At 42.8% G+C, this 72,089-nt stretch overlaps 1 protein-coding gene across 2 annotated transcripts; it reads right to left on the bottom strand.

The window, feature by feature from the left end:
* Positions 1–852: 852 nt before the first annotated feature.
* On the bottom strand, positions 853–55,184 carry LOC141148936 (cytochrome P450 2K1-like). 2 transcript variants are annotated; one of them, XM_073636833.1, is made up of 9 exons: positions 54,953–55,184; positions 49,085–49,247; positions 48,031–48,180; positions 42,419–42,579; positions 28,957–29,124; positions 23,474–23,615; positions 13,353–13,540; positions 11,009–11,150; positions 853–1,176 (listed from the first exon to the last, which is right to left on the bottom strand). In XM_073636833.1, exons 1-9 carry the CDS (start codon positions 55,172–55,174, stop codon positions 986–988), a joined length of 1,527 nt encoding a protein of 508 aa, XP_073492934.1. In that variant the 5' UTR covers positions 55,175–55,184; the 3' UTR covers positions 853–985. The 2 variants fall into 2 exon arrangements, with proteins under 2 accessions (XP_073492934.1, XP_073492935.1); XM_073636834.1 differs by lacking the exon at positions 48,031–48,180.
* Positions 55,185–72,089: the final 16,905 nt, after the last annotated feature.

Consider the following 72,089-nt stretch of genomic DNA (forward strand, 5'->3'; position numbering starts at 1 on the left):
TAACTTTGTCACTCTATTTACATGGCAACAACCAATGTCTGTTACCTCCTGATGAAGAGGACTATGTCAGTGAAACGCGTTGAGCTGAAAGACTATGTTGTATGAATTACTGCAGTGGTTGGAAATGACTGTTTTACAATTGCAATTTTATTATAAGTCTGTTATTACATGTCTAAGAAATGAAATAAAATGTTATAATTTTTTACGAATACGATGTGCCTCAAAAACCCCGAGTATAAAAGTGAATCCAAGACCAGACAGTGACCAAGAGGACTTCACAATAATGCCAGTTTGGTCAAAAGACTGTTGACCAGCATAGCTTGTAATTGTTCCTATTTAATTGTTCCCTATGGTTGTAAAGAGTTCTAGCACAATAGGACAGTGTAATTCTTTGTGCTGTGAGTTAAAAGAAACTCCAGAACAGGATGGTAGTGCTCCACTGCAAGCAAAGACCCCAACGCCAACAAGGCTAAGCTTATATTTTACTGGTCAGGGATTTAGACAGGGCCTATTGCTCCTAGATAGATCTTACAAAACCATCATTGTGATATTCTTGCATTGCTGTCTTTCTATTTTTCAACCTTTTCCTTTTTAGGGATTTTACCTTTAGTACAGCACAATAAAATGTTTCTAGCTGTGTTAGTGGTCACACAGATCCAGGTACAGGACAGGTGATCACAATTCAGTGTCTCCTCTGGATAACCTGTACACATTTTTATCCTGACATTTTTGACTGGAGTTCTTCTTCAAGTTCTTTAGTCTGAAGGTGGTGGGTATCCTCTGCAGGCAAATACATCATATTTACTACTAAGAAAGAGACACAGTAATATAATGGATTACAGGTCAGACAAATACTGATTCATACTGTTTTATTCAGAGATATTGCATTTTTAAAAGTACAAAAGTTATATTCAAAGTGTCATATCAAAGCGTAACAGCTAAAATGTATAGTTTACAAAACAAAAGTGTTGCTTTTAGCTGTCCTTCATTGGTAATTTAGCTTTGCACATACTAAGTGTGGCAAAGGGACTAAAGTGAAACCAATGCCAGGTTTCAGATTTATATCTTCTCTGGAGACTCCAGGAGGTGGGTAGAAAGTGAAGGTTTGCAGAAGGCCAGTGAAAAACAAGAAAAGTTCCATTCTGGCTAAACTTTCTCCAACACAAGCTCTTCTTCCTATAAAAAATACAGGAGAAAGAAAGTCAACTGAGGAGTGCATGATAAAAGCTGTGCTCTGCAGTCTGGAAGTACTGTTAAAAAATTAGACCTAAATGTATAGATGGCATAGAGTGGAAAAAGTGAGCCCCCTTTAACAATAGACATACTTCAACAACCAAACGGTGATGTGGTCTCCTTCTACTAGATACCTATCAAGTATTCAGAACAGCAAAAGAATTTTCAGTATTTTTTTTTATTATAAATATATACCTGTATTTATCAGCATATAACACGCACAGGCGTATAACACGCACATTCATTTTAAGAGGGAAGTTTCAGGAAAAAACTTAAATTTTAAATAAGTATCTTTGAAGCAAAATAAAGGTCAGTGCCCATCTGCAGCCTCACCGTTGCCATCAATACAGCCCGATCAATGCCCATCTGCAGCCTCACAAGTGCCATCAATGCAGCTGCCTCACCATTGCCATCAATGCAGCAGCCTCACCATTGCCATCAATGCAGCAGCCTCACCATTGCCATCAATGCAGCAGTCTCACCATTGCCATCAATGCAGCAGCCTCACCATTGCCATCAATGCAGCAGCCTCACCATTGCCATCAATGCAGCAGCCTCACCATTGCCATCAATGCAGCAGCCTCACCATTGCCTTCAATGCAGCAGCCTCACCATTGCCTTCAATGCAGCAGCCTCACCATTGCCTTCAATGCAGCAGCCTCACCATTGCCTTCAGTGCAGCCTGATTGATGCCCATCTGCAGCCTAGAGGGGACAGGCAGGGGGGCGGGACAAGCGCCGTCAGATTACATACAGTGAGAATCTCCTATGATAGACAGAACACTGGTCCAATGGCGGCCCAGGAGACAGGACTTCCTATTACAGAGGCCGCCAAGTAAACAGGAGATTCTCACTGTATGTAATTTGATGGCGCTCGTAAAGCCCCCCTCCCTGTCCCTTCCGAAGCAGCTAAAATTGAAGTATCTGCGTATAACACACACACGCTATTTGCGCCTGGTTTTCGGGGTGAAAAAGTGAGTGTTATACGCCAATAAATACAGTATTATTATTATTATTATTATTATTATTAATAATAATATATAATAACACATATATATATATATATATATATATATATATATATATATATATATATATATATATAATAATTATACTGTATATATATACACATATATTATACACACACATATATATATATATATATATATATATATATATATATATATATATTTGATAGTAATCCTATTGACTTCCATGACAAATACTTCAACATCGACATCAGGCAAAATAGTAGTATGTTAGAAAATGAAAGGAGCTTAGAGGAGATAAGTATTAAAGCCAAGGGTAGTCTGGTTCCTGTCCTTGAGAATGGGCTGTGATTTACTGTCATAACATGCAGCTAAGGAGAATCTACCCATACTTGGATGAATAAGGTTGCTTAATTCAAAGGTATAACATGCAATGTCTCCCAATTTCCATAGAAGCAGTAGTCATTTTAAAGCTACCCAATGATGGTGGTTGGATGCAGCTACAGTCTGACTGCTGATAGATTTATCTTACAAAAAGATTTTTCCATAAACATTCTGTCATTGTTGATTGCTTTCAGAACTAATCTGTGCCACTGTTTGCTGCTTTCCGTCCTGCAGATGAGTCCTTACAGGATCAGTCTGCTGTTTTGTACCTAGGTCCCATACATGAGTCGTGTTAATCTGTGCAGCCACTATCTAAATTTCGGAAAACTACTGTAGGTCTTTTCGAGTCAGTGTGTTTAGATCTTCTCACACTCCCTCGCAGTGGTGGCTGGTGCTTTTTTTTGGGGGGTGCCCCCCGCTATCAGTCGGTCGGGTCACCCGCACTACCCACCTCATACCCTCCCCGGGGGCGGTGTCGGTGAGCACTTACCCCATCTAGGTTGCGAGCGGGCAGCGCTCCTATGGGCGACGGGTGGCGGGTCTTCTCCATTGGGTCTTCTCCTCCTCTGCAACATGGCGGCTTCCGCCGTGCGTCTCCTCCCTCCTCCTCCTAGGCATCCAATAGGATCACCTGTCCTTTTAGCTAATTGGGTGATGGGTCTCAGATTGGCCCCGAGGAGGATCAGTGTGGCAGCAGCGAATATTCATTCACTATTGTCACACAACTGGGTGGGTTTGGAGCGCAGTGCCATGCGCCCCGAGTCCACCTTTTTTTGAAGCCTATTAGAGCATCTGGCTTTAATCGCGTGCTTCAAAAAAAACACCCACCCTTTGGAATCCATACATCCGGGGCCTTGCATGTGGATTAGGGGGCCGGACGCATGGATGGGGGGGTGGCGCCCATGCGCCCCCAATGGACGGGCCGCCACTGCTCCCTCGGCTGGTTCCTGTTAAAGACCTCTGCATGTTTCTTGATGATCCTTGTTATCTGCCTTTCCTGTAATTTTGCCTGTCAGTCCTGGTTATCGGTAAAAAATAGAAAAAATGTGCACTTGAACTCAATCTACTGTATTAAATAGCTGCTAACACAATTTGCTGGCTGCAAAACATATACAGAAATAAAACCAAGAAGTGTAGCACTCATTAAAAAAATCACACCAGAGTGAATATAAAGTCAATTCTTTGTCCACATATGATAATTAATAAGGTGAATAAAGATGTGACCCAGAGAGAGATCTACTATCTCCTACAGAAGCACACACAGCGTCTTACCAGATGGAGTTGATCACCTATTTACAAGTGCAGCGGTACCCTCTAGAGGGCTGCTGAGTGTTGTAGTCCATCTGTCACCCTGCCCAGCCAGGCACACAGTTCTCATTCACCCCCAGGCAGAAAACCAGTCCTTGAACTTTGTTTTGTATTTTTATTGAGAGGAATAAACTTGGATGGGGATGGGATACTCATGAGATCCCCAAACTGAGTGCAGAAAAATGAATATTGGACTGACTATATACCCCTCTGGTATATACAACTCCAATCTTCAACTCCAGCACATCACTTGCTTGCAGACTATCTCTCCTCAACACCTCCAGCACATTACTTGCTTGCACTTCCCGGACCAGCTAGCACTGATTTGTAGGCCTGACACTGGCTCAGCCAGGCCTGGGGTGAATGCCCTTCTTAGGCAGGGAATGCTGGCCCCTTTAGTGTAGCAGAATGGTAGGTAGTCCCAGTGCTAGCTGTTCATGTGGCTACTGCTCCCAGTACCACCTCTTCAGGCCCTGCCAGCCCTCCTGGCTGCAGCTGCCTCTCTCCACTGCCCGTACCGCCACAGTCCACTCCACTAGCTCTGCACCCATCCCAGACTGAAATCTCCCAGTCCTCTCAGGCGTGCCTCCCCAGTCCTCTCCCAAATGTGTGTCACTCACCAGCCCTCATGGCTGCGACCTGTTGTTCCTCTCCTGGAGACTTTGCCTGGCAGTGCTCTCCCGCTGTCCTCTCTTGCTCCCATGCCACCTGTCCAGGACACCTCCGTGTGTCGTGAGAAGGGTCCTGTCCACACCTGAACTCCAGGCCCAAGGTCACCCCCCCCAGACTGGGGAGCTCCCTCAAAGGCTCCGACAGCCTAACACTCCATCGCCAGCTTTCACAAGAACAACTCCTCCCCAACTGGGCTGACCCTGGCTATTTAAGGAGGCCTGCCCACTGCCAATCCAGGTTGGTGATTGGTCAGGGCTCCCCATAACACCCCAGACAGCTCCACCTCCCCTCTCCTCCTTCCCTTCTAGAAAACACTAGATCATTTGGAAAGAAGTGGGAGGTCTTGATGATGCTGCCTGTGAGTCACCCAGCTCTGCTCTAAGTCACTCCCAACCTAGAACAAAACACACCCAGGCTTGGCTGCCAGCCAAGCCTGGAAATTTACCTACTCTCACAAAAACATGCACTATCCTTTTAGCACACTAGAGGGTGCTACACAGGTGGTCAAAAAATGCAGCTATGCCTCAGGAATGGCTCCCAAAGGATCCGATCCACCAGCTAATAAACTGTGCTTAGAGCCCCTCCAAACTGGGATAGTCAGATAGTATGAAGCAGTGAATCCCCAATGGATATATTTCCATGGAAGATATGGAGCTCTCATAGTGTAGTAAGTTTGTAATCTTTTATTTATTGAAGATTAAAGTAACACTGGATCCAGATTAAAACAGCGCGATGTTTAAATTACGAAAGTTTCCAACCAACTGGCCGCACTTTGCTTTATTTCGGTACGTGATGACGTCACACGACAAAGCTCCACCCTATGGGTTTCATCATCATAAGGGGCATGGCTAACTGATGGCAAACATGCTTTATGTACCCTGGATGGCGAACAATCCCCTTGCATTTTAGGTCCCAGTGCCAGAAACCGGAAGTCGGGAAGACAAAATTGCCAGATGACTTAGCAGCTATACTAGCAGCAACGATAAATTAATATTCAGTTTATATTATGCCACAATATTATGAATTTCATTAAAAAAGACACTAAAATAAAAACCTACTTAAAACACACAATATAAAAATATAGGTATATATATATATATATATATATATAGATTTATTTAATAAATCCAATCATCGTGTCTCAAGGAACAAAGAGGGAATGTGCGCCATCTTGTTGTACAAAAGCATAATTACAACACAATTAATACACATTTTGAAAAACAAAAAATGCACCTCTTTTCAATCTAGGTGTGCCTCCAGATCCTTTGATATTAAGTAATTTCTAACATGTACCACTAAGAACGTAGTATATTTGATCCAATGCCCATGTGGTCTCCAATATGTGGACCGCACGGTTCATACCTTCCAAACCAGGGTCGACGAACACATCGTCAACATTAAAAGGGGGTTCCCCACGCATAGTGTCTCAAAACACTATGCTCTATGTCACAATAGAAATACGAAAAGTAACCCTTTTTATGATGATAGATGGTTTTGTCCTTAGTTGGAGGGTAGTCACACCAGGGCTTGAGATCTGATGGATCTATACTGTTAGACCTTTTGCGAGGAAAATAAATCATGTCTTTAAAATTTTGAGATCATGAGCCCCAGGTATGGGAGGTGAACTAAGGGTCACCATGACTTCATTTATTTCCCAACTATTAATGTATAACTCACACTAAATAATACAAACGAACAAATTGCAAAAATGGAAACAAAGATATTTACATGTTTTGGGTGGGTAGATAAAGAGGCCTAATGTCGCAATAAAAGTTGACACATATACTTAAAGTGGTTGTAAACCCTTACAGACCACTATTACCTACAGGTAAGCCTAGATTAAGGCTTACCTGTAGGTGCAAGAAATATCTCCTAAACCTACACGATTTAGAAGATATTTGCAAAAGACAGGCACACTGAGCGTGCCGTTTCTAACAGCGATCCTGCCGTTAGTGGCGGCTCCCGTGCGCAGGCACGGGAGTCACGTCATCGCGGCTCTGGCACTGTGATTGGCTGGAGCCGTGATGACATCACTCACGCGCATGCGTGCGGGAGCCGCCACTAACGGCACGATCGCCGTTAGAAACCCGGAAGGAAGATGGACGCTTCGTGGAAGAGGGGACAGCAGTGACATCGCAGGCTCTTGTGTCAGGTAAGTGACACATAATGGGCTACTATGCGATGCATAGTAGCCCATTATGCTTTACCTTTGCAGGGAAACAAAGAGGAAGTAAAACCCATCAGGGTTTACTTCCTCTTTAACTGGATTGTTCTCAAAGAGAAATCACCCATCTCTAACAATGCATCTAAATATTCATTGAGTCTGTCCAAGTTCATTTCAAACACTTCAGGAAGACATTTGAATTCTGTCTACCCAGTTGTATTTCAAAATATATATGATTATAAGTCATTCTAATTACATATTATATTCCAGGTCATAGATACAGTTATGATTTCAGTGTCCACTGACCCAATGATAATTATGTCATAAGGTAAAAAATATAATAAGATATAATAAGATGTAGAGCAAATTAGAAGTAAGAATTGTTTTAAAGATACCAATCATTGTTACAAATGACATATATCTATCGTGACCATATCTATATAAAATCCACATAGCATGTGTCTTTACCTAGATAAATAAGTACTCATAGGATCTACAAAAGTGATACATTAATCCATATATCATAATTTTATGTGACATTGATGAAAAAAAAAATACTGGTTGTATTGTACATTGTACTGGTTACCCGAATCCCTGAATATTAAATATATATTCATCAGCACCACTATGCAAACAGATGCACATTATGAAAATAGAACTTATTATTTAATAGATATTTCAGAACATGTATTTCTGCCCTCAGACATGTCTAGTGGTTGGAAGTGATATTACCTAAAGCCACAAAAGTTAATCAATAGACTTTTCTTAACCAATGGAAAAGAAGTCATACCTTTTGGGCTGAGCTTAGTATAATTTTTATGAGCCTATTGTCTAACATGGTATTTAGGATGGGAATAGATGCCATGAATGGACACTAAATCAGACACACAGACACACACTCTTCATCAACTCATATTTCTAGAATTCATGAAGATTTCTTGACACTCTATGCTTTGAAACTCTGAGGTTGCAAGAAGTAACTCCTCTTTAAGCAGTAGCCATCTTGGAAGCCATGGCAGCCATCCTAAAACTCTGGTAACCAGCAGTTCAGACCAGTAGCCATCTTGGGAAAGGTAATTATGTCGTATTGATTTTACCTGGTATTAATTTGTGTTCTCTTAAATATTGATTTATTGAGTATTATACAGTTGGATGATTATTCTCTCGAATCAGTAACCGCCTTGTAGATTTTTCTCTAAGCTTCAACTTTTCATTTTTTTCCTTAAAAAAGTGAATAAAAATAGACCCAGCCCTTAGAGCCAATCCTTATCCCGAAGTTACGGATCTGACTTGCCGACTTCCCTTACCTACATTGTTCTAACATGCCAGAGGCTGGTCACCTTGGAGACCTGCTGCGGATATGGGTACGGCCCGGCACGAGATTTACACCCTCTCCCCCGGATTTTCAAGGGCCAGCGAGAGCTCACCGGACGCCGCCGAAACCGCAACGCTTTCCAAGGCTCGGGCCCTTCTCTCGGGGCGAACCCATTCCAGGTCTCCCTGGCCTTCACAAAGAAAAGAGAACTCTCCCCGGGGCTCCCACCGGCTTCTCCCGTGTGGCGACGCGACCGGATCGGTCATGTCGCCGCACTGGATGCCGCAAGGCGCCTGTCTCTGCCGCTCTAGGGTCTGGGGATCTGAACCCGACTCCCTTTCGATCAGCCAAGGGTGACGGAGGCCATCGCCCGTCCCTTTCGAGCGACGCTCGCCTATCTCTCAGGACCGACTGACCCATGTTCAACTGCTGTTCACATGGAACCCTTCTCCACTTCGGCCTTCAAAGTTCTCGTTTGAATATTTGCTACAACCACCAATTTCTGCACCCGCAGTGGCTCTGCCTGGGCCCTCGCTCTGAGCTTCCGTGCGCACGGCGGCGGCCCTCCTACTTGTCACAGCCTAGCCCCCTGGGACCATCATCTCATCACCGGTGACGGCCGGGTATGGGCCGACGCTCCAGTGCCATCCTTTTTCAGGGCTAAGCTTCGACTTTTCAATTTTTCATTTCATAGTTTCCACCCCATTGACATAACAAACGTCTAATTTTATTTCACGTTGTTAACCACTTACTTACCTGCAGTATAGTAACGGTTGAATTTGTGAAATACAGACGTTCTGTCTAATTGTAATTTTTACAAGGTTATAGATTCTACAGGGAAGTTTATCATTTCTGTGTCATTTAAAAAGTACAACACTGCCATTGGCGGGTGTTTCAATTGATATTCAAGATTTTATGTAGAACAATCAGTATTTTGAATTTTAGTTAATGTTTGTTTTTGTTAACCAATAATATATATAACTATTTTGTATGAATACATGTCTAGTGAATAAATTTCATATTTTTAGTCTGTGTTTATATTGATTGATTCTGTATCTTAAAAATATCATTTAAATGGACTCATTCATAAATACCCCATGCAGGAAAATTATCCTCATAAGCACGACCATACATTAAAAACCTATGTCCCATATGGACTCCACATAGAATGGAACGTGAATGATTGTAATAAAATTAATGGCCAAATAAATTCTTTAGTATTTGGTTTTATGTATCTTAGTTCCTAGTTTGTGTCATGTAATGTTTTCTTATTTAAAGTTTTTTCTTGAGTGGCCATGGCTGGTTTGTGGCTATATCCTGTATGTATATATATTTTATACCAAATTTTCTGTATTTTTTGTATGAAATTTGTGTATATGTATTAATTGTGTTGTAATTATGCTTTTGTACAACAAGATGGCGCTCATTCCCTCTCTGTTCCTTGAGAAGTGATGATTGGATTTTCTGAATTAAATTATCCATATAAATGTTTACATTCCCGACTTCTGGTTTCTAGTACGGGGAACTGGAAAGCAAGGGGATTTCTGCTGTCCGGGTACATAAAGCGTGTTTGCTGTCACTTAGCCATGCCCCTGATGACGTCTTATGATGACAAAGCGCATAGGGTGGAGTTTTGGTGTGTGACATCATCATGTACCAGAACTGAGCGAAGTGTGGCCATTTTCTTGGTTGGAAACTTTTGTAATTCAGACATCACGCTGTTTTTACATGGATCCATGTGAGTATTATTTTAATCTTCAATAAATACAAAGATTACAAGCTTACTACACTATGAGATGGCTCTATTTCTTCCGTTGAGTTATATCCATTGAGGATTTAATGCTTCATACCATCTGGCCATTGCAGTTTGGACAGGCTCTAAGCCGACTTTGGGAGCCGTTCCGGGGGCATAATTGCATTTTTTGACCACTTGTAATTAGGTGGTCAACTCCATCTTGTAAGAGGCTGTGTGTGCTTCTGTAGGAGGTGATGGATCTCTCTCTGGGTCACATCTTTATTCACCCTATTAATTATCGCATGTGGACAAAGAAAGGACTTTATATTCACTTTTTCTTTGTTTTAGTCCTGGTAATCTGCTTGCCCTGACCTTTTACCTATGTGACCAAAACCTTGGCTAATAATTTTGTATCACACTTCATTTTTGCATGCTGTCAGATGTTTCCATTCTGTAACTGAGGGCTGCAACCTGGTAGTAGTACAGAGCAAAGCTCATCATCCCTTGCAGTGTGCTTTGGTGAATACTAGGCAGTTCCTCAAAACCTGCACCCTAGGGCTAACATTTTTCTGGTGACACAGAGGGCCCCCTACCTCTGTAAAACATTAATGCTTGGATCATCCAAGAGCGTATGTTTATGCCTATGGAGGAGGGAGGGGGTAAAATTAAAGAAGCATGCTGATATTGTTTTCCTTAAAAATAAAAAGATGCTCACCCAGGAAAATCCAGCATAACTGATTGTGCGTAAAAAACTGTTTTCTGGTTTGTCCATAACTGTTGGGATACACCTGCATGTAGGCATCTTAACGTTGTTATATCCTCACAGTATCAAGGCTTTTGATAACATTGATATGCTCCTGTCAGAATAGCTTCAAAAGATAATTGTTGTTTAAGAACCAATTACAGTCAAGTAGTAGGCTGATTATTTGCTGCCAGAATAAATGTGCAATAGGTGCTTTTACCCATAACATGTGCTTTACACAGCCTGTACTCAAACTGACCAATGCAGTGTTAACGTTCTCTGAATGCTGTATGTAACCAACAAGAGTAGCCATAAACACAAGGGCAGGGGGCTGTCTCAGGTTAGCTTGTAGTAAAAGAGGTTTTACCCACACCTCGATTTGGAGTTTCCAGCTCCCAAAATCAGCTATTACTGTCTGCAGAGACTGCCTGAAGGAGAAGAAATATCATGTAACAATAGTGACCTACCTGCAGAGAAGGGCATAAATGCATCTCGTTTTACAAACTTCCCGTTAGCATCCAAAAAGTGATTTGGGTTAAATTCATAAGGAGTCTTCCATTGTGTCTTGTCATACAAAACAGATGTAAGGAAAGGAATGACCTCTGTACCCTACAAGGAAAGGTACATTGTACAATGCTTGATAATAAAACACAGTTAGCCTTAGTGATTAAGAAGCTAGTTCTGGAGGAGTTTACTTTTAGTTACATAATTGCCAAGATAGTGCCAAAAAAGCATATAAGCTTAATTATTGTTTGGACTGGAGGACGGAGTACTTTTATAATAGTAATTAATTGGATGGTGATAAAAGTGAGTAGAGTCTGTATAAAATGGCACCATCATTTACATGTGTCTAATGCCGCGCACACACGAGCGGACTTTTCGACCGGACTGGTCCGACGGTCTATCCGACAGACTTTTGGTGGACTTCCGAGGGACTTTCCGAACAAACGGACTTGCCTACACACGATCACACCAAAGTCTGACGGATTCGTACGTGATGACGTACGACCAGAGTAAAATGAGGAAGTTGATAGCCAGTAGCCAATAGCTGCCCTAGCGTCAGTTTTCATCCGTCGGACTAGCATACAGACGAGCGGACTTTTCGACCGGAAAGATTTGAAACATGTTCCAAATCTAAAGTCCGTCAGATTTTCGACTGAAAAAGTCCGCTGCAGGTCCGATGAAGCCCACACACGGTCGAATTGTCCGCCAGACTCGGTGCGTCGGACCAGTCCGGTCGAAAAGTCCGCTCGTGTGTACGTGGCATAAGGCAATGACCACTCTGAATCTTGATTTAAAGGAATCCTGCATTAAGAAAATAGGTAGGCTACCATTGCTGACCTCTCACTTTGAAAAAGCTAGTTGCCTCGCTGACATGCAGATAAGAAAAAAGATCACAATTTGAAAGACATCATATGTCATATGGATTTTATGTAGGGCTTTTTAGAAAGGATAATTTATCCCATCAACTTTCTGTACCTCATAATATAGGTTTGTTTGGTCTCTATGTGAGCGGCATTTTCTAACACATTTTGATAGACTCTTAGTATGAATATAGCACTGTCATAACAGGATTTATAAATTATGTGTAAGTTTTGGTTCTGGTTCTGTATATTCCTTTAAGGAGTCTGCTAGAGGCTGTATGGCATAGAAATTTTATGTTGACTATTTACAGTCTTGCCTTAAACAATATACTGCTAATAGATTTAATCACACAGGCCCGTGTTTGACATTGGTGCTGCGACTGGAATGAGGCAATGTGATTTATGAAGGCCTTCTGTTTGTCTGTACTTGACTAAGCAATTTGAGGATTTGTTTCTGGCTTGTAAATTTTGAAAAAATAAAGTTTCAGCACAACTGTTCATCTTTTTATTCAGTTTGAGGTTCATCAGATCTTATTATTGTCACACTGGATATTTATAAAGCTTAGATTTGGATCCCCAAATCAATTGGAGCACTTAAGGTGGAACTATAATCACCTCCACTCCAGAGCTGCAGTGTCCTAGAGCTCCCTCACCAGTTGCTGATATCTATGGCTAGTCTTCTTCAGGGTACCGAATTTCGACCGGTTTTATTGGCAAGGCCAAGATGGCATTACTCTTGCGCATGTGCAGAAGTTTATTAATTTCAGTTGATGCCTAAATTGTACACTGAGCTGTGTTTGAGCAGCTCAATATACAGTGCAGACAGGCATGTAAGAAAATTGAATGCAGGAGAGTAATAGTACGTCTCTTCTAACCCGTCTGTTCACATTTTTTTTACTTACAGTGCTGCTTTAAAGGTTAAGTTAACCTTTTGTAAAATGTTCATTAATTTATTGTCATACCTGCAGTTCATTTTGGCCTTCCTGGGAGCCTTACCAGAAAAAAAACTCCTAATTAGAAATCCCTAAGTCCTGGCTTGTTGCTAATATTAAAAAAAAAATGTTGGTTTTCTCACCGATAATTCAGGGAGTAATTCCCTGATAGTTTTCATGTTCTAGCAAAATAGCAGGATGTAGGGATCGCTAACTGAAAGCTTTCACCCAGGCTTCAAGAGGGGCCCAAATGGCCTACAGGTATGACAGTAAGGTAATTAACATTTTTCAAAGCTGCACGGTTTATTTAATATCTGCTGGGGACCCTTGGATACATACGCTATTTTCTGGAAAAGGAAAACTGGAAAAAGCCAAGCGAGTCCATTTAAATGATCTTTTAAAAAAACGTGACTGGCTTCTCCTCCAAACACAAAAATGGCTTTTTCTGTCCACTGTAAATAGGTCCTTTAGCACAGGACTCTAATGATAAATGGGAAGGGATTTCTGGAACTCACCTTTGGAATGCAGTATCCCCGAAAATACACATCACTTGCAGTTGTGTGTGGCAAATTCAGAGGCACAATATTAGCAAACCTCTGAATTTCATGTATTACTGCTTCAGTATAAGGCATATTCCTCCGATCATCCACTGTAGGCATCTGACCTTGTTTAATATGTGTCCTGATTTCCTCTTGTACCTTTTCTATAAAACAAGAGTAAGTACATTACGTCAGAATCTCTACAATATGTGAACACAATCATAATCAGATCTAGTCTGATAATCCTAGTGTGAAGAGGGGAGCACAGAAGGCCATGGGTTGAGCAGGACCATCCATATCATGCACTTTATTTGAACACATACATAAAGTTATAACAAGAGAAGAGAAGAAGGAAAGAGAGGAGCCAAACAGGCATGGTATAGCATAGTTTATTAAAAACTATGAACATATAAACAACAATTGCACTCATAGAGTGGTGGGGGTGACAGGCGAAGGCCAATGGTGGATGTATTCCAGGACAGTCCAATGAGGCTGATGAAGGAGGTATAGCTTGCCTCTGAAATGTGTCCCTATTGGCTACCACAATTGTCGAAGCTGGGGGTTCCCAGTAAAATGCATTGACGTCATCTCCCTGAATGTCAGACACCATTCCAAGCATCACCCGGCATCACCACTTTGCTTCGGTCCGGTCCATAGTGTGGACTGTGTTTCAGGAACACGGGACATGGTACTTGGTGCTCTTGTGCAGCAGTAGGAAGAAGCTAGCACTATCCAGCTGTATCCTCTTGCTCCCCATATCCCTCGAGTGATTCTCTCAGGAGTCCAGTGCGGTGATACTTAGCCACAAGGAGAGACTACGGGAGCTTCGATCAGCTGTTACAGCCTTCAATGCACATCGCTGCCTTCACAGTCTCCTGCTGACAGTGAATTACGCATTCACACACCATATTTGGCAATTGAAATTGTTTAATTTTAAAAGCAAGAATAAAAACTTACAAACATGGCACTAAAACCTAGTTTTTATTCTTGCTTTTAAAATTAAACAAGTTTGTAGCAAAGAGCACTATATAGCTCCCTTTGTTCCATGTACCATATGTATTTGGAGTTTCGGTGCCCACATTGAGGAAAACGGGATTGTTTGGTATATGTCAGTGCCGCCCAATTAGTATCCTACTCCGTGAGGTATAAGGACCTATAAAGACTCCTGGTGTTTAACCCTTTATGGGAAGGCGCATTTGACCTGTCTGTTAAGTCAGGGGTCCATGTCATGAGACGAGCTCATCTCTCACCTTGCTGGTTGAAGGCACTTTTATGACCATTGGCTCACAAGTGAACATTCTTTATGACCATTGGCTCACAAGTGAACACTCTTTGGGAACTAGCATATAATGAAAATGCATAAGCAGAGATTACCCTTGGTGAGATTACCACATGTCAAACCAATAATGAGACCTAAATATGTATAGCTTAATGTATATCTTCATTTCCCAAGAAATCAGTAGATAGCTACTGTGAAACGCTGCACCTAAAATGCACTTTAAAATACATCTAAACCCAAGAACAAAAAAGCAATATATTGCAGCTTACTAGTCCTTAGATGTGGTGGCAGCATTTATTTTCTTTTTTTCAGGCTATGTACATTTTCTGCATGTACAGAAAGGATAACATCCTGTTGATCCTGCCAGAAATTCAGTGTGCCCCACTCAGGCCAGTTGTAAGCAGGTGCTTGAATGTTAATGTTTCGTGGCTCAGGGGTTAATAGTGTGTGCTGTGCCTTCCCCTGAATTTGTAATTTCCTGTCTTCTGGGAGATGATAAATGCAGATCAGACCTCGTGGTCACTCAGTTATGGAAAGTGAGCAGTAAGGACCATTCATGTAAGATGTGATCGGGAGCGCATGCCTGGAATTACCTCACATAGAGATCCTGGCATTGGTTGGAGGACAAATCTTATAGGGATATATTTCATCTTGTACGGACATTAATGTATTAGAAGTTGTGAGCACCATAGCAAAGCACAACACTTACATAAGGAAGGGAAGATGGAAAAGTGTTCTGTAACTGGATGTTGCATTGAATTAATGCATGTTCTGCTGGAAATATTTTAAAACAGCCACAGCCCCATACAGCGTTTTAAAGGTCAGAATGGAAATGTGTGGACTATGTCATGGATCTGCAGTAATGTTTATCTGTCAGCTTACCTCTCCATGTGTTCAGCTTAAGAGACCAGCCGCCCTTCACCTGGCTTCTTAAGTAATCTCTCCTCAAAGCATGGCTCCACCCCAGTCCCTATCAGGGAACACTATATTAACATGTGCACTGCAAGCCAGCCCTGCTAATCAATATTATGTGTTTGGCTTCCGTGTGCTACTTGCTGTGTGTTCATGTCTGGTTCTAGTTACCGATCTTGGCTTGTTCTTGACTGTCCTTGTCTGCTTCATATCCCGACCTTGGCGTGTTCCTTGACTACCCTTACCTGCTTGTTGCCCCGACCTTTGGCTATCTCCTGACTATCCTTTGTTGTCACAGTCTGCTGCTTCTTCTCTACCTTCATGTAGTCTACCTTGAGCTGAGAGGCCCTGGGGGTCTCGACCTGGAGCCAGACTGCAGCTAAATCCATCCCCACCACTAGGGGCCTCTGGCGAACACCCGCTGGCTCTTATATTCCACACCCTGGGAAATCTCATGCTCATGCTCTTGGTGCTGCAGAATAACTGCTGTCCTGAATCACCTAGAGCTCCATCCACAGCAGTCAGCCGTAGGGGCCACTACCATGCTGTGCACTCCTGATCCCAATGGGGTGCATCTGTCACCTGGACTCAGGTGACCTGACAGACTATCTGCTATGTTACACTAAATGTATCCCTTTGGAAACCATTGACGAGGAGATGTCTGGTCTGATTTACTTTCGAGGAGTAAATGAGAGTGTGCTTTCACAGTGTATTAATGAATTACGGAATGAAGTGTACCATTACAAGAAAATCCTTGATGCTAATGTAACACACTGCATTGTTACTGGTTGCAGGATACTAAATGGCCACAAGATGGCAGTGTTCTACGGTTTAGCTATTACAGGATCTACTATAGCAATGCTAAGAATGTTGGGACCTATATGATGCAAGCAGGTTTTCTTCACTCAGATAAGCTGTAACTGAACTACAGATCCCAGAAGAGTGAGCAAAGGGGCAGGTGCCTTTAAAAAGGAAAAGCTCTGGAACATTCGGGGGAGAAAGGAGGAAACTGGTATAGAATCAGGACATGTTAGAAAAGGAGGTTCGGATCCAGGAGATCACAGGCCAGATCAGATCAGGCCAGAGAGCTGAGAAGGAGATTCCAGATCGCTGATCACACTGAGAGGCAGGATAGCCGATCCTGCAGGCAAACAGATTCGGTCATCACTATTGGCACCACTTAATTTGCTGGAAGACAGAGAGAAAGAGGGCCCCCTCAACCAGCAAGGTCATCACTTTGCCCTGCTACATCGAAGGACTGGGTGAGAGGGTACCTAACCCATACCACATCACCTTATGATATCAGCTTATATGTTGTTGCCACTTACATAAGCTCAAGATAACCTACAGTACAAACTGCCACACAGAGACACAGACTCCATAACCCACTCAGTGCTGCGGCATATCTCCATTAACTGCTTATTGATCCACTGCATGCAGGATATCAGCATTAATGCTTCTGCTTCCCTGACAGGCAGGAATTCTGTAGGCATTCCCCTTCATGCCTTTTCTATCCCAGGAATGAACAAGCCCAGTTCTGCACTTAAAGTACAATTAAAGGCAAAACTTTTTTTTAAAATTTTGGATAGAGTGGAGAGGGATTAGAACCCCTGTCAGTTTTTATTGCTGTCTGTGCCCCCGTTAGGGAGATTCACCATCTCTATTTGTTCTGTTTACCATTATCATTGAAAGTGAAAGTAAAAGAAAAGTCCCCAGAAAAGTACTTTGCATAGATTTTCTCTCACTTCCTGTGTGGCTATGGGACAGGAAGTAAAGGGAAATCTCTGCAATGGGACACAGATGGCGAAAAAAAATTGACAGGGGTTCTAATCTTCCCTTGCGCTATCCAAAATTAAATAAAAAAGTTTTGCCTATAGTTCTACTTTAAAGAGACACATTTCCGCTAAATTCTGCTCCCACCCCCTTTCCAACTTAATTATCCTCTAAATTCATGTGATGTCTTTAAAGTGACTTCCCAGGCTTGTTGCCAGCTTTTAAAGGGAAACTCTGCTTTCTTTTTCACTATCTCTAGCGACATGCTATTTCTCACTCGAAGAGACTACACCTCTACTTGCACCTACGTAAGGGCCCATCAAGCCGGCAGAAGAGTCCTTCCCATATTTGTGATTGGTTCTTTATAAAATATTTCTTATCAAAATCATCAGAGAGTTAAACTCTGACTCTGGTTACTTGGAGCCCACAAGCAAGCTAGCCTGACGTCTCTTGCTATTTTCTTTTCTGCTCACTTGGGAAAATCCTCTCGGTGGGACACATAACGTTTAAACTCAGAGTCCTGCAGGATAATTGGGTCTACTTAAAGTGGCACCATTCTGTGTTATATTGCTAATTTCTTATATGTTGTTCTCTTTTGTGTACATCAGACTTGATTTTTCTTCCTTATACTACTAGTAATCTGACCTTCATATAAACTGAATAATTGTTCATCAAAAGTGGTATATTTATCCTTTGTGTGATAACCAGGGTGACATCTGGCTAAAGTATTACGGTGGTGTTAGCAGGGGTTGTGACTCAACCAGGGCTCAGAAGCGAACAGGGATCCCAAAATACTGTATCCAGCTGCTCCTGAGGGGGTAAGCTACACTAGGAAATGAGGAGTGACAAAAAGAGGAGAAGCAGTCAGTTCAGGAGAGAGAGCAGTGGTGGCTGGTGACTTAGGCTCTGTAGGTGGGGGAGGGGCTTGGTACTTTGTGCACCCCACCAAGTGGCTGGGTCCCTATGTTATTGCCCACTGTGGAACAGAACCCTCCTCGAGACTGGGCATGGTACCATGTATGTGCAAGACCTTGTAAAGTAAATGTGGTGGCTCCACTCTTTGCCTTCAGGCTGGGCACCATAAAGTGTACAGTGTAAGAAGAGCTTGTGGAGAGTAGATTAGCCTCTAGCCATGAGGTGACGCTAACCTACATGGGAAACAACACAAATCTATCAGCATGCAGTTCCCCCTTGTTAAAACAGTTGTTAGGGAGCCAGCAGCTGCCAGCTCCTTAGCAACCAGTGATATTTCCTGCCCAGCCCCAAATCCCAAATCCCCAGCTGACAGGTAAATGTAAACAAAGGAGTACGTTTTTGTAATAACTTTTTTCTTTTAAATGATGGTGGCCCCTAAAATTCATACCAGTCCACCACCAGTACCAGAGTTATACACTGTGAAGATTTCCAATTAATAGAGGACTATTGATTGATGAAATACATCAAGGATTTGATTTTATATCATACATTAGGGACTATAATATTATCACAGAATAAATTGGATTTGATCTGTTCTTTGTCAATTTATGAAGAATAAAGTTACTATTACTACTATCAACTTTTTATATATATATATTACTGTGAAAAAGCTTTAGGCAGGTGTAAAGGAATGTTGTAAAGTAAGAACTTTAAAATAAATATTTTAATTGTTTACTTTAATTTCAATTTACCAAATGCAAAGTGAGCAAACAGGAGAAGAATCCAAATCAAATCAATATTTGGTGTGCCTTTAAACCAGCATTAATTCCTACACTTGCACACCTTGTACACTTGCACAAAGTCAGGGATTTTATAGGATTAGATTCAGGTGTATGATTAACCATTTATAGCAAGAAGATGGTAATGATCATCAATTTCATATGTAGGTTGAAACACAATCATTAAGGCCATTTTCCCAGTAAGGTGCTTTACAGGCGTTTTAGCGCTAAAAATAGTGACTGTAAAGCGCCTCTCCTGTCACTCCAGTGTGAAAGCCCGAGTGCCCCAAAGATGCAAGCAGCATCTTTGGGGCGGTGCGGGAGCGATATATACACCGCTCCTAAACTGCCCTGCCTATTGAAATCAATAGTTAGCGCTACCGAAACGCCTGCAAAGAGCTTTTGGCAGAGGCGAATTGCAGGCGCTTTTAACCCTTCTTTAACCCTGTCGGTGGGGTTAAAAGTGCACCACTAGCAGCGGCAAAGCGCCATTTAAACAGTGGTAAAGTGCAGCTAAAACTAGCGGCGCTTTACTGCAACCGCCCCCACCGCCTCTGTGTGAAAGTGCCCTAACTGAAAAAGAAACAGCTGTGTAGGAGGCTTAAAACTGGACGAGGAACAAACAAACTCTGCCACTAGGGTGAGGTTGTGCAATGGCAAGACTGAGCACAACAACAAGACACAAGGTAGTTATACTGCATCAGCAAGGTCTCTCCCAGGAAAAGCAGACTGGGGTTTCAAAATGCGCTGTTCAAGCGCGTTTGAAGAAGCACAAAGAAATGGGCTACACTGAGGACCGTAGATGCAGTGGTCAGCCAAGCAAACTTAATGAAGCAGATGAAAGACACATTATGCTTTCTTCCTTTTGACATCAGAAGCAGTGCCATCAGCACAGAACTGGCAGGAACCATTGGGGCCCGGGTACACCTATCTTCTCTCTCGTTCCTTCCAAGTTGGGGCTGCATTTCTGCAAATGGAGTTGTCAAAAACTGCCTACTGTCATTTCTTAAACTACACTTTTTTTTGGTGGATGAGTAGGGATACTATGTACCCCATAATCATTCACATGGGGGAGGGTGAGATCTAGGGGCCCCTTCCAGAGTCTGATAAGCCCCCCCCCCACAGACCCTCACAACCACTGGCCAGGGTTGTAGGTGTGAGGCTCTTGTCCCTGCCCCAAAGCACCCCCCAATGTTGAGGACATGTGACCTGGCATGGATCAGGAGGGAGGGGCGCTCATTCACCTACCCACCTTTCCTGACCTGCCAGGCTGCATGCTCAGATAAGGATCTGGTATGGATTTTGGGGGGACCCCGTGCCATTTTTTTAAAAATTTTGGCGTGGTGGTTCCCCTTAAAATCCATAACAGACCCGAACTTTTTTTCTTAACTTTTCATTGCCAGCATTTTTTTTTTTCACATTCAGGTGTCAGCGGGGTAACCCGCTGACAGGTGATGACTTATCGGTTGTTATGGACCTGGTGACCGCCCACGCCTTAACAACCATGTTGTTTAATGGTAGCTAAGGATGCCGGCAGCTGCTGGTCTCTTAAACATTGCATGCCAGGACCACCACTTATTTACTGCATGCATTTTTTTTTCTATTTGACTTTTACTACTGTTTTATGTGGTATTTACCAAGCATTTTTCCTTTTTGCTGTAAATACTGCATACAGCAATAGTGAATTGACATTTTCAGGATTGCATGCGGTATTTGGGAAAACACCTAAATACCACATGCGATCTGGTTCTGTGGAATGGAGCCCATTGATTTGATTTGGATTTCTCTTCTGTTAATTTACTTTTTGTTTTGTTAATTGATAAAAACAAATGATTAACACTTCTATTTCTGAAAGCATTCTTAATTTACAGCATTTTTCACACCTTCCTAAAACTTTTGCACAGTAAAATACAGTATATATATATATATATATATATATATATATATATATATGTACACACAGTATATATAAACTGTGCACGTTGCACAGTGCAGGTGCACGCTACAAGGGAATTTGCTCCAGAGCTTAGTAAATTAGATGAAGCTTCACTTTTCAAAGAATCACATGCAAGGAAAATAAACATGATTGGATGATGGAAGTCAGCTGGGCCAAGTCTGGGTCAATGTGGCTCTTGGCATCTGGGTCTAGGGAGAGAGTGACTTCCCCTAGTTGACATTTTAGCTTGAAAAGGAATAAAATACATCTAAGATGCGAAGGTCTGTTCATAAGGACGGGCCTCGCATATTTTTCTAAAGTTATATTCTACAGAGGCAAGCTTCTATCCTTGTCTGCCCATCCACTTATTAACTCAGAGATGCAGTGTAGAGCTGAAGGAAGTGCACCTAAGCTTCTCCTCGACTTTAACATATTATATGACGAATCCGAGGGGCGTACTTTCTTTCATTCTGCCAGGTGCAGCAGAAAACGATATTTTGAGAATTTGTGCTGGTCTGGGGACAATCTTGTTTTGGATTGGAGCTGCTGGAGCTATGAGAAAGGCAGAATAGTTTGCTTGCAGAGGGGAATTGTTTGTGGGGGATCTTGCTTGACCCTTGCTTGGGGAAAAAGGGAATATGCAGGGAGATTAGTGCTGGGGAAATTTTTTATAGGGTGGGATTTTTGCTAGAAGATGGGTGAGTAGAAAGATTCTTAGAGAATTTAGCTTGTGGTGGGAGTTTTACCTGAGGGAAGGGAAGCAATAGAGGGAAGATTTTTGCTAGGGAAGAGATAAACATTTAGTTTTGCTTGAGGGATAAGGCAGGGACAAAATCTATGTTTGGAAAAAGTGTGCTCTGAAGATTAAAACATTTCACCTGAGTTAGGAAAAAATATTTTTTTTGCTTGTGGGGTGACTGAATAGCTTCTAGTTCGGATTCTTAAACCCAGAACTAAATAAGTAGAGTAAATGCCTAAATGCAGCACTCTTTTATAAGTAGCTGACCACTGCACACTGTATGCTTGGAGTGAAGCAGGCAGAAATATGTAATGTATGGTATGCATTACATACTTTTGACTGCCATACTTTGTAGATTGTGTTGTATGCAACATACCACTGACTGTCGTACTCTGTACGCTATGCTGCTCGTTACAAACGTATGGCTGCTGCATTCTGTACATTACAGACCATGACTTCTGCACCTTTTACACTGGTCTCCTATGTTACATACTAAAAACCCTGCATACTGTGCACTGGAGTGTGTTACTTACTCTTGACCCTTGCTTTCTGTGCCTTACATAATGCTGACTCTTGCACTCTGTGCATTACTTATTTTAGCCCCCTGTGCTCTGCACATTATTTACTCCCGACCCCTTCACTTTTTGCTTATGTACTCCTGCCCTCAGCCCTGATCTCTGCACTGTATGTTACATATTACTAACTCCTATGTAGTATACACTATGTTGTATATAACAAACTCCTTATCCTTGCAGTTAATATATTACTCATGCCTGACCACTGCACGTAATTTGGTATTTTGTAATTACATGCTCTTAACCAAAGTAGTCATCCTCTCAACAGTTGCTGCTGCTAAATAGCCCCTGACATGTTTAATAAAGTTCTTCTTCAAGGTAGGCATATACAAAGTGTTAGCTATCTGACAATTTTCTATGTGCAGAAAAGCATATGTAATGAAAGAGTTTAAATTTAAAAATGATCGTGTTAACCTCTTAGTGCTGGCCACGCGCAAATATGCAGCCGCTCGGCACCTGGTGCTTGGCGCTGAGGTTCCACATATTTGTGTGAAGTGCTGCCCAAACAGTTGTGCCGGGAACGTGCCTAACCGAAAGATCCCGATCGCTGCTTGCGAGCGGGAGTTATCAGATCACCAGACCGCCATGACAGCCAATCACGGCGGTCACGTGCTCTTAAGCCACACCCCGTCTCCCGGCATCATAAACCTCTGAAAGGGCCAGGAGGCGCCGGCATGAAAAGGTTAAGGTTTACATGTGTCTGTAAAACCTAATTGCTAAGCTTGTGGAACAGTAATTAAAGCATATTGTTTGATACAAGGAGTGTGGTATATGCATTCCTTGTATTTAGTAAGTAGGCCCCTGTTTTATTTAATCATACCCTTTCAACCCCTTTCTATGCACAATTACACCTTACCCATGCATACTGCATCATTGCTCTCCCTGCTGTGCCCAAGGGATCCCCAGGTTTTGCACAAGGGGCGCAATACCCCTTCATAGCAATGAAATCCTGAAACAGGTTCTACCCTTTACCTACTCTATCTTAATCAGTAATTTTGGCTGGTTTTCCAGTTTGGTGAGACTTGCCAATCTAAAGAGCCATGATCTTTTCTACATTAATTTTTTGTCTGGACAGTGACATAAACAATAAACCATGATTTTGAATTTTGTCTCCCAATAACTGGAGGTGGACAATGGTCAAGCAGACATTTCCCATAAATAGCATCACTTTGTAAACCCACAAAATTACTTTGTATTTCTGGATACTTCATCATCAATAAAATGCTCCAGCGTAGTGTTGTAGATGTTGTCTCTGTCCCAGCTGCAAAGAGATCCAGCACTGAGTGTACCAGATTTTCATCATCAAAGTACTTTTCAGCTTTGGCTGACTCCTAAAACACAAACATTAAATGTAAGTTACTCTTTACTTTGTCATTATCATCTCAGTGTAAACCAAAGCAGAAATGTTGTAGTTTTAGAAATACATTTCATAAAATTTAAATAAACTTATGCACTTGTTGACTTGCATTTCTATTTAAGCGAATGGAATCTGGGCATTAAAATAAGTGAGAATCTGGCCTAATGCCCGTATGATTAATCCAAAATCTTGTGAAAGATCGTCCGTTTTTTTTTTTGGTTGCTAGTCTCATATTGAAAATAAACAGTTTATTAAGGTGACAAAAATTCTCGTATGACAGAATAAAAATTCGGAAGTGATGTAATGTGTTGTAGTGTAATGCCCCGTGCACGCGGTCAGATTTTCCGACGGAAAATGTTAGATGGGAGCTTGTTGTCGGAAATTCCGACCGTGTGTAGGCTCCATCGGACATTTTTCATCGGAATTTCCATCACAAAAAATTTGAGATCTGGAGCTCAAATTTTCAGACAACTAAATCTGTTGTCGTAAATTCCGTGTGTACACAATTCCAACGACCAAAGTTCCACGCATGCTCGGAATCAAGCAGAAGAGCCGCACTGGCTATTGAACTTCATTTTTCTTGGCTCGTCGTACGGGTTGTACGTCACCACGTTCATGACGTTCGGAATTTCCAACGGGATTTGTGTGACCGTGTGTAGGCAAGACAAGTTTGAGCCAACATCCGTCGGAAAAAATCCATGGATCTCATTGTCGGAATATCCGATCGTGTGTCCGGGGCATATTTGTACTGTATTTTTCGAATGACAACTGTACTGAATAAACGTAAATCGTACGTTCTGTTATCGTACGAGAAATATTTTTGTGCTTGTCTGATCGGATAATATCGGATGAACTGTTGTGATCGGCTCTTGAAAGCTGTGTACTAATGATCGGATTATTGTACAATCTCTTTGAAAGCTGTATTTTTCGTACAAATTTCGGATCGTGTGTACGGGCCATAAGTCTTTTGTGTGAGTTAAAATTTACAGATTAGAAATTAAAATGATTCTCCTGGCTTAAACATTTGCAGCCAAATTTTCGTTTTTTGGTGAGTCAATAATTGTAATATTTGTTTAACGATGAACTTGAGGCATATACGTCGATGAAATTGGAGTTTATATTTCAGTCCATCTAATCCTGAGATTTAACACAGCCCTGTTATGCCGCGTACACACGATCGCAATTTCGGCCCGCAAAAGACCGATGAGATTTTTTCGTCGGAAAATGCGAACGTTTGTATGCTCCATCGGCCTTTTGCTGGGCGAATTCCAGCCAGCAAATAATTGAGAGCATGTTCTTAATTTTTCGGTCGGAAAAAGTTCCTATCTGAAAATGCAATCATCTGTGGCATGTCTGTGGCAATTCCCACGCGCAAATTTCCTACGCATGCTCTGAAACAATTCGACTCATGCCCGGAAGCATTGAACGTCATTTTCTCCGCTCGTCGTAGTGTTGTACATCACCGCGTTCTTGACGGTCGTAATTTCAGCGAACTTTTGCGTGACCGTGCGTATGCAAGGCAAACTTGAGCGGAATGCCGTTGGAAAAGCCATCATATCTTTTTCCGACTAAAAATTTGATCGTGTGTACGCGGCATTACACAAATTAAATTTAAGTCTTGTCCTGTCCCCAGTCGGTAACTGGAGAGAAAACAGGGAAACACCAGACTGAGTTTGTCTCTCTTTGCCACTCCCCTCTCTCCTCCTCTCAGCATTCCCCTTTTTAGCGCATGAGCACTGCAGCACAACAGATTTGCTCCTTGTGTTGCTTCTCCATCCCTGAGTCCGTGTACTGCTGTACAGGAACTGCAAGAGGCTGATACCAAGTGAAACTCGGATGCTTCAGATACACTGCTTGCATTAAAAAAAACTCTGTAATGACTGCCTAGAGTTCAACTTTGTCAATTTCATCTGCAATCTATTGCCAACCAAATTTTTTTATCTAACAAAAAAGTGTGCCTATTTACTTAAAAGTAGAAATGCATAAAAAGAAAAAGAATATGCTTATGTAAAAAAGGGGAGATTGCATGTTCTTATGAGGGAGACGGAGGTACTCATTAATGGGGAAGATCACATGTGCTCATTTGAGACGGTATGCTGTGTGTTTAAGAGAGACTGTCACGTAAAAGAGAGAGATTGCTATGTGAACAATTCCCATGTGTGAGTGTTCTTTGTAAACAACTGTGCTCTTATGCCCTGTACACACGGGCGGACTTTTTGGTAACAAAGGTCCGACTGTCTTTCCGATGGACTTTCGACGGAGTTACGACGGACTTTCGTTGGACTTTCTAACGAACGGACTTGCCTACACACGATCACACCAAAGTCTGATGGATTCGTACGCGATGACGTATGACCGGACTAAAATAAGGAAGTTGATAGCCAGTAGCCAATAGCTGCCCTAGCGTCGGTTTTCGTCCGTCGGATTAGCATACAGACGAGCGGATTTTTTGACTGAACTCGAGTCCATCTGACAAATTTGAAACATGTTCCAAATCTAAAGTCCGACAGAAAAGGTCCGCTGCAGGTCCGATAAAACCCACACACGGTCGAATTGTCTGAGGTATTCGTTCCGCCGGACCAGTCCGGTCGAAAATTCCGCCCGTATATACAGGGCATTAGAGAGAGACTGCCCTTTAAAGCCGTATTCTTATTTTCAATTTCGTTTGAGTGATTTACACATGATTTTGTGTATCGGAAAGGGGCCAGCCCATTCAGTTGAATGTGCTGCTCTATGCCTGTTTGTCACCCGAAAAGAAGCTCCTGCTCCTTTTCAGGTGACAAGCTTCATACAATTTTTAAAGGCGAGGTTTGCAGCAATATTGTCGCACGACAATCGCGGCAGAATCACATTACATTTGGGGTGCCATTAAGGCCCCCAAACGCATGTTGAGCGTTCTGCAGCGCCAATTCTGCCCACGATTCCAAATCAGGAACTGTGAATGGAACCTAAGAGTAAAAAAGAGACCCTGCACTGGTAAAGAGAGAGACCATGATATTGAAGGCTCTGTTAGACAAAGAATATCATGATAAACCCTTTTAGAAACAGATAGTACTGTTGTAGAGAGAGTACCCTGCTAAAAATTGACAGACCTGTTAAAGTAAGAATGCACTGTCAGGAATAGGCTACCATGTAAGAGACTTCCTATTAGGGAGTGTAAAAGCAGGGTGTAGAAAACGTTTGGAATGTTCTAAGTGACCTCCCATGGAATACCAGTCAGTTCTCAAAGTACGAAGCAACATCCAAATAAAACAAAGTAATTCAGTTTTTATAGCTTAAACAAATAACACATATAAAGTGTAACAAACAATATCTAAATAATAAATCATCTGTGTAATTAACACAAATGAAGTTCAATGTTATAGGTTAAAAAAAAATAAAACAAAATATCACCTAAAAATCATGCAATAACTGAACATTCAATATCATCATTGGTGATTGTGACGGGAGTCACTTTGGGCAGGGGGCTGGTGGAACCCAGAATCCCTTGGAGAGGTTGGGAAACCCTTGCTTCAGCTCCCCATGCACCTCCTATGTCTAAGTAAGCCTGTGTCTATTAGGAGCACAGGGTGAATAAGAAAATAATGGACATTTAGAATGTGACTTGGATTACTTAAAATGGAACAGCAATATTTATCCACAATATCTCCCAGGAAATATACAAAGACTATTCCTGGTTTGTTTGAATCTGAACTATACACGTTAATTGAAAGAGCTGGTCACCTTGGCCTCTGGAGCCAGAGAGTCTGCTACTGGGGACTCCTGTAATAGTCTATTGCCTACTAGGCTGAGGAGGGGGAGATGAGATCACTGTTTGTATTGTTAATTGTAATTAGGTCTTCTGCTACTGTTTGAAGGTTTTCTGTGTTTATGCTTATGATAATGTGTATTGTCTGCAGTTAGCTTGAAGTCGTCAAGGCTGGTCTGCAATGTGACATCTGAGTCATCCGGTTGGATGGGATTAGCCATGGCTCAGCCCTACCTCATTAGCTAAACCATTGTGTGATGTTTTGGGTAAATATTTGGGTTACTGTGTGTATGTGGGGACTGACATACTTTTCAATTGTATAAAAAGGCTGTATACTTGTCCAATAAATCATTCCATATTCAAGCTGTGTAACTGAGCTAGTCTCGCCTGTTTTTTAGTTACAATATGTGGCTGTAATATCTGATATCTGAGGGTCCAGACTGGAGGAAGCGGTACTGACGGATGCACTCAAGCGGCGTGTGACGGGGTCATGTGACAGTGATAATACAAACAAATAAATACTGCATAATAATGTGCAAAATCTTGAATTAAAGATATATGCAAAGTACTTTCAATGATGAACAAAAAATGTCCATAAAGTGCAAAAATGTAGACAAGGTTGACCGATGAGCTCCACCACCAAATACCAACACTTAGCAAACACCTTTTACCAGATATCGTAGATCACACATTATAATGGTCATGAAAGCATGTGTTAACCCCGGCATCTGTTATATGCGGTGGCTGCTCAACAGTAACTCCAAATAAATCAAGGATAAAGAAAATGAACAAGCATAGTGAAGCCCGCGAGTACCGGCTTAGAGCGCGATGTCGTGGGTATGGGCCAATCCAAAAACAAATCCCAAATTCTGATGACATCACGCACGCTAAGCCAGCTCCCTGTTTCACAAGCCGACAGCCTGCTGGGACTTGATTCGTTCTGCTTGTATACAAGCGATTTGAGGTACTTCTTATACATTTTAAATAAAGGGATTTAAATGTAAACAGGCTTCACTATGCTTGTTTATTTTCTTTATCTTTGATATATTTGGAGCTACTGTTGAGCAGCCACTGCATATTGCAGATGCCGGGTTTACACATGCTTTCATGACCATTATAATGTGTGGTCCACGCTATCTGGTGAGAGGCGTCTGCTAAGTGTTGGTGTTTGGTGTTGGGGCTCGTCGGTTAACCTTGTCAACATTTTTGCACTTTATGGACATTTTTTGTTCACCATTGAAAATACTTTGCCTAAATTTAATTCAAGATTTTGCACATTGATATATTTATTTGATTGTATTTTCACCAATAATGATATTGAATGTTCAGTTATTGCATGATTTTTGCACCTTCATTTGTGTTAATTACACAGAGGATTTATTATGTGGATATTATTTGTTACACTTTGTATATTTGGATTTTTATCGCTGCTTCTCATTTGAATCCTATTGTTTACAGCTGGTATCATAGTTGTTAGAGTGGCTGCTTCTCTTTACTATTATCTATGACCTAGCACAGATTTTCTTTTGATTTTCAAATAACATATATAAATGGAGAAGGTACTTACCTGCTTCATAAGGTATGCATCAACATATCCAGAGATAGCATTTGTATCAAACTCCTTTTTCTGATATTTAATGCGTTTTGAAATAAACTCACAAATATCCTTTGTGTTTTGCTCGAGTTTATTATGTATGCCAAAAAAAGCCGAGATGCGAGGAAAGTAGTTATATATCTGGGGAAGCAAATCAGCAATACTTAGAATATCTGGCTTTATGCTCACTTGCGTTTTGTTCACACTTATGCCAAAGTACATCCAGCCTACCTCTATGTTCTAATTGGAGAGTATATATGTATACTGTATATATATATATATATATATATATATATATATATATATATATATATATATTTATATATATATATATTATAACCTGAACTGCAGAGTCATTTCTGCATTATATAAGGAATCCACAGGACTGTTCTTAAAAAATATTTATTAACTTTAACCACCTTAATACTTGGCACTTTCACCCCTTCCTTCCCAGACCAATTTTCATCTTTTAGTGCTCTCACACTTTGAATGGCAATTATGCTACACTGTACCCAAATTCAATTTTTATCATTTTTTTTCACACAAATAGAGCTGTTTTTTGGTGGTATTTATTCACCGCTGGGTTTTTTATTTTTTTGCGATATAAGTGAAAAAAGTGAAAATTTTGAAAAAAAACAATATTTTCTACTTTCTGTTTTAAAATAAATCCAATAAAATCTAATTTCATCATAAATTTTTGCCAGAATGTATTCTGCTACATGTCTTTGGTAAAAAAAATCCTGATAAGTGTATTATAATCGGTTTGTGTTAAAGTTATAGTGTCTACAAGCTATGCCACGTATCACTGAAAATGGATCAATCCTGATGTACTGACTGCCTCATTTCTTGAGGCCCTTAAATGTCAGGACAGTACAAATACTCCCCCAAATGACCCCTTTTTGTAAAGTTGACAGTCCAAGATATTTAGTAAGGGGCATGATGGGTTTTTTAAAGTTGCATTTTTTTGCCCATAATTGTTTGGAAAATTAAGATTTTTTTTTTCCCACAAAATTGTCAAGTTAATTTATTTCTCACACATGGCATAGGTAAACTTGCAATTACACAAAATATATTCTGCTACTCCTCCTGAGTATGGCGATACCGCATGTGTGAGACTTTTCCACAGCCTGGCCACATAGAGAGGCCCAACATGCAGGGAACACCATCAGGTGTTCTAGAAGCATAAGTTTCACATTTAGTTTCCTGACTACCTATCACCCTAATGTATATTATATGAGGCATAATGAGTCTTTTGAACATGTCATTTCCACAAGTTTTTGGAAAATGTGGAAAAAAATGAAAACGTATTTTTCTTTACACAAAGTTGTCAATTTATAAGATATTTCTAATACATAGCATGTACATTCCAAGAATTACACCCTAAAATATATTCTGCTACTCCTCCTGAGCATGGCGATGCCACATGTGTGAGACTTTGCCACAGCCTGGCCACATAAAGAGGCCCAACATTCAAGTAGCACCGTCAGGCATTCTAAAGGCATAAATTACACATTTCATGTCCTGACTACCTATCACATTTGTGAAGGCCCTGGACCACCAGGACAATGGAAACACCAACAAACACCCTAATGTATATTCTATGAGGCATAATGAGCCTTTTTAACATGTCATTTTTTTTCCACACGTTTTTGGAAAATGTGGGAAAGAAAATGAAAACTTATTTTTTACACAAAGTTGTCAATTTTTTAAATATTTATAAGACATAGCATGTACATACCAAGAATGACACTGTAAAATACATTCTGCTACTCAGTGTATGAGTATGGAGATACCACATGTGTGAGACTTTTCCACAGCCTGGCCACATACATAGGCCCAACATGCAAGTAGCACCTTCAGGCCCCATACACACGATCAGAAATTCTGCCAGCAAAAGTCGGCTGTGAGCTTTCGGTCAGAAATTCTGACCGTGTGTATGCTCCATCAGACTTTTGCTGGCAGAATTCCAGCCAGCAAAAGATTGAGAGCAGGTTCTCTATTTTTTGGTCGGAAAAAGTTCCTATCCGAAAATGCGTTCGTCTGTATGCAATTTAGGCGTGCAAAAAATCACGCATGCGCGGATACAATTTGACGCATGCTCGGAAGCATTGAACTTCATTTTCTCGGCTCGTTGTAGTGTTGTACGTCACCGCATTGACGGTCGAAAGTTCAGAGAACTTTTGTGTGACCATGTGTATACAAGGCAAGCTTAAGTGGAATTCCATCGGAAAAACCATCCAAATTTTTTTTGACGGAATTTCTGATCGTGTGTATGGGGCATAACACATACCAAGAATTACACCCCAAAATACATCCTGCTGAGCAAAGGGTAATAAAAATAATTACCTGTGGTTTCAGCAGGCAGGAATACTGTCCCAGCACAGGCAAAGCATTGGTCCAGACAGCCAAAGGAATTGTCCAGGAAATTGTCCAGGCAGCAGGCAGAGATATGCCAAAATATTGGTCCTGGTAGTAGGCAAGAACATGGTCCATAAACAGGCAGTTCAGGTGGCAGGCAAAGGCATGGCCAGTTCAAGTGGCAGGCAGAGGCATGGCCATTTCAGGTGGCAGGCAGAGATATGGCCAGTTTAGGTGGCAGCAGGCAGCACTAGAAGGCTTAGAGCCTCGGTCAGGTAAGACCTGAGGACAAGGGTAAAGGCTTCTTTCCATCAAAATCTCTTCAAAGCCTCCGAGTCATCAGATCCGAATCAGAAAAAATAAATACCCGGAGAAAAAAGTTTTCTTCACTCTGAATATTTATTCTGGCGCCCTTCACATAAGTGAGACCCCTGTGTTGTTGTAAAAGTCCAGGGCTTACTACGCATACACCAATGGCACGTTGCCGCAAGAGGAAATTGCCAACTGAGCATGCACCAAAGACGCCTCAGTGTGCCAACCCGCACCTGTGCAGAAGACCTGATGGAAAAAGGCAGGAAAATGCCCAGGAGGCGCACAGGAAGTGACCTCAACCTGATGTAAAAAGGCGGGAAAATGCCCAGTAGGCGCACGGGAAGTGACCTCAAACTTCTCTATATATAAGCCCAGCCCAGACACTGTCAAATTGCTGTTTTATCTTCAGTCCCCCCTTGTTCCTCTGCTAGTGTGTGAGCTGTCTGAATTTGTTGTGACCTGGAAACCTATTTGACTACTCTTGATTACTGCTTGCCATTGACCTCGGATTTGTACCTTGACCATTCTACTTCTTTGCCCCTTTTTGTACTCAGCTGCCAGATTGGAACTGACCCCGGCTTGGATCATGACCATTCTTCTTCTGATTAACCCATTTATACTTCTTTGCCAAACTGGACTTGACCTCAGCTCAGATGTCGGACTAAGGCTACACCCCTGGAACCTGTGCCACTCAGTGTCCACCAAGTCTCTGTCTCCATCTCCAGAGGCTTCAAGGACCCGAGGTGGAAGCAGGGCAAACGATCACTTCAGGAAGCAGGCAAAAAGCATGGTCATTTACCAGGCTGAGGTCAATTCACGTGGAAGGCAGAAACGTGGTTGGCAGAGGCATAGTAGATAAACAGTCCGGGTCATACACAGAAATAGCGGAAAGTGGAAAAATATCTTCACTTCACAGTCAATAAACAGTCTGGGTCATACACAGAAATAGCAGCTAGTGGAAACTGGAAAAATATCTTCACTTCACATATACTTCACTAATAGTGAAGTGTGATAGATCCAATAGCACTCTCCAATACAGAGGCCTGGCTGGGAGGGACGTTGGGGACAGTAGTATCGGGTGTCATGGCGAATCCCTTTGCTTGAACATACATGACATTTTTTGGGGGTTTGCGGCCTGTTTGGGAAAGAGGGAGGATATCGGGGAAGTGCTTTTTGTGAAGTCTGGCTGATATATCAGAGTAAATTTGTTCAGGGCATGGCCATGCGGATAAAGAAGGGCTGTAATAACGTCCTCTTGAAATTTTAGATTTAGGTTTTAGGTTAGGGATCTTTGTACGCACTTGGAAATAACATTCAAATTGAACAGGGCTAGTTGAATCAAATAAATGGCAAATTTTTTATACCTAAACAGTGATATGCTGGTAGCCAAGTAGGGCTGCATCAGCTGTTCATTCATATACTGTACACATTTTGGCTTCTGGATGTGAGACCTCATCTTGTCTGAAGTTCCACCAGGCTGTCCTTTCCCTCATAAATGTTGAAATCATAAGTATAACCCGTGGCCCTGTCTCATGCCTTGTAAAATTTAACCCTATATTTTGCCTGTTTACTAGGGAGGTATTGCTTGAAGCCAAGTCTTCCAGTGAATTGAACTAGGGATTCATCCACACAAATATTTATATCAGGGGTAAACATTTGCTTGAAGCTAGAGCAAAAAAAAAATGATTAGGGGCCAAATTTTGAATAATTTATTATAATCAGCATGATTTTGAGGGAAGCACTGGGCATTATTATTGAAATGTAATAATCTCATTATTATTTTGTTACGGGCTTTGGGCATCAAAGAAGAGTAGACTAGCATATGATGGATAGGTTGGGTAGACCAGTAGCCATGGAGTTCATTTTGTTTTGTCAGTCCCATGTTCAGGGTTAGTTCAAGGAAAATTTAAAATTCTTCCACGGTGAGGGGTTTCCAAACACCAGGCGGGCATAGGAAGAATGAGGATTGCTGGCAATATGTTGCCTGGCGTACAGATTACGCTGCTCCACAATGTAATTCAGCAGATCATCCGTGAAAAACAAATGGAAATAATAATTTGGGGTTACATTTTCTGTTTGTATCTAAGGGCCTGGCTGCGCTGTAAAAGGGGGAATTACAGGTTCTGCCAAAGTAGCAGGCAACCATGTGGGATATAATAATACATCTGGGAGGCTAGTATGGGCCCTGCCTTGTTGTGGATGGGAAGTCCCGTTACTAGCGTCTGGGAATGTTGCTCTGCTTGTGCTTGCCACTGCACAAGGACTTGCAGAACTGCTGGTGGATGCCTGCCCATTATCTTGGAGTGCTGTGCTGCTGGTGGATGCCACAGGATTTAGAGCCCTTGCACACTGGGGCGGGGGGCGGCGTCGGCGGTAAAACGCCACTATTATTAGCGGCGTTTTACCGTCGGTATGCGGCCGCTAGCGGGGCGGTTTTATCCCCCGCTAGCGGCCGAGAAAGGGTTAAATACCACCGCAAAGCGCCTCTGCAGAGGCGCTTTGCCGGCGGTATAGCCGCGCCGTCCCATTGATTTCAATGGGCAGGAGCGGTAAGGGAGCGGTATACACACCGCTCCTTCACCGCTCCGAAGATGCTGCTGGCAGGACTTTTTTTACCGTCCTGCCAGCGCATCACTCCAGTGTGCAAGCCCTCGGGGCTTGCACACTGGATACACAGCAGCGGCACTTTTGGGGCGGTTTGCAGGCGCTATTATTAGCGCAATAGCGCCTGCAAACCGCCCCAGTGTGCAAGGGCTCTAATTGCGCTGCTGATGGATGCCTCAGGATTTTTTGCACCGCTGGTGGATGCCTGCGCCTCCTCAAATCCCCTGAGCCTCCTTGTTAGGATTCTGTCCTCCTCAGTTTCCTTTTTTAGAGCCACTGCTTTCCACTGGCACATACTCCCTATCCGAGTCTGACAGAGAGAGTTCCCCCGTTACTCTTGTGCGACATACTCTGGAGTATATGGAAAGCCTCCTCACTGCTGAATAATCTTTTAGCCATGTTGACAGATCACTGGGACAGATATGTCAGATGTGTGACAGATGTTGATTACTGTGTGATCACTGGGAGAGATGTGGCAGATGTTCACTGAGACAGATGTGGCAGATGTTCACTGAGACAGATGTGGCAGGTTCACTGAGACAGATGTGGCAGATGTTCACTGAGACAGATATGGCAGATGTTCACTGGGACAGATGTGGCAGATGATCTGGGACAGACTTGGCAGATGATCTTGGGACAGATGTGGCAGATGATCATGGACAGATGTGCACCGATGATAATGGCCAGGTGTGGCAGATGATCATGGACAGATGTGTGCCAGATGTGGCGGATGATCACGGACATATGTGCACCAGATGTGGCAGATGATCACAGACAGATGTGCGCCATATGTGCGCAGATGATCACAGACAGATGTGGCAGATGATCACAGACAGATGTGTGCAGATGATCATGGACAGATGTGGCAGGTGATCACTGGGGCAGATGTGGCAGATGATCACGGACAGATGTACACCACATGATCACTGGGACAGATGTGCGCAGATGTTCACTGGGACAGATGATTTTACTAGGACAGATGTGTGACAGGTGTTTTTCACTGTGTGGGGACACTGTGACAGGACACTGACAGGACACTGTTTGGGGACACTAGCTGGGTGATCAGTGTTTAAAAATCTGTAAAAAATGGTTTAAAACTCACTGATCCCCGGCTGACAGCAAAGATCGTCTCTCCTTCTCCTCACTGATAGGCTGTGTGTGAGGAGAAGCAGAGCCAATCTTGGTTACAATGGCTCTGTTTACATTACATGATGGCTGTGATTGGACACAGCCATCATGTGATCAGGAGGGCCAATTACAGAGCACTCCTGCCAAGCATTGTTGCACTGTGTCCGGGAAACACAGGCACACTGGGATCGCGTGGCCGTGTGGCGCTGTATCTTCTGAGGGACGTTCAGCAACATCCACTCAGAAGGACAAAATGCCCACCCGGCCGTTTATATGCATTGCTCTGTCCCTGCTAATGAGATTCACTCCCTCAATGGGGTTGATTTTATAAAGGAAAATAGGCTGTTCACTTTGCAAGGGAGTTTTCCACTGAGCTTAGTGAATGCGGTGAAATTTCACTTTGTAACGAATACTCAATCACATGCAAGGAAAATTTTTTTAAAAATTCTTGCACATGATTGGATGATGAAAGTCAGCAGAGCTTCACCTCATTCATTAAGCTCCGGGGAAATTCCCTTGCAAAGTGCAACTTCACTTTCAAAGTGAACAATCTATTTGCCTTTAGTAAATCAACCCCAGTGTGTGGTGGAGAAAGTGGTGGTGTTTGTCTCTATGTGAGAAAAGATCTCAAAGCGAGTGTGAAAGAGGACCTAGTTGATGGAGAGTGTGATGAGGCTGAAGCATTATGGATGGGATTGCATATGGGTGTACGTACTACAAAAGTGCACTTTCACACTGAGGCGCAGTGGCATCGGCGGTAAAGTGCTGCTAGTTTACCATCGTTTTAGCGGCGCTTTACAGCTGCTAGCGGGGTGCTTTTAACCCTCGCTAGCAGCAGAATAAAGGGTTAAAGGCGCCGCTGCCCTGGTGCTTTGCAGGTGCTTTGGCAGCGCTGCCTACTGATTTAAATGGTATACACCGCTCCTAAAGCGCCTCAAAGATGCTGCTTGCAAGACTTTTTTTAACGTCCCGCAAGCGCACCGATCCAGTGTGAGAGACCTCGGGCTCTCACACTGAAGTGACAGGAGAGGCGCTTTACAGGCGCTATAGTGCCTCTAAAAAGTGCCTCAATGTGAAAGTAGCCTTACAGTTTGTTATAGGCCATCCAGTGTTAATGAGGAGGTAGAGACTGGGATGGTGATAATAATGGGGGATTTTACCTACCCGGAAATTGACTGGAATAATGGCACTGCTGGAACAGTTAAAGGGCAAAAATTTATAAACCTATTACAAGACAATTTTATGGTCCAGTTCATAGAGGCCCCAACTAGGAATGATGCTCTGCTGGACCTGGTAATCTCAAACCATGCAGAGCTTTTTACTATGTTCATATAAAAAAACATCTGGGTAACAGTGACCACAACACAATTTAGTTGAATATTAGCTGTAAGCAACAGACACATACGGAAAGATAAAAAAAAAAAAAACACTGCTCTCCAAGACTTAGACTGGGAGGGAATATTGGCAACAATGAACACAGAGCAGAAATGAGAATTCTTCAAAAAGACTGTATGCAAACTCACTGCAAAGTATATTCCCATGGGCAATAAGTTTAAAAGGCTAAAAATAAAACCTATGTGGCTCCTGGCCAAAGTTAACTACTTGCCGACCACCCCATAGCAGTTTTACTGCTACAGAGTGGCAGCTATGCACTGGATCACGTATATATACACGTGATCCCGCGCTTCCGGGTACAGCCGAAGCTGATCGACGGGTACCAGGGACCCGATGTTCGCCGACACCAGCCGATGTAAACAAGGCAGATTGCTGTTCTGACAGGGAGGAAGTGATGGAATTTGCAAAGCAGGGAATAAATTCCATCTCTTCCCCTAGTAAAAGCACTTCACACAATGTGATGTGCAGATGTTAACCCCTTCCCAGCCAGTGTCATTAGTACAGTGACAGTGCATTTTTTCAGCACTGAGCACTGTATTAGTGTCACTGGTTCCCAAAAAGTGTCAGTTAGTGTCAGAATGTCTTCTGCAATATCGCAATCCCGCTATAAGTTGCTAATTGCCGCCATTACTAGTAATAAATAAATAAAAATATCACATAGTTTGTAGACGCTATAACTTTTGCACAAACCAATCAATATACGCCTATTGGCATTTTTTTTACCGAAAATATGTAGCAGAATACATATTAGCCTAAATTGATGAAGAAATTAGATTTTTAAAAAAAATTTTATTGGATATGTTTTATGGCACAAAGTAAAAAATATAGTTTTTTTCAACATTGTCGGTCTTTTTTTTGTTTATATTAATATAAAAATAAAAACCACAGAGGTGATCCAATACCACCAAAAGAAAGCTATATTTGTGGTAAAAAATAGGACATAAAATTTATTTGGGTACAGTGTCCCATGGCCGCACAATTGTCAGTTAAAATAATGCAGTGCAGCATTGCAAAAAATGGTCAAAAGGGGGGTTAAATCTTCCTGAGCTCAGGTGGTTAAAGTAGTTCTAAATAATAATAAAAGAGCTTTAAAAAAATATAAAAATGAAGGAACACTATCATCGTTTAAATGTTACAAAGAATATAACAGAATACGTAAAAAGGAAATCAAGGCTGCAAAATTCAAAATGAACAACAGACTGCAAAAGATAGTAGGACAAACCCCCAAAAATTCTTCAAATATAACAGTAGTAAAAAGGTCAGATCTGAGCATGTAGGCCCTTTACAAAACAACACAGAGTGGGTGACCGGGGACAAAGAAAAGACAAATTTTTTAAATACCTTCTTCAGCTCACAGACCATAATGGGAATTATATTGACACTCCCAAATGATCCACAATGGCTCAAAATTGATATGGTCCAGAAATCTTTAGACAAGATAAAAGTGAATAAAGCACCTGGACCAGATGGCATTCACCCATGGATCCCTAAAAGAATTGAGATCTGTCATTTCAAAGCCATTGTTTCTAATTTTTAGGGACTCTTTAACCGGTTCCCGACTGGCTCCTGTAGATATACGTCGGCAGAATGGCACGGCTGCGCAAAGTAACTTACCCGTACGTTACTTTGAATTTGCCGCTGTGTGCGCACCTGCCGCGATCTCCGTGAGTCGGGTCGCGGATCCTGCGGACTCGATCGCCACGGGCATACCCGCGATCGCCTCACGGAGAGGACGAACGGGGAGATGCCGTTGTAAACAGCATCTCCCCGTTCTGCCTAGTGACAGTGTTATTCGATCTCTGCTCCCTGTCATCAGAGCAGAGATCAGTGATGTCACACATACTGCCCATCCCCCTGACAGTTAGAATCACTCCCCTAGGACATACTTAACCCCTCCCCGCCCCCTAGTGGTTAACCCCTTCACTGCCAGTGTCATTTACACAGGAATCAGTGCATTTTTATAGCACTGATTGCTGTATAAATGACAATGGTCCCAAAAATGTGTCAAAAATGTCCGATGTGTCCGCCATAATGTCGCAGTCACAATAAAAATCGCTGATTGCCGCCAAAACTAGTAAAAAAAAATTATTAACAAAAATGCCATAAAGCTATCCCCTATTTTGTAAACGCTATAACTTTTGCAAAAACTAATCAATAAATGCTTATTGCAATTTTTTTTTTTACCAAAAATATGTAGAAGAATACGTATCGGCCTAAACTGAGGAAAAAAAATGTTTTTTAATATATTTTTGGGGGATATTTATTATAGCAAAAAAGTAAAAAATAATGCGTTTTTTTCAAAATTGTCGCTTTTATTTTGTTTATAGCGCAAAAATTAAAAATCGCAGAGGTGATCAAATACCACCAAAAGAAAGCTCTATTTGTGGGGAAAAAAAGGACGTCAATTTTGTTTTGGAGCCATGTCGAACAACCGCGCAATTGTCAGTTAAAGCGACGCAGTGCCAAATCGCAAAATGTGCTCTGGTCAGGAAGGGGGTAAATCCTTCCGGGGCTGAAGTGGTTAATGACTGGAATAGTAGCACTGGATTTACATAAGAACAATGTGGTGCCTATATTAAAAAAAGGGATCAAAGTCTTTACTGAGTAACTATTGACCTGTTAGTTTATATTCTATAGTGGGGAAGATACTGGAGAGTTTATTAAAAGACTACATAGATGAATTCTTGGTGGAAAAAAAATATTTTAAGCAATAGAAGAGGTACGTAAAAGTTTAGACAAAGGGGTTGCTTTGGACATAGTATACTTGGATTTTGCAAAAGCGTTTGACACAGTTCCCCACACACAGCTAATGTGTAAAATAATTTCTACAGGCTTGTTTAGAAATGGATAGAAAACTGGCTAAAAGACAGAATTCAGAAAGTAGTGGTTAATGATACATACCCTGAATGGTCTAGGGTTGTTAGTGGTGTACCCCAAGGTTCAGTGTTGGGACCCTTGACTTTTAATATATGTATAAATGATATAGGGTCTGGGATTAAAAGTACCATTTCAGTCTTTGCAGATGACACCAAGCTATGCAGTGGAATAACATCCTTACAGGATGTCTCCAACTTACAAGCCGACCTTAATGCACAGTTTATTTTGGGCAACTATGTGGCAAGTGAGGTTTAATGTTGATAAATGTAAAGTTATGCACTTGGGGGCTAAGAATATGCATGCATCATACATACTAGAGGGAGTAACTGGGGGAATCAATGGTGGAGAAGGATCTGGGTGTTCTTGTAGATCATAAGCTTAATAATGGCATGTAATGCCAAGCTGCAGTTTCCAAAGCAACAAAATACTTTATTGTATTAAGAGAGGTATGGACTCCAGAGAGAGAGAGATCATTTTGCCCTTGTACAAATCATCAGCAAGACCTCATATAGAATAGGCAGTTCAGTTTTGGGCTCCAGTTCACAAAAAAGGATATTGTGGAACTGGAGAACGTGCAGAGAAGAGCAACCCAACTGATAAGAGACATGGAGGAGCTCAGCTATTCTCATGGTTATGCAGTAATGTTTGTCTGTCAGCTTACCTCTCCTCCATGTGTTCACCTTTAGGGGCCAGCCACTCTCACCTGGCTGCTTAAATAATCTCTCCTCAAAGCATGGCTCCACCCCAGCCCGTATCAGGGAACTCTATATTAACCTGTGCACTGCAAGCCAGCCCTGCTGATCAACTATTGTGATTTGGCTTCCGTGTGCTCATTGCTCTGTGCCCTACGTCTGATACTGTTTACTGATCTTGGCTTGTTCCTGACTGTTCCTGCTTGCTTGTGACCCTGACCTTTTGGCGTGTTCTCTGTCTATTCTTGTCTGCTATTCACCCTGACGTTTGGCTTATCTCCTTCCTATCCCTTGTTGTCCTGGACTACTGCTTCCTCTCTGTCCTCCTGTAGCCTACTGTGAGCGTGATCTGGGAGACCCTGGGGGCCCCCGACCTGGAGCCAGTTGCAGCACAGTCCATCCTCACCACTAGAGGCTCTGGTGAACACCTGCTGGCTCTTAGACTCCGCGCCCTGGGGAATCTTATGCTCTAGCTCCCAGTGGGATCTGTGTTGTTGCTTTAGTGGACCTGCCTTCCTGAACCACCCAGAGTTCCATCCGCAGCAGTCAGCCGTAGGGTCCACTACCTTGTGGTTCACTCCTAACCCCAACGGGGTGCATCTGTCACTTGGACTCAGGTGACCTGACAGCTATGATGCAAGATTAGAGGAACTGAATTTATTCTCTCTTGAGAAAAGGAGATTAAGGATAGATATGACCAATATGTATAAATACATAAGTGGTCCATATAGTGAACTTGGTGTTGAGTCATTCACTTTAAGGTCATCACAAAGGACAAGGGGACACTCTTTACGTCTAGAGGAAAAGAGATTTAACCCCAAATATGGAAGGATTTCTTCATACTAAGAGCTGTGAAAATGTGGAATAGACTTCCTCAGGAGCTGGTTCCATCCAGCTCAGTAGATTACTTTAAAAAAGCCCTGGATTCTTTCCTAAATGTACATAATATAAATGAGTACTAACATAGGTAAAGTTGATCCAGGGAATTTACTCCCCTGCTGAAGCAAATTGGATCATGCTTTGCTGGGTTTTTTGCCCTTTCTTTGGATCAACTGTGGGTATAGGATTGTGTATATAGGAATGTATAATTTTTATTCCCTTTTATTGGTTGAATTAGATGGACTCATGGTTTTTTTCAACCAGACTATGTAACTATAGTATGTAACTCTATGTGCTGGTTACCACTGTCTCTGGAATGGAAGTGAGTGAAATTCCAAAATTTTCAGTTGTTACAAGAACAGTAATGGGGGGGGGGGGGTCTTCCAATGGGAACACTTCTTCTGGTTGGTGTTCCCCTACTCTGGAAAGATTTGCTTTTACTTCTGTTGTTTCTACATGACAGGAAGTGAGGGTAAATCTCCTAATAGAAAAAGGTGGCAAAAAAGCCTGAGTAGGGGTTTAGCCATGCACTATGCATTCAAAATGAAAAAGAATGCACCTTTTGGCTTTCAATATATCTAAAAATAATGACACAGGCATTTTGAGATAGAAAAAAACACTTTCAATTAAAAATACACTCATTTTTGTAACATTACCCTGTACACACAATAGGATTTTCCGACAACAAAATCCATGTTTTTTTTCCGACGGATGTTGGCTCAAACTTGTCTTGCATACACACGGTCACACAAAGTTGGTCGGAAATTTCGAACGTCAAAACGAGCCGAGAAAAATGTCCAATAGCCAGTGCTGCTCTTCTGCTTGATTCTGAGCTTGCGTGGCACTTTGTGCGTCAGAATTGTTTACACACGATCGGAATTTCTGACAACGGATTTTGTTGTCAGAAAATTTGAGAACCAGCTCTCAAATTTTGTGTGACGAAAATTCCTTTAGAAAATGTGTGATGGCGCCCACACACAGTCAGAAATTTCCGACAACAAGGTCCTATCACACATTTTCCTTAGGAAAATCCTATTGTGTGTATGGGGCATAACACAATTGGCATCCAATCATATCTTAGCATGGTCACACTGAAGAAAACTGTTAACTCTCAGTTCGGTACTACAGGTTCCTGCACATCATTGCTCTTTACACCTTAAAGACCAATAAAAAATAAAAGTAATGCTTACCATAATCTTGGGTGTGCCTACCAGCTTGGCATTTTCACCAAAAATTTCAATTAGTTTTTTAAACACTGGGTCATCATATTCAAACCTTTTCCCAAAAATTATAGAGCAGATCACATTAGACACTGCGCTGTTCATTATGATGTTTGTGTCAAATGGCTTCCCTAGACATTGCACAATAAATGAAAGGTAAAGAAAAGCAGGGATACATTTTAAGTCATAAAAGCAATATTTTTACTAAACTATTGGTTTGTCTTATTTTGGATTAGATAATATGTCAGCAAGGAAAATTCTAAGTGTTAACACTACTGCCCCATACACACGATCGGATTTTCTGACAACAAATGTTGGATGTGAGCTTGTTGGCGGGACCGTGTATGCTACATCGAACATTTGTTGTCGGACTTTCCACCAACAAATGTTGGCTAGCAGGTTATCAAATTTTCCGCCAACAAATTTTTGTTGACGGACTTTCCGATCGCATGTACACAAGTCCGTCGCACAAAAGTCCACGCATGCTCAGAAGCAGAAGCGGCCGGTCTTGTAAACTAGCGTTTGTAATGGAGGATTAACATTCGTGACGTGCCAAATTGGGAAATCTCCAAATGCAGCGCAAACCAATTCAATGTATTTAATCTAAATTTAAGTCTGATTTAATCTAAATTGGCATCCGTTTCCATATGTGATACGGGTGAGTTTATTTGGTTTCTCTTTGTCTTTTCCCTTTCCCCTTTCCATTCCCATCAATTTACGTTTACCACACTAATTAAATCGGTATCCGTAATAATAATATGGGATCCCTTAGTTAAGATGGCGTTCCTATATCTTCCGCCCTTACTCGGCGGAGCGCAAGGTGATTTCCGGCCTTTGTCGATTTCGAGGCTTGGTTATATCTGTTTGCTACATATGAGCGACACGTCAGTGCGTCGCCCGTGCCCCAGACGACGTCAGAAGTGTGACGAAACGTACGTCGGGCGTGCTGACGTGCTGACGTGCCGTATCCACCGTCTGTAGGACGGGTGTTCGTGCTAGCCGGCCGGCTTTCCATGCTGTTTTTTACTCTACACACTGTAAGTGTATTTTTAATGTCTTTTAAATAAATATCCATCCAGGATTACGCTATGTTGCTCTTCCTTCTTTTTGGGGCATTGTTTGTGAGAACAACTCTAGGTTATGGGCATAGCCCTCTCTGCATCCTGGTCTCTTTTGTGGAGGATAGTGAGCCATCCACGGTCTGAGGAAGTGTCTAAACGGTGTTCCCATCTCACTAAAGGCCCCGACCGGGTTAAGGTCACAAGCTTTTTAAGCTTGCCATTTGGTAAGCGCCCATTTTATTCGTAACACTGTGGTGTGGTGAAGGTCCATCCAGCCCCATCTGTTTTTGCCTATAAGGGACTCAGTTGTCCGGTTTATCCATTGCACCTTTGAAGATTTTCTTCCATTTATTGGACTTTATTTTGTCACTTGATTGTTTATGAGCTTTATTTATCACTATTCACTACTTGAGATTCTACCTACATTATTTAAATCATAGCGCTGCTTCTTTTTGTTTATTTACTGTATAATGTGTGTATCTCACATATAAGCGGCTGCTCTTTTTTCAATTGCCTGTCAATTATTTATTTGCTTGATTGTTTTTTTGTATAGATCATATAGCGCGGTGGTTTCCTCCTTTAAATGTTGGCTAGCAGGTTATCAAATTTTCCGCCAACAAATTTTTGTTGACGGACTTTCCGATCGCATGTACACAAGTCCGTCGCACAAAAGTCCACGCATGCTCAGAAGCAGAAGCGGCCGGTCTTGTAAACTAGCGTTTGTAATGGAGGATTAACATTCGTGACGTGCCAAATTGGGAAATCTCCAAATGCAGCGCAAATTCTTTTCTTTTTTAATGGGATAATAATGAAGCTGCTGTGCTGGTGATACTGATGGAGTTATTGCAAACGAATTTTCAAAGGCTTTTTTTTTCAAGTGATATCAAGAATAATAATAATAATAGCGCTAAATGAAAAACACAAAAAGAAAAGCGCGAATCAACACTCACCAAACTTCTACTAACACGAAATTAGCAGAAGGAGCCCAAAGAGCTGAAAAACCACATAGTACGTCTAGTACATCACTACGTTCGTAATTGTTGGCCAACATTTGTGTGACCGTGTGTATGCAAGACAATTTGGAGCCAACAACCTTCAAACAAAATTCCACGGTTTTGTGTCGGAAAGTCCGATCAGGTGTACGGGACATTAGAACTGAATAGACAACAGTCATATTGAAATTTGTTTTTAAAAAAAAGGAAGTTCCAAAGTGAACAACTGACTCTAATGGGAGCCTTAAAGGTAACAAGTGCATTTGTCCATGTTGAGACTTTGAAGCACAAGACCCACCTTCTTGCTTTCTAAAGCAATCAGATATTTTGCATTTATTTACATCCCTTCCTAAAACTGAACATCAAACTTACATTCAGTCTTCAGTCACAGCTGTACAGGCTCATCTCCTGCACTGCAATTACTAGGTCTGATTCCACAGAAAACTGTGAACTTCTCACATAGTGCATTGGAAACTGCAGTAAGTTAGATAGATGGAGGACCTCAAGCATAATCAAGCCCTTTCCTCCCTAGTCTGACTGTCCCTGGCTTGCTCTTTTCGTTTATTGGATTTCAGTTATTTCAGCCATGAAGGTGCTGCATTAGCACCGTGCTGTCCCCTCACACAAGCCATGATCTGAATGCATTGCATAAGGAAGTGTAGAGACCCAGTGGTGACATCACTGGATCTAAATAAAGATATGTATTTAAAACATAAAGGTTTTATTTAAAATCTCACGAGCAATACTTGATCGGGGGTTGGGGAACCAGGGAAGGCAACGTATAAGCAGATTAAACTGCAGCCAAGTCAACTTTGTCTAAAAAAAGTATGGTGGGCTGCCAATCTTCTAAAAATGCTAGCTGCCTGACTGTTATGCTGATCCTCTGGCTTTACTACTTTGTGAGTCACTCACCCAAAAAACATATGCAGAGAGGTAAAGACAGAAATTCCTATCTACTGCATACTAGTTCTGTGTTATGCCGTGTACACACGACCGGACTTTTCGACTGGACTGGTCTGACGGGACAAATCCGTCGCACAATCCGACCGTGTGTGGGCTTCATCGGACCTTCAGCGGACTTTTTCTGTCGAAAATCATACGGACTTTAGATTAGGAACATGTTTCAAATCTTTCCGCCAGAACTCCGTCGGACCCAGTTCCTATCGAGAAATCCACTCGTCTGTATGCTAGTCCGACGGACAAAAACCGCTGCTAGGGCAGCTATTGGCTACTGGCTATGAACTTCCATATTTTAGTCTGGTCGTACGTCATTACGTACAAATCCGTCCGACTTTGGTGTGATCATGTGTAGGCAAGTCCGTTCGTTAGAGAGTCCATCGAAAGTCCATCGTAACTCTGTCGAAAGTCCATCAGAAAGAGCGTCGGACCTTTGATGCCGAAAAGTCCGCCCATGTGTACACTGCATTAGTGGCTTATAGTATGAAAGCAAGAGGGTAAGCATGACAGCGAGGCACTACTTTTTCTACAAATACTTTTAATACATTTGCAAATGATATTTCAGTTTCTGCACTTGTTATATAGGTGAGGAGTTCTACAGTGCTGCTCCGAAAAGAATTGGTTGCTAAATGTTGCAATAACTAAAGAGTTTATTATTGATTTTAGGAAACACAGTATTTATTGACTTAGTTCCACTCTACATAAATGGGATTTGTAAGGAATTTATATTTCTGAGGATCTAACTTAGTTGGATAATATTTTGGCAGTTACAAAAAGTCTCAGCAGGGATTGAATTCTTGAGAATACTCAAGAAGAATGGACAGGAAGTACAGTTGCTGGTTAGCGTTTACTGCCCTTCTATTGAAAGCATACTGGCATACTGTTTTTCAGTCTGGTATGTGTGTGGCTCAGTGACAGACAGAAATTTAAAAATATTGCACATAGAATTATTGGTTGTCAACATCCCTCCATGGATGATATTTTGTGTTCCTCTTGTTTCTTAACAGCAAAATGTATTGTGAAAGATCCCTCACACCCAGGCCATTACCTTTTAGTTCAATCAGAGTTGATTGAGATTTTAAGGTCGGCACGTACAAGGTACAGTGCATGAAAAAAGAAGGGTTAGGGCATTGCCTTTTGACCTGTTGCCTTCTGGTAGATAGTATGGAAATATTAAGGTTCGGATGAACAAATTCTGAGATAGTTTCTTACCTAGAGCTATCAGTGCACTTAAAGCGTTTCTTACCCCAACACTTTATATTCCTGATATGTGTTTGCTATACCATGTACTTGCATGAGAAAGTATCCTGTTTTCTTGTATCACTTCCTTTATGTGAAATCTCTAGTGTTCCTACTAGTCCCTCTGCTTTCCTATTAGAAACTGACCACACTAAGCAGGAGAGCACATTGTGGTCAGTTCTCCAGCTATGCTGGGAACTCAGTGTACTCTCCTCCAATGATCAGACTTGTCCTGACACACCCCTGCTGCACAGCTATTCACTGGGAAGCTCAGTGTGCTGCTGCTTCTCCTCCACCTAGCTCTTATGCAGCTGAGAACAGAGGGAATGTGCTCACTTAAAAAAAGGGAAAAACTGTATTTATGTTTTTTTTTACACCTATACAAAAATGTTTTGCCTTTCATTTCTATATTAAAGTGAATGGGTTGTTTTTTAAGCTGATCATATACAATTACTTTAAGCAAATAAATTACTGGGGTCAGAGCAATAATGTGTGGCTATTATAAGAGTAACTGGAGAGTAAAATGGTATCAAAGCCTGGTGTTATCATTTTAGACATTTTAGTTTAGTATATTTTATTGAGTAATTATATATTTTTTGTAGTTTTTGTGGTTTTTGTGGTTGGTTGGTTTGTTGTGTTTTTGGCAATGTTTGAAGAGTGGCAATCAAATTTCATTGTATTTTAAAACAATGACAATTGATTCTTTATTCTATAAGAAAGTACTTTCCTTTAATATAAAAAAAAATTAAATTGAATTGTTAAAAGCAAAACAAAACAAATTAGACAAATTGACTTGCTTCACAGTGTACAGTAACTGCTGCAAAGATCATCAGAAGAGAACTATTATTGTTGAACATTATACTTAGAGGAGGTCCACCTATGGCCTGGTCGGAGATTTTGGACTCTTGAGAGTCAGTTGTTTTCTGCACTAAAGAAATGTCAACTCTTGCATGAGTTAGTTATAGCATCTTGCATGCAAGATCCAGCTTACTCTATGTGTTAGCCTTCCACCAGCAACAAGCCTATTGGGGTGCAGTTACAGCTTATTTAAAGTCTGGAACTGATAAATGTTTGTTTATTACATTCAGTATGAATAAACCGATACAGTGATGTTTTTTATATTTTCAAAAAATTGAATAGAAGGTTTTTAAAAATGCTGGCATGGTACCATATCACAATTTTAGTTACACTCTGGAATACAGGAATTTTATCATTTAGGTCAGAAGAACCCTATCTGATCCCAGCTTCTCCTTAGCTAGTGTGAGGAATCACCCCTCATTTAATAACAGAATGAATATATTTTGAATATTTTCTATTCAATAGACCTCATTACCATTGTGTGACTTAAAATTTTCTATAAGAGGAAGTAATTCATCTTGTATTTTGGCTTCTATTGTTTTCTTCCCCATTCCAAAGTCTCGAAGGGTTGAGAGAGTGAACCTCCTTAAAGCTTTCCAAAGTTCTCCATTACTAAATATTATACCTAAAATACAGATAATGAAATGTAAGTATGCCGTTCATTCTTTAACATTAGTACCTTTATGTAAAAGGCCAAAAAAGGCCACAAAGTGCAGTAGCCCACTGTAACCAATCAGTAATTTTCCTTCATACCTTGAAATTCAATTGGTTACTTTGGGTAATTACTTTTCAGAGTAATTTGTATATTCTTATAGTTGTTAAACTTGCTTCTAATAACCCATGTTTAGTGGCATCACTAGGGTTGGAGTCACCTGGTGGGGTAAAACATGGTGTCAATCCCTGGGGTGGCACCATGTTTTATCGCACCGCCACATTGGTGCAGCTCCCCCCCCCAGCCAGTGCTCTGCCCTGTTGCTGCAGAGTGACAGCAGGAGCAGGACAGAGGGACAGAGCAGTAGACACTGGACAGGCTAGCGCATCAGGCTCTCTTCTGTCTATCCTGCCACAATGATCTGCAGGGTTCTGGGCAGGCTAGTTTTGGGCCGGCAGAGCACAGTGTGCACCCCAAACCAGCCCCTAATTGATGCAATCGGTACTGGTGCGCTGTCACGGATGAGATGGTGTCACCCCTCTGGCAGGTGTCACCCCCATAGCGACACCACTGCCCACCCTCACAGCTTGTGTATGATGCACTTGATCTTTACTGATTTCGGTGAGCTGGGGCAAACCTCTGAAACATAAAGGAAGAATACACATTTTTGTATGATGATCACATTATCTCTTAACTAATGCATCAAGAATGTAGTGATGAACCATATAGTTTCTAATATTGGTGGATTAGGTCTTAAAGCAACCTAATTTATACAGTTATCAGGCCTTTGGAACATTCTAAATGAATTGCATAGGACCCATAATTGGCACAAAATGATAAACTATATAAAAAAATAAAATGATAATGCTAACTATACCTTTTTCTTTAAATAAAAGCTTGAAGATCGGTACATCGCCTCTTTCTCCAAAATCATCAGCTCGGTTGACCAGGGCATCCTTCACAGCACTGTATCCCACGATCACCACAACCTTTTTAGGTCCAAATTGTACAGTGAAGATTTCCCCATACTTTTCAGAGAGCTGCAATACAATTTGATGTAAAAACCTTTGCTCCACTACAGTAAGTTGCATTACAGGGTGAATGTTTCTGTTAGACAAAGCTTGGAAATTTTCATCTCCAAAGAACCAAGGGTTTCTGGGTAGAGTCACTTGGACTCCAGTAAAGTTTATGGCACTTCACATTTTGCCCTGATGAGACTTAGTGACTGGGACAGTCTCTAGGTAAATATTGTGGTCCAGCGAAGACTGTATGATTTTAAACTGTTCCAAACCAACAAACATGCGTAAAAGCCTCCTGTGCTTGAGAGTAGACCCCAGGGGTGGCAGTTGTCTAGATTCCCCAGATTCTGCTGTATATTGTATGGTTTATACTTAGCAAAGCAATGATATTTATTAATATTATGCTTTGGAATATTTGTGATGTTGGACAGTCATTTGCAATATTGAACTTAATTATTCCATTGTTTCAGCATGATGTAGATTGTAAACAAAAGGTGACAACTCCTGCCCACGAAGTAGGGTGTGGGGCCTCTATTTAACAGCAGATATACCATTTGGTTATTTAAGAGCTGAGGAAAGGTGAGGTTCAGTTGGCTCTGAGAAAGAGAGAAATCCTTCAAAATGCGTTAGCCTGTTGGACTTATGACATTCTGTTATGATCTATGATGTGACATGAACTCAATGCTGTTGATGTACCATGATAAGTCGTTTTACATCAGATGGTTTATGAGTACTATACTTATTACTTTTTAGCAAAAAAATACTAAAATACATGTTTTTAGGATATGCTCTAGGCTGGTGCGCCCTCTGTTTTGTTTGATTATTCTAAACACTCAGTTGATGGGGCATTTAAACCACAAGGTGAGAACTCACTGTTAAAAATCAAAACACGTACTGTACTTTAAACAGTACTTTAAACAGCAAAAATGTCATTTGGTTTTTTTGAATGTTTAGGATTGGAAAAAATCCTAAACATTAAAAAAAAAAAAAAAAAAAGCTCAATTTGTAAAAAAATATATGAGTTTCTTTTCTCTGTTCCTCACCTGTATCAATACTGGTCGTTCATATAATGTTAAAAAATCAATCTGTGCTGCCACCAACAGCCTGCTTAATTATTGTTCGTTGTTGTGTTTTGTGCCTTGGCACGTTCCACTGTTTCTTCCTGTTGCATAGTATAGTACCCTGTTAAGCATTCCCTGCTTCCCCATGCTCCCTGTTACTTTTGTTTTCTGCTCTCATCAAGTAAATGCCCTTATACCGGGCTTTTTTTTCAGCGGGAACACGGGGGGAATGCATTCCTGGCACCTCCAGCACAGAATGTAGTGGCAAGGGGTACTAGAGTGTGCTGGAGGGTCTATTGATACTGGCTGCTGGAGAATATGTGGTCGCTGGGGGAATCTTTTTTTGTGGGGGTCTAGTGTTTTTGGGGAGGTTTATTGTTGATGTGGGGGGTCTATTGTTAGTTGCAGGGGATCTATATTATTGCTTTTCTTGTTATCAGTGTCAAATTCCATACAAATTACTTGGTTCTCTATTCCCTAAAGGGAGTGGTACTGGGAGGTGGGTAGGGGGTGGAACTAAGGGACGGTGCTCAGAGGTGGGTAGGGGGTGGAGACAAGGAGTGTTTCGGAAGGGGTTAGTACTTTCACCTATTCCCTGAGAAAAAAAACCTCCATTTATATGCTGCAAAGTCTGGAATAAACTACATTGGATTTCAGTCTAAAGCCTCGTATACACGATCGGATTGTTGGCAGAGTGTCAAACTTTTATCCGAAGGGCGCGTGCCTGATTTTGTATTGCATACTAATGGCACACAATTGTCGGCCAACAAACACAAACGTAGTGACGTACTAGACGTACTACGTTGAATTTCAGCTCTTGAGCGCCACCCTTTGGGCACCCTCTGCTAATGTCGTGTTTGGTGAGCATTGATTCTGAGCATGCGTGTTTGTACTTTGGTCTTTTGTGTGACGGACTTATGTACACACGATACGAAAATCTGCGACAGACCGGGATCTTACTTTTTGCTGTGTTTCTAAAAGAGGCAATGAAGGGAACTCCCCCTGATGGGACACAGACAACAAAAAACTAATCTGACAGGGATCTCAGCCATTCTCTACTCCAAGTTTTTGCTTTGCATACACTTCAATTAGTTTAGATGAGCTTGATCACCAGAGCACCAAAAAGACACCTAAAATGATGTATAGCGATGTAACATGTAAGGGTAATATATTTGCAGCATAAGGGATATAGTGGCTACATAGTGATGTTGAGGATATACTTCTGACAGATCATATATTTCTAGTTTTGGAAGGGAGATATATTTAAGACCATTAGAAATATACACTATATTGTCACTATATTGTCAAAAGTATTGGGATGCCTGCTAGGAAGGATGTTCACAAGGTTTAGGAGTGTGTCTATGGGAATGTTTGAGCATTATTCCAGAAGCACATTTGTGAGGTCAGGCTTGCAGTCTAATTCTAGTTTATCGCAAAGGTGTTCTATCGAGTTGAGGTCAGGACTCTGTGCAAGTCAGCAGACATGGGAGTAAGTCACACATGTGCAAGTCACAAGCAAGTCTCAAGTCTTGGGCGGCACAGTGGTGTAGTGGGTTGCACTTTCGCCTAGCAGTAAGAAGGGTCGCTGGTTCGAATCCCAACCACGACACTACCTGCCTGGAGTTTGCATGTTCTCCCTGTGCCTGCGTGGGTTTCCTTCGGGTACTCCAGTTTCCTCCCACACTCCAAAGACATGCTGGTAGGTTAATTGGATCCTGTCTAAATTGTCCCTAGTATGTATGAATGTGAGTTAGGGACCTTAGATTGTACGCTCCTTGAGGGTAGGGACTGATGTGAATGTACAATGTATATGTAAAGCGCTGCGTAAATTGACAGCGCTATATAAGTGCCTGAAATAAATAATAAATAAGTCTTAACCTTCAAGTCACAAGCAAGTCCCAAGTTACTGTTGCGAAAAGCAAGCAAGTCAAGTCGAGTCCCTGCTAGAAGTCAAGCAAGTCAAATCATTTATTTTGGTCAAGTCACAAATTAAGTCAAAATACTGATTTCCACCTTTAAATGAGTTAACAGTCAGTTTTCAGGAAAGGTTTTGTTTTATTTTCAACATTAACAAAACTGCTTAGTGCTTTTTTCTTGGCATATTAAAGAAACACTTTGAATGCCCAAACAGCAGACAAGGAGCAGAACACTCAGCAATTAAATGGCCAACAAGCCTGAAAAAATGTAGTCCTTGCTGAGGGGGAAAATAACTAAGCTCAAAGTTTGAACTTGACACAATGCCAACATCTGGACACTTGAATGGTGATGAGAATAGCCACTTAAAATGCATTGCATTTGCAAAAAATTAAATTGGAAAGTACTTTCTCGCTCAGTTGTGAGCGATGGGGTCGCATTATCACCCCACCATGGCTGAACACACGTTCAACAGGTGCGCTTGATGCAGGGACTGACATAACTCTTACCGCTACCCTGAACAAAGAGGGGAGCATGTGCCTGTTCATGGCCCAAAACTGAAGGCAGCTCTGTCCATCACAAATGTTTGGGCACCAGTGACACCAATACAGTGACCAGTGCTAAAGAAAATGCACTGTTACTGTATAAATGACACTGGCAGGGAAGGTGTTCCAAAAGTTAAAAAAAACTACAGTTTTAAGTGCAAATTTCAGTATTTAGGCAACAAACAAGTAACATGTGCAATTATTAATGAACTCACCATTCTGTTGCTAGGGGTTGCTATACATTACCGATCAGTGAGCGGCGCTCACCATTCAGCTGCTAGGGGTTGCTATACATTACTGCTCACCATTCGGTTGCTAGGGGTTACTGCACAGTGATTTTCTGCCACTCAGTGTCCCCCTCTGTAAACTGCTCAGTCCTGCTGCTTTATTAATCCCCACCCCCGCTGCTGACAGAAATTCTTAATCCTCAACCTTCTTCTGCCAGCAGCGGGGGTGGGGATTAATAAAGCAGCAGGACTGAGCAATTTACAGAGGGGGACACTGAGTGGCAGGCAATCACTGTGCAGTAACCCCTAGCAACCGAATGGTGAGCACTGAAGTAATGTATCTTAATAAGAATGCACCGGGCTCCGGTCCCGAGAACAAGCGGGGGTGATGGGCCATCACCCCCTTACCAGGCACTGATGGATGCCTGGTAATGTAAACAAACCACAGAGAACAGAGCAGACTCCCGCCCGCCTCAATACACTACACAGTCAGCCACACTTACTTTTATCGGTTTATCCTCATCTTCTGTATCCTCTCGAGTCTCGTCACATGTGGCGGGCTACAGGAGGAGGGTGGGTGCTGATTGCCCCTGAAGCGGTGGTGGGCGGAGTGTGTGGGTAATATTTTCGGGGGGTGGTGCCAAGTCATTGCAAGTCAAATAGCCCAAGTCAAAGTCAAGTTGCAAGTCATTAGTGACAAGTCAAAGTCAAGTCGAGTCATTTATTTAATTTCGTCAAGCAAGTCGCAAGTCCTCAAAACAGGTGACTCGAGTCTGACTCGAGTCCCCCACCCCTGCAAGTCATGTGACTCGAGTCCCCCACCCCTGCAAGTCAGTAAAGTTCCTCCATCCCAAACTTGCTCATCCATGTCTTTATGGACCTTGCTTTGTGCACTGGTCCAAATCATTTGGTGAAGGGGTATTATGGTGTGGGGTTGTTTTTCAGGGGTTGGGCTTGGCCCCTTAGTTCCAGTGAAGGGAACTCTTAAGGTGTCAGCATACCAAGACATTTTGGACAATTTCATGCTCCCACCTTTGTGGGAATAGTTTGTGGATGGCCCCTTCCTGTTCCAACATGGCAGCGCACCAGTGCTCAAAGCAAGGTCCATAAAGACATAGATGAGCGAGTTTGGGGTGGAGGAACTTGACTGACCTGCACAGAGTCCTGACCTCAACCTGACAGAACACCTCTGGGATGAATTTGAGTGGAGACTGCAAGCCAGGCCTTCTCATCCAACATCAGTGCCTGTCCTCACAAATGTGCTTCTGGAAGAATGGTCAAACATTCCCATAGACACACTCCTAAACCTTGTGGACAGCCTTCCCAGAAGAGTTGAAGCTGTTATAGCTGCAAAGCATGGACCAACTCAATATTGAACCCTACGGACTAAGACTGGGATGCCATCAAAGTTCATGTGCGTGTAAAAGCAAGTGCCCTAATACTTTTGACAATATGGTGTATTTCTAGTTGGGACAATGTATATATTGCTGGGCCAAGACAGTGCATTCCTTGGTAATAGTGTAAAAGATATTATAATGTTGGTTTTTGCCATTCCCTAAAGTTACATCTGCATTTGGCCACACCCACAATTTGTCACAAAGTGCAGATCATATTTGCCAATCTGGGTAAAGTAAAGAAAGTAAGACATTCAAGGAAAACCATAAAGGTTTTGGGGAGGTGTTATTCTAAATAAAAGTTGTAAACATTGAAAATGTTACTTTTGACAAACTGTCACAGCTTAAAAGAAGATGGACATTGAATATCACTTTCCTACAATTTGGCTGTATAATATTTTTACAGATTTCAGGTGACTACATCTGCCAACAGTACAAAGTAAACAAATAATATATCATGTTAAAAGATCTCAAAATATAATATAATTCAACAAGGATGCTTCATTTGATATACTATATCATATATATATATTAATATTACAACAAAAAAGCCTTATTAGAAATGTTAATATTAACTGGTACTACCTCCATCAGTGACTCATATGGCTTTTTCAAGTTCACCAGATTGAGGTTCCCAATTAAAGGTAGAGGTTTAGGACCTGGTGGCATCTTTCCATTGCTTTTCTTAGATCCATTGATCCAGTACAAAAATAATACAACACATGTTGTTAAACACAGCAGCAAGTCAATCCTTGTCAGAAGGTAGATGAGAAAAGTCATAGTGAACAACCGTAATGATGATATCATCAATATGGCACAACTTTTATATGCATGCTGTTAATTCTTAACATATTAATCTTTACTAGGGCACAAATAAAGTATAATACCCCATTTGGCGCATATCTCCTTCCTTTGTTATTGCATAAGCTTGTTTTTGCATAGAAGCTATGGATTGTACGGCACAAACCTGTATAACCTTTTGCCAAGAGGCAGTTATGTTGTTTGCAAGTTAGTTGTTTTCATGCCAGGACTTAAAGTTCACACATTAAGGGTATGAACTACAAATAATTCAATATGTAATTGTTCATGTTCAGTTAGGAAACTGCAACTTTTAATCATGAAACAGTTTAGCAGATCAGAATAGCAGAAATGTAAATGCATTTGTTTCTGAATGTGACATAGGATACATTTTCACTGCTGGTATGTGCACCATGTACTAAAGTACAACTGTTTGGCCTCTGTTTGGTTCTGCCTTTCCTTTCCTAGACTGTTCTTCTGCTTGATTACAAGAATATACTTCCTGATTACATTACTTGGATTTAAAATATATTTAATATTTTTTTCCCTGAACAAATAACTGCATTTTTTTTATCTACCAAGGTTAAAGGGGGGGGCAAAAAGCAAAAAGAGGGGGGCTAAGGGTTGGGGGGTTTGGGACTTTGAATGAGGTGTGTGGGATCACACAGCTCCATCCCTATCTATATGCAAGAAAAAGAGTGTTTGGGACTTGAGGCAGATCTAGCATGGCTAAAAGATGAGTCAATGTAACAAGACGAGTTTTATTCATTAAAAAACATGACATGGCAAAATGAGTACATACATAGTAAATAAGCATAACAATCACATATTATTGACCAGATATTCATAAAAACAATCATAGCAACTTGGAGATGATATATTGAGGTATTGACTCATCTTTTAGCCATGCGAGATCTGCCTCATTTAAAGTCCCAAACCCTCTTTTTTTGCATATAAATAGGGATGGAGCTGTGCGATCCCACACACCTTATTCAAAGTCCCCCCCCCCTTATTGTTTCATATGATTAGAGATGGAGATATACTAGCAGCTATCATGGAGTCTTTGATCTTATATTCTCTTCCTATGCAGTTCAAGGCGAACTTTTGTGTCCATCATGTGTTTTTTATTAAGACCCATGTTAATACTGATTCAATACTCGTATCGCACGTAGCAACTTTTTATACAGTATATGGTGATGTTTGTCTGACCTTTGTGATCCCTTTCTGGTGGGCTGATTTATGTTCATTGCCCAGGAGCTGCAAGGTGCATTGGGGGCCTTCCTTCCTCCCTCCCATCCACCTTTGGTTTATGCGGGGGATTGGGCGGGCCAGCCCACTGCGTCCCCACCCCAACGGTGCCCTCTCTGGGCGTCCTGGCATAAGTGGGATTTCAATCCTGGCCAGCACATGGGGAGATGTGTCTAACTGTCTTGGGCAGCTTCGGTCACTTCCCCCTTTTTTTTGCTGTGCCAGCGTGACGCTGGGAGGAGCCCATTTGGTCATGCTAAGCACATAAGGAACCCCATTTCACTCTGCTAGCTCTCTTGGTAGCACCTACAGCAGCATACTGCACAGATCTGTGGATCATGGTTCTCTGTCACAGCTTTAGGTAATCACCTGGCTGGGCTTTCTGCCTATGCTTTTCAGTGTTTGATTAAAGACAGCATTGGCTGACCTTCATCATTTTTCCTAGATCCTCTGCACTCTTCCTTTCCCTCTAAGCAGGTATGCCCCCCTTTTTCACTATTTCCACACTTCATTTATAACTTTTTATCTTGGTGTTGGGCTCCATTTACTGTTCAATACTTTTCAATAATATATTACACCTTCATATACTCATAGTCTACCTGATTTATTCACTTTTACAGCATTGGAGCCCAAATGGTTTTCTTTTTGACCACTTGTTTCCTTTTCTCTGGGGATCATTGTGTGCGTCCGGCTCTCCTGCGGGCCCCTTCCTCAGCTCCCGTGGTGAACATTTCAAGCAGCCACCAGCTTTCATGTTTACATGATCTAGACTTAATTGACATGTAAGTACTTAGTGGGATGAGTTCATTTCTCCCCTCCTTTACATATATATTCTACCTTGTGCGTGGGTGTAACTTTGGACCATATAGTTTATTTATGCTTTTTTAGACATTGGTACACTTGCCCCTCATGATGTGGTAAGAAACCATGAAACGTGCGTCGGGCCAATTTTGGTGCACCATTTTCTTTTTAGATGGTTTTATTTTATCCACTCCCAAGCTACCCCACCATGCTGCTTTTCAAGTGATTCTTTACTATGGACAATTGTTCGATACCTCAATATATCATCTCCAAGTTGCTATGATTGCTTTTATGAATATCTGGTCAATAATATGTGATTGTTATGCTTATTTACTATGTATGTACTCATATTGCCATGTCATGTTTTTTAATGAATAAAACATGTCTTGTTATATTGACTCATCTTTTAGCCATGCTAGATCTACCTAATTTAAAGTCCCAAACCCTTGTTTTCTTGCGGGGTAATAAAACAAAAAACAAAAATGTATAATGTTGCCACTTACAAAGTCTTAGGCCCCTTTCACATGGACGTTCGTTTTTTTGTTCAGATCAGTCACGTTTTTTTTTGTAAAAAAACAAATCAAAAACGGATACAGATGTCAATTTTTCCATCCGTTTTCTTATCAGCTGACATCCGTTTTTTACAAAAAAAAAAAAACAGTGAGTGAACTGAAGTTCAAACACTATATATAGCTGGTTGCTAAGGAGGGGGCTGGGAAGCCAGCTACTGCGTACTTAACAACTGATGAGTCATCAGCTGACAGCTGAATGTAAAAAAAAAAATTGCAAAAAAAAAAAAAACGGCATGGGCCCCCCCAGGTCTAAACCAGGTCCTTCGGGATGAGTGAGCCCCCCCACGTTGATGGGGACAAGGGCCTCTTCCCGACAACCCTGGCCGGTGGTTGTCAGGGTCTGCAGGCAGGGGGGCTAATCAGTGTGGGCTTTTTTCCTTTATTTTCATATTTCAATCCAGCGAGTAAGTCTGTTATTTTTCAGCTTCCTTTAACAGGCCACATTTGTCTTGAGACAAACCATTTAAAGTGTAATGATGACCAAAATCCCCTGTAATGTTGTAACATTTTTTGATTGGCTGAAGCAACAAAGCATGGGAAATGTGTGTCGGGTAGGCTGCTGAGAGGAAGAGAGGACAGTACCTGCTGGTGTACCTGGACAAGATAATCATCTTTGGATGGACTTTAGAAGAGAATGAAGAGTGTTTGGAGAGGTTCATATTGTCTCTTGAGAAGTGCCAGTTTAATCAGTCATCGGTCACCTACCTTAGGCATGTTGTCTCCATGGAGGGGGTGGCCACTGAAAGTCATCACCACTTGATGCAGGCCTCAAAATGTGAATGAACTGACATAATTTCTGTTCTTACTACTTGAGGTTGATGGAAGGATCCACATGTAGCAAGATTCCGGGTCCCCAGAGGCCTAATGGTGACCTCCAGAGTTAGGGACAGCTGACATCCTTCGGTGTAGAGTGGGTTACAAGGCATGGTGGGTGTGATGCAAGGTGGATTAGTGGGCGCCAGACACTTCTTGAATGTAAAGAGATTTATTCTCTTGTGAACAGAACTGTGGGGGAGAGGGTTGGGGCCAGGACACCCTTAAGTGGATGCAATGTTAATTGGCAGATTCTGAGACTTCTATAGGCAGACAGCCATGCAGGGAAAGGCATCCAGCTAGACACCACATCTGCATGAGTAGGACCGCTGTCTCCTATGGCAATAATCTTGTAACAGATTCTAATAAAGGTTGTAATTAGGGATGAGCTTCGTGTTCGAGTCGAACCCATGTTCGACTCGAACATCGGCTGTTCGATCGTTCGCCGAATTGCGAACGTTATGGGCCGTTCGCGCTAAATTCGTGTGGCGCGTCACGGCCCATAATTCACTGCGGCATCGCAGTGCATTGCTGGCTGATGATTGGCCAAGCATGCACTATGACCCGCATGCTTGGCCAATCACAGCGCCGTCAGTAGAGAGAGCTGTAATTGGCCAAAGCCAGGGTGGCTTTGGCCAATTATGGCTCAGGGGATTTAGTACACACCCCACACTATATAAGGCCGCCTGCACGGCGGCCCTGTGTAGTGTGTGTTCCGGTGTGCTGAGAGATAGAGAGAGAGAGAGACAGTGTCATTTGATTTGAGTTAGATAGATTAGGCAGAACAGTCAGTCAGTTAGCTGCACTTACAGTGTATTGTGTATATATATGCATCCCAGGTGTTGCATATATATATATACACTGTATTCAGTTTAGCTAGATCCGTTCCTGTTATCTTCTATCTAGACTATTTACATTTAATGCAGTGCGTCCTGCTCACAGTGTTCAGCTAGATCCGTTCCTGCTATTTACATTTAGTGCAGTGCGTCCTGCTCACAGTGTTCAGCTAGATCCGTTCCTGTTATCTTCTAGACTATTTACATTTAGTGCAGTGCGTCCTGCTCACAGTGTTCAGCTAGATCCGTTCCTGCAATTTACATTTAGTGCAGTGCGTCCTGCTCACAGTGTTCAGCTAGATCCGTTCCTGCTATTTACATTTAGTGCAGTGCGTCCTGCTCACAGTGTTCAGCTAGATCCGTTCCTGCTATTTACATTTAGTGCAGTGCGTCCTGCTCACAGTGTTCAGCTAGATCCGTTCCTGTTATTTACATTTAGTGCAGTGCGTCCTGCTCACAGTGTTCAGCTAGATCCGTTCCTGCTATTTACATTTAGTGCAGTGCGTCCTGCTCACAGTGTTCAGCTAGATCCGTTCCTGCTATTTACATTTAGTGCAGTGCGTCCTGCTCACAGTGTTCAGCTAGATCCGTTCCTGTTATCTTCCTACTGACAGGCAGGCTTGTCTGGTTACAGTATATAAAGCTACCTGAAGAAAATTACAGGTGTTCTATTTGATCCTATTAGTACCACGGTCAGGCAGCTAGACTATTTACATTTAGTACAGTGCGTCCTGCTCACAGTGTACAGCTAGATCCGTTCCTGTTATCTTCCTACTGACAGGCAGGCTTGTCTGGTTACAGTATATAAAGCTACCTGAAGAAAATTACAGGTGTTCTATTTGATCCTATTAGTACCACGGTCAGGCAGCTAGACTATTTACATTTAGTACAGTGCGTCCTGCTCACAGTGTTCAGCTAGATCCGTTCCTGTTATCTTCCTACTGACAGGCAGGCTTGTCTGGTTACAGTATATAAAGCTACTTGAAGAAAATTACAGGTGTTCTATCCCAGCTTAGTGCAGCTACAGGCCATTAGTATGTCTGGAAGGCCAAGAAGGAGAGGCAGACAGTCACAAGCCAATAAGAGAGGGCAAGCAGGCTCTGTGTTTAGTGCTGGTCGTGGAGACGGTGCATCCTCATCAGCACGTGGCCATGGGACACGCTTGGCCTTTTTTTCGGCAGCTGGCCGTGTTGAGCCGCAACATGCGGAAGACTTGGTCGAGTGGATGACCAAGCCGTCCTCATCCTCCTCATCCTCTCTCACCCATGCCCAGGGTGCTTTGTCTGGCAAAGCAGCGGCCTCTTCCCTCAGCTCAATGTCATCAGTGACTCCTTCCCTAGCTCCACCATGTCCTCATGAGGATTCCCTCGAACTGTTTGACCACAGTGTTGGGTACATGCTCCAGGAGGATGCCCAGCGTTTGGAAGGCTCTGATGACGATACTGAGCTCGATGAAGGCAGTAACATGAGCACGGACAGAGGGGGTGCCCAAGAAGGACAGCAATCTGGCAGTCATGCTCCCCCTGCTGCAGCATACTGCCAGGTTTGCTCCAGTGATGAGGAGGGAGGGGATGATGAGGTCACTGACTCAACGTGGGTGCCTGATAGGAGAGAGGAGGAGGAGGAGGAGGAGGAGGAGGAGGCGGCGGCACATCACCAACGAGGCAGGATGCCCTCCAGGGGCCAGCCTAAGGGCAGCACATTGACTGCATCACACCCCAAAGCTCCACATGTGCAGGGCGCTGCAGTCTCTGCGCGTTATTCAAAAAGTTCTTTGGTGTGGGCCTTTTTTGAGACGAGTGCATCAGATCGCACCGCTGCTATTTGCAACATATGTCTCAAGCGTATCTCGCGTGGCCAAAACATCTCCCGCTTGGGTACCACATGCTTGACCAGACATATGTTGACCTGCCATGCAGTTCGTTGGCAAGCGTATCTAAAAGACCCACACCAAAGAACAAAGAGGATCTCTCCTTGCTCCTCATCAGCTGAGATTTCCAACCCCACTAGACCTTCAGTCCTCTCTGAGACCTGCAGTGAGAGGAATGAAGGTGTAGAATTAGGTGTGTCACAGCCAAGTACTTGTGGGCAATCTGCTTTTGGTACACCGACGTCAGATTGTACCAGGCAAATTTCCCTGCCCCAGCTGCTGCACCGCCGAAAGAAGTTTGCTCCCAGCCATCCACATGCCCAGCGGTTGAATGCTAGCTTGGCAAAATTGCTAGCACTTCAACTGCTGCCTTTTCAGTTGGTAGACTCTGCCCCCTTCCGTGAGTTTGTGGAATGTGCGGTTCCTCAGTGGCAGGTACCCAAACGCCACTTTTTCTCACGGAAGGCGATTCCGGCTCTCTACCGGCATGTGGAAGGCAATGTCCATGCCTCGCTGGACAGGGCGGTCAGCGGTAAGGTGCATATTACCGCTGACTCATGGTCCAGCAGGCATGGACAGGGACGTTACCTAAGTTTCACGGCGCATTGGGTGACTCTGCTGGCAGCTGGGAAGGATGCAGGACAAGGTGCAGTAGTGTTGGAGGTTGTTCCGCCACCACGCCTCCAAAATGCTGATTGTGACACACCTCTCTCCTCCACCCCCTCCTCTTCTTCTTCCTCTATGGCCTCTTCCTCGGAACCAGCGGTGCTCCGTAGGCGTTCAAGGGGCTACGCAAGTACGCAGGCCAAAAGATGCCATGCGGTGCTTGAGCTGGTGTGCTTGGGGGACAGGAGCCACACTGGGGCAGAGGTTTTGTCAGCTCTGCAGGGGCAGGTTCAGAGGTGGTTGACGCCACGCCAACTTAAGGCAGGAATGGTGGTTTGCGACAATGGCACCAACCTCCTCTCTGCCCTCCGACAGGGACAAATGACCCATGTGCCCTATTTGGCTCACGTCCTTAACTTGGTGGTGCAGCGGTTCTTGGGCAGGTACCCGGGCTTACAGGATGTCCTGAGGCAGGCCAGGAAAGTCTGTGTGCATTTCCGCCGGTCATATAATGCCAGTGCTCGGCTGACGGACCTCCAAAAGGAGTTTAACCTGCCCAAGAACCGCCTAATCTGTGACATGCCCACCAGGTGGAACTCAACGTTGGCCATGCTGCAGCGGCTGCACACGCAGCAGAGGGCCATCAATGAGTACCTGTGCGACTATGGCACCAGGACAGGGTCAGGGGAGCTTGGTTTTTTTTCCCCACGCCAGTGGGCCATGATCAGGGATGCATGCACTGTCCTGTCACCATTCGAGGAGGCCACGAGGATGGTGAGCAGTGACAGTGCATGCATCAGTGACACTGTCCCCCTTGTCCACCTGTTGGAGCACACGCTGCGTGGAATAATGGACAGGGCACTTGAGGCAGAACAGAGGCAGGAAGAGGAGGACTTCCTTAGCTCTCAAGGCCCCCTTTATCCAGACAGTGTTCCTGCGTGCCCGCCGATCACACAGGAAGAGGACGAGGAGGAAGAGGAGGAGGAGGAAGATTGTGTCAGTATGGAGGTGGAGCCTGGCACTCAGCATCAGCAGCAGTCTTTAAGGGATCAGTCCCAAGAAACACATGGACTTGTACGTGGCTGGGAGGAGGTGGCTGCGGACCATGTCGTTCTTAGTGACCCAGAGGACTCCGGACCGAATGCCTCAGCAAACCTACGCTGCATGGCCTCCCTGATCCTGCAAAGCCTGCGTAAGGATCCTCGTATTCGTGGTATCAAGGAGAAGGACCAATACTGGCTGGCAACCCTCCTTGATCCACGTTACAAGGGTAAGGTTGCGGACCTTATCTTGCCATCGCAGAGGGAGCAGAGGATGAAACATCTTCGGGAGGCCTTGCAGAAAGGTCTGTGCAACGCGTTCCCAGAGACTGGGAGGTTACAAACTCCTGTTTCTGGACAACGTGTTGCTGAGGCTTCGGTCAGTCAAAGAAGGAGCGGTGGAGAAGGTGGCCGTCTGACCGATGCGTTCAGACAATTTTTTGGTCCGCAGCCCCAAGGTATGATCGGTTCCAGCAACCATCGCCAGCGTCTGTTTTATATGGTGCAGGAATACCTAGGGGCAAGATCAGACTTGGACACCTTTCCCACCGAAAATCCTCTGGGTTACTGGGTCTTGAGGATGGATCACTGGCCAGAGCTTGCACAGTATGCAATTGAGCTACTGGCCTGTCCTGCATCCAGCGTTCTTTCGGAACGCACATTCAGTGCTGCTGGAGGCGTGGTAACCGATCACAGGGTGCGTCTGTCCACCGACTCGGTCGATCGGCTGACCTTCATAAAAATGAATGAGTCTTGGATCACCACCAGCTACCAAGCACCTGATGCTGATGTAACCGAATAATTTTTTTTGAAATCTCAGATCCCTTCAAAGACTGCCTATGCTGATGCTGAGTGACTATCCCTGAGTAATTATCCTCTTCCTCCTCAATCATCACGCTGATAGCTTGTAAGAACATTTTTGGTTCTGGGCGCCACCACCAGTGCCTAAGGCCCAATTTTTCAGCCCCTGTTTAACAGGGGCGTGTAATTACAATTTTTGATGTAATACTTTGCAGCAGGGCTCGTTCCTGCATTCCAACTAGAGTGTCTGTGAGGGGTTGCAGTGTTGTGGCACCAGCACCAGTGCCTAAGGCCCAATTTTTCTGCCCCTGTCTAACAGGGGCGTGTAATTACAATTTTTGATGCAATACTTTGCAGCAGGGCTCGTTCCTGCGTTCCAACTAGAGTGTCTGTGAGGGGTTGCAGTGTTGTGGCACCAGCACCAGTGCCTAAGGCCCAATTTTTCTGCCCCTGTCTAACAGGGGCGTGTAATTACAATTTTTGAAGCAATACTTTGCAGCAGGGCTCGTTCCTGCGTTCCAACTAGAGTGTCTGTGAGGGGTTGCAGTGTTGTGGCACCAGCACCAGTGCCTAAGGCCCAATTTTTCTGCCCCTGTCTAACAGGGGCGTGTAATTACAATTTTTGAAGCAATACTTTGCAGCAGGGCTCATTCCTGCGTTCCAACTAGAGTGTCTGTGAGGGGTTGCAGTGTTGTGGCACCAGCACCAGTGCCTAAGGCCTAATTTTTCAGCTCCTGTTCAACAGGGGCATGTAATTACAATTCTTGATCTAATATTTCACAGCAGGGCCCTGTGAGGGCTTACAGTGTTGTGGCCACAGCAATACCTAAGGCCCAAATTTCTGCTGAGTATATAGGGCAGGACCCTACTTTCAAACATCTAACTTACAAATGACTCCTACTTGCAAACGGAAGGAGACAACAGGAAGTGAGATGAAATCTACCCCTAGGAAGGGAAATTCTCTCCTGTAAGAGTTAATATGGGAAAACAATTTCTCCTTTCCACTGATGCTTTCCAATCCTTGTTCCACAAAAAAACCCAAATTTTCAAAAAACATTTTTCATTGGGACAAAAAAGTGAGGTGAAATCTTCTGAAGAGGAGGAAAGACAGCAAAACAAATGTCACAGGGGTGATAACCCTTCCCTATGTTTTCCAAAAAGCTTAGAAAAGATTTTTTGGCTGGAGCTAAACACGTTAAAAATGTTCAAAATTACAAACAGATTCTACTTAACAACAAACCTACAGTCCCTGTCTTGTTTGCACTGCTGTTCAGAGTATATAGGGCCTGGTGGCCCCACACCTTTCCTTATTTTAATTTGGGTGCGGGGTTCCCCTTAATATCCATACAAGACCCAAAGGGCCTGGTAATGGACTGGGGGGTACCCATGCCGTTTGTCTCACTGATTTTCATCCATATTGCCATGACCCGACATGACATTAAACCCGCAAGCAGTTTTAAATGAGATTTTTTCCTTTAAAAATGACATTTGGTGCAGGGACTGTTCTAAACATGGGAAACACGCGTCACTTTACAGGCATACTATAGACACCCCCCAGGTACGATATTTAAAGGAATATTTCACTTTTTTTTTTTACTTTAAGCATCATTAAAATCACTGCTCCCGAAAAAACGGCCGTTTTTAAAAGTTTTTTTTGCATTGATACATGTCCCCTGGGGTAGGACCCGGGTCCCCAAACCCTTTTTAGGACAATACCATGCAAATTAGCCTTTAAAATGAGCACTTTTGATTTCGAACGTTCGAGTCCCATAGACGTCAATGGGGTTCTAACGTTCGTGCGAACTTTCGGTCCGTTCGCGGGTTCTGGTGCGAACCGAACCGGGGGGTGTTCGGCTCATCCCTAGTTGTAATGAACTCCTTCACTTCTTCTACAATCTTCTATTGTAGAACTGTCAGGGCTGGCTCAGCCCTTCCTTCTCTGAGCTGGCCGCTCAGCTGTCGGCTAATTGCCAGCTCTCATCTCTCTCCACAGTAAACTAGCTGTTGTGGATTTCCTCGTCAGTCCCGCCTACTTAAAGATCTCCAGCTCACTTCATTCCTGCCTTTGCCTTGGTCACATCACAAGAAACCATCTCCTGTGTTCCTGTTTAAAGACTGGCTTTGCTGACATCCCTTCTGGCTCCTTATCCTGCTTGCTGTTCCTCTACTTGGACTGACTTTTGGCCTGGCTGATTACCCGATCTGGTTACTGAACTCTGGCTTGGCTGATTACCCGATCTGGTTATTGAACTCTGGCTTGGCTGATTACCCAATCTGGTTACTGAACTCTGGCTTGGCTGACTACCCGATGCGGTTACTGGACTCTGGCTATGCTTTGACTACGCTTACTCTATTTACCTTTTTATTTTTATTAATAAACAAGTGTGATTTTACTGTACTTCTGTCTCGGTCTGGTTCATGGTTTCCGACACCGACTCATTAGTTAAAAATAAGGGAATAAAAGTCTGAAAAAAAAGGTATGCAGCTACCATATTCAATAATTGGTAAACTGCAATACATTACATTTTTTTTATTCTTTTTTAGGTTTAGTTACTCTTTAGCACTAACAGGGGAGCTTACATAGGTCAGCTTTTCTTCATTTATGTAAAACCATTATTGGAAAATAAAAAGAAAAACTTTTGCTGTAACTGGAGTTTGGCTTTAATTTGGTAATTAAGTCTATCGAAATCTGCTAGTACATGTAACCCTACCCCCCTCGCCAGACTGATGATGGTCTCCAAGAGTGTCTCCATTGTTTCTCCATACAAAGTGGAGCCATCCTAAGCCAGGAAGTGCTTTACTGGCCTGACCACCAGGTGAAAATAGTAAGAACAGAAAAAGCCTAAGAAAAAGAAACTTGTGCAGCCACCACATTTAAAGTGTTACTAAACCCACAACAGTAAAATCAGTGTGCATATGCAGTAAAGCATGCTTGTTATACTCACTGTGGAACCTAAGGGGTTAATCCTTTGCATTGTGTAAAAAGGCTGCTTGATTTTGTTTGCACAGATCCTCCTCTTCTTCCACTGACAACAGAACATGTCCGGATAAGACAGAGCCTTTGGAGTCAGGCTGCACATGCTCCGTTTGGTGTGTATTGCTAGAGAGGATTTTTTTCTTGGGAGAGTGCATGTGAATAGCACAGGGCCAATTGGCACTGTCCAGACATGTCCAGACAGAGGGTCAGGAGCCCTGCAGCCTCATAGGACAGTGCAGTATGAAAACTCTCCCTACAAGCTTCACCAGAAACTGATAGAAATCACAAGACTGCTATGTACTGCTGATGAGAAAAGGTATTTAGCTGTTTATATTTACTAAAATAATTGCATTTCCATACCCTGTGTACTGTGGGAGACCAGATATAGTGAATGCAGTGTCCTGGGTTTAGTAACAGTTTAAGGACTGGTAAACTCCCATATATACAATTTTTGTTTTTAGGTTTAATACATCTTTAAAGTGGAACTTTAATTTGCCTCTAAGGAGAGGTGATTTTGACAGAATTATTTTTCAGAAAGAAAAAATGTGGATTTTTAATTTCAATGCCTTACAGCCCTCTGGACTGAACACTGAGTGAATTTGTTGGTCTTTTTGGAACCGAACCCCCCAATTTTTTCAGAATTCAACAGTAAGCCCTCACTAGCGGCTACCATCCCTGATCACCGAGGACTGTCTGGAATCGTTACTTACACACAGTCACGGTGTCATGGTTAATTTCTTCCATTGAATTCCCCATTGATTAAATTAGCGGACAGCTATTTCAGATCTGAGTAATATCCCCTTCAGGGATTTACACTATTACCAGTTGGTTTACCATTTGTATGAGGGTTGAGTGAATGTTGTGGCCATCTGTGTTTTGGTAACGTTATCACATTTTTAATTCATGTGGTGGAGGTGTTTTTCTTGAATAATGTTTGGTGGAATTTTTTCCACAAAGAAAATTATTTTTTGATATTACCAGTTGTTTATTTTTGGAGAATCCTTTCTGGACTCTCTTGTCCTCCCGCCTCTTTCTTAAAGTGAAACTTTAGTCAGAAAATAAAGTCCTGCTAGATCACTTCAAGCTGGCCCTTTTTGCAAGTATAGCTATGCAAAACCTTAAAAAAAGTGCCTATACTTTTAAAATCCAGTAATACACTATCTTACCCTGCCCTGCACATGCTCAGTTGTTCTCCATTTCTGGTATTGTGCCAAAATCAGAGCCACTAGAGGCCAATCTGCTGACAGCCTAAAGATTTACTTCTGCTCATGGGCTTTGGGCTTCAGCAGAATGGCAGCCTCTGGCAAGAAGAAACAGCAGCAACGCTGGAGGCTATTTAGAGCACACACTCATTTTGTTAGCAATTATTCATGTGGAATGTTTGTTCCTTGCTAAAGAATATTATTTTGTATCAAGTTGTTATTGGTGAAGTTCCGCTTTAAGCTTAAAGTGGTTGTTAAGCCACTTTTTTTCTTCCTATGGTGCCTTCTGTTAGATAACATGATGTTCCTTAGTATACTGTATGTGATTTATAAAAAATATGCTGACTAATACCTTATTTCAGAGAGCTGCTCGGCGCTCACGTGACTGCCCACTGGTCTCCTCTCCCTGTCAGGGCTGGGCTCAGCCCTTCCTTCTCTGAGCTGGCCGCTCAGCTGTCGGCTAATTGCCAGCTCCTTTCTCTCCACAGTGACTCAGCTGTTGATGATCTGCTCGTCAGTCCTGCCTACTTAAATCCGTCCAGCTCACTTCATCTTTGCCTTCACCTTTGGTCACATCTCTGAGACTTTCTCCTGCGTTTCTGTTGAAGTCTTGCTCGGCTGATGTCCCTTCTGGCTCCTGATCCTGCTTGCTGTACTACTACGTTGATCTCTGGCTCTCTGACATTGGCATTGGCTGACTACCCGATCTGGTTACTGAACTCTGGCTATGTATTGACTACGTTTACTCTGTTTACCCTTTTATTATTATTAAACAAGTTTGATTAATTGTACTTCTGTCTGGGTCTGATTCATGGTTTCTGACAGTAGGCGAAGGCCATGAATTCAGAAGATGCAGTTAGTCCACTTGTTAGTAATATTTTTTCCAGATTGGATGACCAGGATCACCGTATGGATCAGTTTGCCTTGGCATTACAAACGCTCCTGAGTCACACGGCTAACCTGGAATCTTCCACTATAGCTGCCCCGGTACAACCTGTGTTGCAGACCATCCCTGCTGCTGCTCCAGTCTCTGTGCAGGCACCCACCTCGAGTATTACCTCTATAAGAGGCATGTCTGGTTCCTCTCTGCTTCCCCAGCGATTTGGGGCCGATCCAGTTCAATGCAGAGGGTTTCTCAACCAGGTTGAGATATACTTTGAGATGCTGCCCCAGGTGTTTCCCATGGACAGAAGCAAAGTAGGTTTTGTGATATCTTTGCTTTCTGAGAGAGCCTTGGCCTGGGCAAACCCTCTATGGCAGACGCAAAAACCCATGGTCCTGAGTTACCCAGATTTTGTGGCTTCCTTCAAAAGGGTATTTGACATTCCCACACGCTCCACTTCTGCTGCCAAGAGCCTCATGTCCATCAAACAGAGTACGAGAACTGTTGCCAATTACGCCATTGAATTCCGTACTCTGGCAGCAGAGGTTGCTTGGAACAATAAGGCCTTTGTGGCTGCCTTCTCTCATGGTCTCTCAGATAACATCAAGGATGAGATAGCAGCCCGAGATATACCCACTGAGCTATAGAGGTTGATCACATTTGCCATCCTCATTGACTCCAGACTCAGAAAAAGACTCTCTTTTAAGGAGCGCTGGTGCAAGCCTCCTGTACATTTGTCTCAGAGCTTTGCAGTCCCACCCTTGCCTCCCTCACCTCCCATGCCTCCTTGTACTGAGTCAGTCTGTGAAGATGAACCCATGCACTTGGGCTTCACGCGTCTCTCTGCGGATGAGAGAGCCCTTAGGAGGAGGGAGAGATTGTGCCTTTATTGTGGCCAGGCTGGTCACTTTTTGAAGTCTTGTCCTACCCGTCCAGGGAACGCCCGAACCTTGAGGTCCTGTCACGGACAGACCTTAGGTGACGTTGTTTCGTCTCCAGTTTCCCAGAAAGATAAGCACCTGGTTTTGCTTACCCTGTCTTGGGCTGAGTCATCCGTCGAGATACAGGCTCTGATCGACTCTGGGGCTGTAGGCCTGTTTATTGATGCTGCCTTTGTATCGAAGCACTCGATTCCACTGCAGCTGCGTGACACTCCACTTGCCATTGAGGCTCTTGATGGGAGACCTCTACAGCCTGCCCATGTGACTCATGAGCCTGTCCTGTTGTCCATTTCCGTAGGGGCCCTTCATCATGAGATAATCCAATTCAAAGTTATTTCCTCACCTAAGTTTCTGCTGGTTATTGGTTATCCTTGGTTACAGAGGCACAACCCCTCTTTTGATTGGCTCCGTGCAGAGGTTCTGTCCTGGTCGCCACATTGCAGCGAGAGATGCTTCCAGAAGGTAGACAAGGTCCTGTGCACCTCTTCACTCTCCTCCCTGCCGGAGGAGTACCGCGATTTTAGCGTTGTCTTTGACAAAGGTCAAGCCGGTACTTTGCCTCCATACCGGTCGTATGATTGCGCAATTGACCTTCAACCTGGTGCCATACCCCCTCATGGCCGGATTTACCCTTTGTCGGTCTTGGAGGATAAGGCCATGGAGGAGCATGTTTCATCTGCAAATCCTTGTCTCCTGCTGGTGCTGTTTTTTTGCTGTGAAGTAGAAGAGTGGTGAACTGAGACCTTGTATCGATTATAGGGGTCTCAATCATTTCACGATTAAGAATGCCTATCCCATTCCGTTGATTATTTGACCGCCTCAAGGGAGCAACAGTTTTTTTTTAAGCTTGATTTGAGAGGGGCATACAATCTCGTCAGGATTAAGGATGGCGACGAGTGGAAAACTGCGTTTAATACCAGGTCATTATCAGTATCTCGTAATGCCTTTTGGGCTTTGTAACGCTCTGGCAGTTTTCCAGGAGTTCATTAACGATGTCCTCCTAGATTTGTTGCAGTTATGTGTGGTGGTTTATCTCGACGATATCCTCATATTTTCCAAGTGCCTGGAGAGCCACCACACAGATGTCTGTCGTGTGCTTTAGAGACTACGAGAGAACAATCTCTATTGTAAGTTGGAAAAGTGCGAATACCATTGTGAACAGGTTAAATTCCTGGGCTATGTCATTTCCACTGCTGGTTTTTCGATGGACCCAGAGAAATTTTCAGCGGTCCTACAGTAGCCTCCACCCGTGGGTTTACATTGTCTGCAGCGTTTTTTTGGCTTTGCCAACTATTATTGGAAGTTTATTCGTAACTTCTCGTCTCTGGTCAAGCCCCTGACTGATATGACCAAGAAAGACGGCAACCCACAGAGTTGGTCTCCGGAGTCCGGAGTCCATTAAGGCCTTTGAGAGTCTCAAGGTTGCCTTTGTTTCTGCTCCTGTGTTGGCACACCCCGATCCTACGATGCCTTTTATCCTAGAAGTTGATGCTTCCGAGACTGGAGTTGGCGCCCTTCTGTCTCAAAACTCTGAGTGCGCTATGCATTCCCCCACTTCCAAGATGGAGTCAGTTCCGATTCCTGTGATTCCTCCTGATCGTATTCTGGCTACGGTTCGCACCAGTCTTGCTTCTCTTTTGGGTGACAAAATTCTTGCTGCTCAGGTCGATGCTCCTCCTGAGAAACCTTAGAAACCTCCTCACCGCTGCTTTGTTCCTGAGAGTTTCCGTACTGCCGTGCTCCAGACTTACCATTCTCCCAAGGCAGCTGGCCACCCTGGTAAGAATCAACTCGTTTGGGCCATTTCCCAACAATTCTGCTGGCCTAGTCTACGTGCTGATGTAACTGCCTTCGTAGCTGCCTGTTCCGTGCGTGCTCTGAGTAAGACTTCACGACACCTTCCAGTGGGCCTCCTACAACCCATACCCGATGGAGAGAAGCCCTGGACCCACCTGTCTATGGATTTCATTGTGGAGTTGCCCAACTCCCAAGGCAACACAGTTATCCTTATGGTGGTTGACCGGTTCTCAAAGATGTGTCATTGTATTCCACTTAAGAAGTTGCCCACTTCTAAGCAACTGGCTTCCATTTTTGCTCAGGAGATCTTCCGCTTATATGGGCTACCCAAGGTGATTGTCTCAGACAGGGGTAGTCAGTTTGTGTCCCGATTCTGGTGAGCCTTTTGTGCACAGTTGGGTATTCATCTTGCTTTCTCTTCTGCGTATCACCTGCAGTCTAATGGGGCTGCAGAACGAGCCAATCAGTCCTTGGAGCAATTCCTACGTTGCTATATTTCTGACCATCCCGTTTGTCCCCGTTTATGACGAACTATGG

The sequence above is a fragment of the Aquarana catesbeiana genome, linkage group LG06 (genome assembly GCF_042186555.1).
Source record: "Aquarana catesbeiana isolate 2022-GZ linkage group LG06, ASM4218655v1, whole genome shotgun sequence".
NCBI classification, from domain to species: Eukaryota; Metazoa; Chordata; class Amphibia; order Anura; family Ranidae; genus Aquarana; species Aquarana catesbeiana.

What these genes read in the sequence shown, in the direction of transcription:
- LOC141148936 (XM_073636833.1), bottom strand. Translation starts at nt 55,174, where the DNA reads ATGATATCATCATTACGGTTGTTCACTATGACTTTTCTCATCTACCTT. An exon ending in TAGGCACACCCAAGATTATG is followed by an intron (nt 29,125 to 42,418) that starts GTAAGCATTACT and finishes TTGCTTCCCCAG; the next exon opens with ATATATAACTACTTTCCTCG. An exon ending in GAAGTATCCAGAAATACAAA is followed by an intron (nt 13,541 to 23,473) that starts GTAATTTTGTGG and finishes CTTGTTTTATAG; the next exon opens with AAAAGGTACAAGAGGAAATC.